General features: G+C 44.2%; 1 long non-coding RNA gene across 3 annotated transcripts; it reads right to left on the bottom strand.

Moving 5' to 3' along the window:
- Positions 1-34636: 34636 nt before the first annotated feature.
- Positions 34637-39596, bottom strand: LOC125549205 (uncharacterized). Of its 3 annotated transcripts, none has more exons than XR_015602680.1 (4): positions 39290-39596; positions 37451-39040; positions 35133-36558; positions 34637-35004 (listed from the first exon to the last, which is right to left on the bottom strand). It is a non-coding gene; the product is annotated as an uncharacterized LOC125549205 (long non-coding RNA). The 3 variants fall into 3 exon arrangements; XR_015602679.1 differs by having other exon boundaries at positions 34639-35004; positions 35133-38344; positions 38734-39040; positions 39290-39595; XR_015602678.1 differs by having other exon boundaries at positions 34640-35004; positions 35133-39040; positions 39290-39595.
- Positions 39597-72089: the final 32493 nt, after the last annotated feature.

Genomic DNA, 72089 nt, shown 5'->3' with positions numbered 1-72089 from the left:
TGAGCTTGTGCTCAGATTGTCTGAGTACAACAATCATTTGATTCGAGTGGGAGTTGATCTTCCAGATGAGATAGTGATATTTCTCCGAAGTCATTGCCACCAAGCTGCTAGAGCTTCATGATGAACTATAACATATCAGGGATAGATATGATGATCCTTGGAATATTCGCGATGTTTGACACCGCGAAAGTAGAAATCAAGAAGGAGCATCAATTGTTGATGGTTAGTAAAACCACCAGTTTCAAGAAGGGCAAGGGCAAGAAGGGATACTTCATGAAAAGGCAAATCCGCTGCTGCTCTAATGAAGAAACCCAAAGTTGAACCCAAACCCGAGACTAAGTGCTTCTGTAATAAGGGGAACAGCCACTGGAGCAGAATTATCCTAGATACTTGGTAGATGAGAAGGCTGGCAAGGTCGGTAGAAGTATATTGGATATACATTGTGTTAATGTGTACTTTACTAGTACTCCTAGTAGCACCAGGGTATTAGATACCGGTTCGGTTACTAAGTGTTATTAACTCAAAATAAAAGGTACAGAATAAACGGAGACTGGCTAAAAGGTGAGATGACGATATGTGTTGGAAGTATTTCCAAGGTTGATCAAATATCGTACGCTCCCTCTACCATCAAGATTGGTGTTTGCGTTGAGCATAGACATGATTGGATTATGTCTATCGCAATACGGTTATTCATTTAAGGAGAATAATGGTTACTCTGTTTATTTGAATAATACCTTCAATGGTCTTGCACCTAAAATGAATGCTTTATTGAATCTCGATCGTAGTGATACACATGTTCATGCCAAAAGATATAAGATAGTAATGATAGTACCACCTACTTGTGGCACTGCCACGTAAGTCATATCGGTATAAAACGCATGAAGAAGCTCCATGTTGATGGATCTTTGGGCTCACTCGTTTTTGAAAAGTTTGAGACATGCAAACCATGTCTATTGGTGTATATGCATGAAGAAATTCCATGCAAATGGACCGTTTGGACTCACTTGATTTTTGAATCAATTGAGACATGCAAATCATACCACATGGGCAAGATGACTGAAAGCCTCATTTTCAGTAAAATGGAACTAGAAAGCAACTTGTTGGAAGTAATACATTTTGATGTGTGCAGTCCAATGAGTGCTGAGGCATGTAGTGGATATCGTTATGTTCTTACTTCACAGATGATTTGAGTAGATGTTGAGTATATTTAATTGATGAATCATGAGTCTGAATTATTGAAAGGTTCAAGTAATTTCAGGGTGAAGTTGAAAGATCATCGTGACAAGAGGATAAAAGATCTATGATATGATCATAGCGATGAATATCTGAATTACGAGTTTGGCACATAATTAAGACATTGTGGAAATTGTTTCACAACTAATACAGCCTGGAACACCATAGTGTGATGGTGTGTCCGAACATCATAACTGCACCCTATTGGATATGATGCATACCATGATGTCTCTTATCGAATTATCATGATAGTCTATGGGTTAGGCATTAGAGACAACCACATTTACTTTAAATAGGGCACCACGTAATTCCGATGAGATGACACTGTATGAACTATGGTTTAGAGAAACCTAAGCTGTCATTTCTTAAAAGTTTGGGGCTGCGGCACTTATGTGAAAAAGTTTCAGGCTGATAAGCTCGAACCCAAAGCGGATAAATGCATCTTCATAGGACACCCAAAACAGTTGGGTATACCTCCTGTCTCAGATCTGAAAGCAATAAGGGATTGTTTCTAGAATTGGGTCCTTTCTCGAGGAAAAGTTTCTCTCAAAGGAATTGAGTGGGAGGATGGTGGAGACTTGATGAGGTTATTGAACCGTCACTTCAACTAGTGTATAGCAGGGCACAAAGAGTTGTTCCTGTGGCACCTACACCAATTGAAGTGGAAGCTTATGATATTGATCATGAGACTTCGGATCAAGTCACTCCCAAACCTCGTAGGATGACAAGGATGCGTACTACTTCAGAGTGGTATGTAATCCTATCTTGGAAGTCATGTTGCTAGACAACAATGAACCTACGAGCTATGGAGAAGCGATGGTGGGCCCGGATTCCGATAAATGGCTTGAGGCCATAAAATCCGAGAGAGGATCCATGTATGAAAACAAAGTGTAGACTTTGGCAGAATGGCTCGATGGTCGTAAGGCTATTGAGTACAGATGGATTTTAAAAGGAAGACGGACAATGATGGTAAGTATCACCATTAAGAAAGCTCGACTTGTCGTTAAGATTTTTCCGACAAGTTCAAGGAGTTGACTATGATGAGACTTTCTCACTCGTAGCGATGCTAAGAGTCTGTTGGAATTATATTAGCGATTACTGCATTATTTATGAAATCTTGCAGATAGGATGTCAAAACATTGTTTCCTCGACGATTTCTTGAGGAAAGGTTGTATGTGATACAACCGGAAGGTTTTGTCAATCCTGAAAGATGCTAATAAGTATGCAAAGCTCCAGCAATCCTTCTAAGGACTGGAGTAAGCATCTCGGAGTTGGAATGTATGCTTTGATGAGATGATCAAAGATTTTGTGTGTATACAAAGTTTATGAGAAACTTGTATTTCCAAAGAAGTGAGTGGGAGCACTATAGAATTTCAGATGAGTATGTGTTGTTAACATGTTGTTGATCGGAAATGATGTAGAATTTCTAGAAAGCATGCAGAGTTATTTGAAAAGTGTTTTTCAATGGAAAGCCTGGATTAAGCTACTTGAACGTTGAGCATCAAGATCTATAAGGATAGATCAAAATGCTTAATGGTACTTTCAAATGAGCACATACCTTGACATGATCTTGAAGGTGTTCAAGATGGATCAGTCAAAGAAGGAGTTCTTGCCTGAGTTGTAAGGTATGAAGATAAGACTTAAAGCTTGACCACTGCAGAAGAAAGAGAAAGGACGAATGTCGTCCCCTATACTTTTGTCATAGGCTTTATACGGTATGCCATGCTGAGTACCGCACCTGATGTGTGCCTTGCCACATGTCTGGCAAGAGGGTACAAAGGTGATCCAGGAGTGGATCACCAGATAGCGGTCAAAATTGTCCTTGGAGTAATAAGGACATGTTTCTCGATTATGGAGGTGATAAAGAGTTCGGCTAAAGGGTTACATCGATGCAAGCTTTAACACCTATCCGAATGACTCTGAGTAGCAAACCGGATACGTATAGTGGAGCAACCATTTGGAATAGCTCCAAGTGGAGCGTGGAAGCAGCATTTATAATATGACCTAGAGATTTGTGAAGTACATACGGATCTGAATGTTGCAGACCCATTGACTAAAACCTCTCTCACAAGCAAAACATGATCAAACCCAGAACTCACTGAGTCTTAATCACATGATGATGTGAACTAGTTTAGTGACACTAGTAAACTCTTTGGATGTTGGTCACATGGCGATGTGACCTGTGAGTGTTAATCACATGACGATGTGAACAAGATTATTGACTCTAGTGCAAGTGGGAGACTGTTGGAAATACGCCCTAGAGGCAATAATAAATTGATTATTATTATATTTCCTTGTTCATGATAATCGTTTATTATCCATGCTAGAATTGTATTGATAGGAAACTCATATACATGTGTGGATACATAGACAACACCATGTCCCTAGTAAGCCTCTAGTTGACTAGCTCGTTGATCAATAGATGGTTATGGTTTCCTGACCATGGACATTGGATGTCGTTGATAACGGGATCACATCATTGGGAGAATAATGTGATGGACAAGACCCAACCCTAAGCCTAGCACATAGATCGTGTAGTTCGTTTGCTAAAGCTTTTCTAATGTCAAGTATCATTTCCTTAGACCATGAGATTGTTCAACTCCCGGATATCGTAGGAATACTTTGGGTGTGCCAAACGTCACAACATAACTGGGTGGCTATAAAGGTGCACTACTGGTATCTCCGAAAAGTGTCTGTTGGGTTGGCACGAATCGAGACTGGGATTTGTCACTCCGTGTAAACGGAGAGGTATCTCTGGGCCCACTCGGTAGGACATCATCATAATGTGCACAATGTGACCAAGGAGTTGATCACGGGATGATGTGTTACGGAATGAGTAAAGAGACTTGCCAGTAACGAGATTGAACAAGGTATCGGGATACCGACGATCGAATCTCGGGCAAGTATCGTACCGCTAGACAAAGGGAATTGTATACGGGATTGATCGAATCCTCGACATCGTGGTTCATCCGATGAGATCATCGTGGAACATGTGGGAACCAACATGGGTATCCAGATCCCGCTGTTGGTTATTGACCGGAGAACGTCTCGGTCATGTCTGCATGGTTCCCGAACCCGTAGGGTCTACACACTTACGGTTCGATGACGCTAGGGTTATAAAGGAAGTTTGTATGTGGTTACCGAATGTTGTTTGGAGTCCCGGATGAGATCCCGGACGTCACGAGGAGTTCCGGAATGGTCCGGAGGTAAAGGTTTATATATGGGAAGTCCTGTTTTGGTCACGGGAAAAGTTTCGGGTTTTATCGGTAACGTACCGGGACCACCGGGAGGGTCCCGGGGGTCCACCAAGTGGGGCCACAAGCCCCGGAGGGCTGCATGGGCCAAGTGTGGGAGGGGACCAGCCCCAGGTGGGCTGGTGCGCCCCCCCACAAGGGCCCAAGGCGCCTAAGGGGAGGATGGGGGGCAAACCCTAAGGGCAGATGGGCCTTAGGGCCCATACCTGGTGCGCCTCCCTCTCCCCTCCACCTGGCCGCCACCCAGATGGGATCTGGGGGCTGCCGCCACCCCTAGGGAGGGAACCCTAGGTGGGGGCGCAGCCCCTCCCCTCCCCCAATATATACTTGAGGTTTGGGCTGCTCAAGACACACGAGTTCCTCTCCTTCTTGGCGCAGCCCTACCCCTCTCCCTCCTCGTCTCTTGCGGTGCTTTGCGAAGCCCTGCTGGAGTGCCACGCTCCTCCACCACCACCACGCCATTGTGTTGCTGCTGGATGGAGTCTTCCCCAACCTCTCCTTCTCCCCTTGCTGGATCAAGGCGTAGGAGACGTCACCGGGCTGTACGTGTGTTGAACACGGAGGTGCCGTCCGTTCGGCACTAGGATCATCGGTGATTTGGATCACGACGAGTACGACTCCATCAACCCCGTTCTCTTGAACGCTTCCGTGTAGCAATCTACAAGGGTATGTAGATGCACTCTCCTTCCCCTCATTGCTGGTTTCTCCATAGATAGATCTTGGTGACACGTAGGAAAATTTTGAATTTCTGCTACGTTCCTCAACAAAAGAATCACTCCAAATTTCTATCGGAGAACCTAGGACGAAAATGTGCACCAACCCCTATGCATAGATTACCACAATGTCACCTCAGGAATCCGCGAGTTGAGTGCCAAAATATACATCAAGTGAATCAATAGAACATCTCGTTGTCACCACAGATATCCCATCGCAAGACATACATAAATTGTTCTCAAATCCAATACTTTAACCAACATAACGAAACATCAAAGAGCAAGACTCAATTCATCACAATAAGCTAGAGGGGGAAGAACACCATAAGATTCAAGTATAGTAACAAAGCTCGCAGTACATCAAGATTGTGCCAAATCAAGAACACGAGAGAGAGAGAGAGAGAGATCAAACACATAGCTACTGTACATACCCTCAGCCCTGAGGGTGAACTACTTCCTCTTCATCATGGTGGCCGCCGGGATGATGGAGATAGCCTCTGGTGATGGTTTCCCCCTCCGGCAGGGTGCCGGAATGGGCTCCCGATTGGTTTTTTGTGGCTATAGAGGCTTGCGGCGGTGGAACTTCCGATCTAGGGTTCTTTTTGGAGGTTAAGGGATATGTAGGGGTACTTGGTGTTGGAAACAAGTCAGGGGGACACCCGAGGGGCCCACAAGCCCTAGGGCGTGCCTTGGGGGGGGGTGGGCGTGTCCCCTAGATTTTGGCCTCCTCGGTCACCTCCTGGCATAGCTCTGGTGCTCCGTGGGTCTCTTCTGGTCCATAAATGATCACCGTAAATTTTCAGCCCATTATGAGAACTTTTTTGCACAAAAAACAACACCACGGTAGTTATGCTGAAAACAACGTCAGTCCGGGTTAGTTCTAATAAATTCAGACGAAAACCATATAAAATTATCGCAAACATGGCATGAATACCTCATAATATAGATACGTTGGAGACGTATCAAGCACACGCGCGTCGAGCGGCGTGCGGTCGATGATCTGGCAGCTGTCCTCGTCCCGGCCAGTGCGGGCGCTTCGCAGCGGGGTTCAACGATGTCACCATGCAGCGGAGGTGCCCCATGCGCCACATCTTTGGAACGGGATGGCGCAGCCTGGGACGACGGAGGGCGGAGCGAGTGAGAAGGCACCATGGCCTCTCCCGCGGTGTTGACAAGCTCAGTGATGCGGCCAAGCCAGGCGTCATAGCCCTCGTTGGCCAGGCGGTAACGCAGCAGCTCGCGCGCCATGAGTAGCACGACCTGCGCACTCATCGGCCCCTGGTGGCCATGGGAGGACGAGCCCGTAGCAGCGGCGAGTGACGTCGTGGCAATGTGACCGTCTTGACACACTGAGGGGTGCAGGAAGGAGTCCTGCTGCTCATGGGCAGCAGGGTCAGTGGCGGCTTTGGCCGCGACCGAGGCAGAGTGGCGGCGGCTCGCAAGCTCCGTCTGGGCGACACGAGCTGCTTGATGCTCGGCACAAGCACGATGAGCGTCGGCCATGGTGGCGGTGGAGCAGAGACCAGAGTTCAGCAGAAGAACTCAGGCACACCCCTACATGGCGCGCCAAATGTCGGAATCAGGGGCTCTGAGGACCCAAGTAAGGTTTGAAGTTTGGGGTGTTCTCACAGAACTCCGCTACGCTTGGCCTCGCTGCTCACTGCCTCACGGTGATGCTCTAGTGTGCTCAAGCGAGAGGGAAGAAGGATCAAAGACACAACAGTTTACCCAGGTTCGGGACACCTTGCGGTGTAAGACCCTACTCCTGCTTTGTGGTGGATTGCCTCGTGAGGGAGGATGAACACAAGACTACAAGGAAGACGAACTATCTCGGGAGGGCTCAGGATTCTACCTAGCTCGGTTCGGGTCGGATCGGATCCCTCTCTATGGTGGCGCTCTACATATACTTATACCGTCCTTGGTCCTCTTCCCCCAAAACTCTAGGCAGGAAGGGTTGCCACAGCGGCCAAATTCGAAGGGGGATAATAGTAAAGCTTATGCTAACTTGTGGGGGAATCATAGTCTTCATCATCCTTTCCTCACTGGGATAATGCTCCTTCTCTCTTTTCTCTCATTTATTTTATCTTTTATTTTTTCATTTTTTCATCCAGTTCCTCATTCCGACTTGTGGGGGAATCATAGTCGTCATCATCCTTTCCTCACTCAGACAATGCTCTAATAATAATGATGATCATCACACTTCTATTTACTTACAACTTGATAAAACTTAAACATATGACTCTATATGAATGCCTCTGGAAGTGTACTAGGATGTGCAATGACCTAGCATAACATGTATAAAATATGATGAACGGTGGCAGAGCCACAAATACTATGTCAGCTGTATGATCATGCAAAGCAACATGACTATTAACACGTATGTCATAAAAATAGAACGATGGAGGTTTCATGGCAATATATCTCGTAATGGCTATGGAAATGCCATAGTAGGTAGGTATGGTGGTTGTTTTGAGGAAGGTATAAGGAGGCTTATGTGCCATAGAGTGTATCATATCACGGCGTTTGGACGCACCGGCGAAGTCAGCACCAACTCTCGAGGTGAGAAAGGGCAATGCATGGTACCGAAGAGGCTAGCAAATCGCAGAAAGGTAAGAGCGCGTATAATCCATGGACACATTAGTCATAAAGAACTCATATACTTATTGTGAAAGTTTATTTGCCCTCGAAGTAAAGTACTACCCGCATGCCCCTAGGGGGATAGATTGCTCGTCCCCGATTGCCACTCATAAGGTAGACACTCAATAATAAATCAGGCTACAACTTCATCACATAACTAGAGACTATACATGCATGATTCGGGAATCACAAACCTTAACATAAATATTCTAACTAAACCACAATCATTCACTAGTACTCCCACATATTACCATCTTAATATTACAAAACTATTGCAGGGAATCAAACATATCATATTCAGTGATCTACATGAATTTTTTTATTATATCCCTCTTGACTACCTATCATTATGGACTAGTCTTATAACCCGTGCAAATTTCCATTTCTATTTATTAGTCTCTAAAAAATATTTAAGTGAACCATGAGAATGCAATTATTTCTTTAAAATATAACCACCACCGTGCTCTAAAAGATATAAGTGAAGTACTAGAGCAACTGCCTAGCTCAAAAGATATAAGTGAAGCACATAGAGTATTCTAAAAAATCATGAATAAATGTGTGTCCCTCTCAAAAGGTGTGTCCATAAAACAACGATTTTGGAAAACTATAAATAAAAAAAATCAAAAACTACTATGGCACAAGATGCTCCAAACAAAACTCATATCATGTGATGGATAAAAATATAGCTCCAAGTGACGTACCAACAGATTCTAGGCGAAAGAGGGGATGACATACATGGCATCCCCAAGCTTAGATGCTTGGGTCTTCCTTGAATATTAACTTGGGGTGCCTTGGGCATCCCCAATCTTAGGGTCTTGCTGCTCCTTATTCCTTCATCGACCGTGATCTCACCCAAAACTTCAAAACTTTAGCACACAAAACTCAATAGAACCCTCGTGAGATCCGTTAATATAATAAGCAAATCATAAACTTTAGGTACTGTTATGAACCCATTCATAAGTTATTATTGCATAATACCTATTGTATTATAACTTCTTCATGACTTATACCCCCCGATATAATCCATAGCATCATTAAAACAAGCAAACTATACAATGAAAACAGAATCTCTCTAAAACAGAACAGTTTTTAATGATCTGAACAAATACCAAACTTCTGTAAGTGTAAAACTTCTAAAAATATAGAACAATATGGGAAATTTGTATATCAATCATGTGTAAAAGTTTCAATGCAAAAGCGTTTTTAGAAATTCCTGGACTGAGGGCAAAGTTTCTACTTTTTCACAGAATCAAGTCAACTATCAACCAAATCATCCTAAAGGCTTTACTTGGCACAAACACTAATTAAATAAAAAACACAATCATAACAGTAGCAATAATTGTGTCAACACATCAAAATAGAAAATAAAACAAAAAATTAAGATAAGTATTGGGTTGGCATTGTTTCTAGCGTTGACATCTTTCAAATTAATTCCATAGGTGGCCCTCATAATATATTCATATGGTAGTTTAATTCTCTTTCTAGGTAAGTATACCATCCCATTCTTTAATGAAAATCAGAACCTTATATTTCCTTCTTTCATATCAATAATAGCACCTATGGTTCGTAGGAAAGGCCTACCAAGAATTATAGGACAAGACGGATTGTATTCAATATCAAGCACAATAAAATCCACATGCACATAATTTATATTTGCAAGAATAAGCCCATCATTTATTCTACCCAGTGGTTTCTTAATAGTTGAATCCGCTAAATGCAAATTAAGGGAACATGCATCCATGTCGGTGAGGCCTAGCACATCACATAAAGTTTTTGGTATAGTGGAGACACTAGCACCTAGATCACGTAAAGCATTACATTCATAATGTTTGATTTTTTTACTTTAATAGTAGGTTTCTATTCATCATACTATTTTCTAGGTATTGAAACCTCCAACTCTAGCTCTTCTTCATGAGTTTTTATCATAGCTTCTACAATATGTTTAGTAAAAGCTTTATTTTGTTCATAAGCAATGGGTGAATTTATCATGGATTGCAACAAGGAAATACATTCAACTAAAGAGAAATTGTCATAATTAAAGTCTTTGTAATCCAAACTAGTGGGCACATCACTACTTAAAGTCTTGACCTTTCCAAACCCACTTTTATCATTTTTATCATTAAGATCATCACCCTCCGAACAATTGGGACGCCTTCTAGCTAAAGTGGACTCATCTCCAGTCAGTTTTTCATCAAGCTTTATATTACTAAATAAGATTCAATAGGTCATACACCAATCATTTTAATATCTTCATCATGATTACGATAAAAACTAGGTGGAATAGCCTTTTCTAAGAATCCTCACTTAGCTCTCAACCTAGCAGTTCTTTCTTTACTTTCATTAATGGAGACTTGGATAGATTTAATAGACTCATTAATATCATGCTTGGGTGACAAAACTTTAATTTTAAGAGTTTCTACATCATGAGAAATTCTATCAGTGTATCTAGCCAAGTCATCAACTTTATTCAATTTTTCTTCCACCATAGCAATTAAAAAAATTTGAGAAGTAATAAATTCTTCAATGTTATTCTCAAGATCAGCAGGTACCCTATTATTATATGAATTTCCATAGGAATTACCATAATTATTAGAGTCTATAAGCATCATTGTTGTTCAAATTCCCTCTACAAGCATTGTTGTTGAAATTATTTCTAGAGACAAAATTCACATCAATAGCATCATTATTTTTCTTAATCAAAGTAGATGATGGCACATCATTAGTAGCAACTTGAGCATTTTTACAAGCAATAATTTTCATAAGAGCATCCATTTTATCACTCAAAGTATTAATTTCTTCAACAGAGTTTACCTTCTTACCAGTTGGAGCTCATTTGGTGTGCCATTGAGCGTAATTTGCCATTATATTATTGAGGACTTTTGTATCATCTCCCAATGTGATTTCCATGAAAATACCACTTGCAACAGAGTCTAGACAACTTCTAGAAACAAAGTTTAGTCCCGCATAAAATTTATGTATAATCATCCATAAGCTTAAACCATCAATGTAACAATTTCTAATCATTAATTTCATTCTCTCGCAAGATTGTGCAACATGTCCATGCTCAAGTTGCTTAAAGTTCATGATTTGATTTCTAAGGGAAATAATATTAGCGGGAGGAAAATACTTGGCAATTAAAGCATCCTTACACTTATCGCATGAATCAATATTATTTCGAGGCAAGGATGAAAACTATGTTTCAGCATGATCTCTTAGCAAGAACAAAAATAATTTCAACTTAATGATATCCACATCTTTTTTCTTTTTCATATCACATAATTCAACGAAGGTATTAAGATGGGAAGCAACATCCTCACTAGGGTTTTGAGAAAATTGTTCTTTCATAACAAGATTTAGCAAAGCAACATGTCATATGACTCTGCACTAGTGGCGGGAGGAGCAATTCGAGTACTAATAAAATCATTATTATTAATATTTGAAAAGTCACACAACTTGGTGTTTTCCTGAGACATAGTGACAAAGCAAGAAAACAAGAAAACAAAAATATTTTGTGTTTTTATTTTTATGAGAAGTAGGGGGTGAAAATAAGAGGCAAAGGAAAATAAAAAGTAGAGCAAGTAGATGATAGTTTTGTGTGAAGGTACTTGATAGGTTTTGATGATGTCTCCCCGGGAACTGCGCCAAAAATTCTTCTACTTGTGAGCTATGTTGGGATTTTTCCCCAAAGAGGAAGGGAGATGCAGTACGGTAGAAATAATTCCCTCAGTGAGAACCAAGGTTTATCGAACCAATAGGACTATCATGCAAAGCCTCGTGAAGAGCACCTGCACATAAAAAAGCGGGCAAGAGGGTTGTCAATCCCCTTGAACTCGTTACTTGCAAGGACCAAATCTTGTATAGGTAGATAGATAAATTGCAAAACAAGATAAAGGAAATAAAATTGTAGCAAGGTGTTTTTGGTTTTTATAATATGATAAAGGTAGACCCCGGGCCATAGTTTTCACTAGAGGCATCTCTCTCGAACACATAGCATACGGTGGGTGAACAAATTACAGTTGGGTAATTGATAGAAAAGTGCATAGTTATGACGTATTCATAGCAATGATTGATACATCCATTTTGCATCATGTTTTCCTACTGATACTTACAATGTTTTTGATCATTATAATACTTTGTGATGCAATTATAATGCCTTTTCTATCTTAATTTGCAAGATTTACATGAAGAGGGAGATTGCCAGCTGTTGGAATTCTGGACTTGGAAAAGCTACATCAGAGATACCTATTCTGTAGAACTTCAAATGAGCTAAAATTTCATGAAGATTTTTTATTGAATATATGAAAAATACTAGAGCAGAGAAGTACCAGACGGGACCTACCAGCTTTCCTCAAGGCACTAGGGCGCCCCTGGGCATGCCCTAGTACCTTGTGGGGCCACTGGCAGGCCTCCGGACCCCATCTTCTGCTATATGAAGGGTTTTGACATAGAAAAAATAAGGAGAGAACTTTTCGGACAAAGCGTCGTTATCTCGAGGCGGAACCTGGGCAGGAGCACTTTTGCTCTCAGGTGGAGCGATTCCATCAGGAATACTTCCCTCCGCGGGGGGGGGGGGGGGATTGAAGCAATCTTCATCACCAACGATCCTCTCATCGTGGGAGGACCAATATTCATGAACATCTTCACCAGCACCATCTCATATCAAACCCTAATTCATCTCTTGTATTCAATCTTTGTCTCAAAACCTCATATTGGTACTTGTGGGTTACTAACAGTGTTGATTAAATCTTGTAGTTGATGCTAGTTGGTTTATTTGGTGGAAGATTATATGTTCAGATCCTTGATACTATTCAATACCCCTCTGATCTTGAACATGAACATGATTTGTGAGTAGTCACTTTTGTTTGTGAAGACATGGGAGAAGTCTTGTTATAAGTAATCATGTGAAATTTGGTATTCGTTCGATATTTTGATGATATGTATGTTGTTTCTTCCTTTAGTGGTGTCATGTGAACGTTGAGTACATGACACTTCACCATACTTGGGCCTAAGGGAATGTATTGTGGATTAATAAGTAGATGATGGGTTGCTAGAGTGACAGAAGCTTAAACCCTAGTTTATGCGTTATTCCATAAGGGGTTGATTTGGATCCATATGTTTCATGCTATGGTTAGATTTATCTTAATTCTTCTTTCATAGTTGCGGATGCTTGCGAGAGGGGGTAATCATAAGTGGGAGGCTTGTTCAAGTAAGAACAACACCCAAGCATCGGTCCATCCACACATCAAATTATCAAAGTAGTGAACGCGAATCAAATAAACATGATGAAACTAACTAGATGAATTCCCATGTGTCCTCGAGAACCCTTTGCTTACTATAAGAGAACGTTTCGACCTGCCTTTGCTATAAAAAGGATTGGGCTACCTTGCTGCACCTTTGTTGCTATTGCTACTTGCTACTAGTTATGAATTACCTTGCTATCAAACTATCTGTTACCGCTAATTTCAGTGCTTACAAAAAATACCTTGCTAAAAAACACTTGTCATTGATTTCCTTCTACTTTTTGTTGGGTTCGACACTCTTACTTATCGAAAGGACTACGATTGATCCCTTATACTTTTGGGTCATCACTGATAATGTATATAGGCATCACGTTCGAGACAAGTAGACCAACTCCTGCCTACATCTACTGCTCTTACTCCACTAATCGACAACTATCCAGCATGCATCTATGGTATTAACTTCATAAAATAGGAGTAACCTTAAGCAAGATGACATGATGTAGACAAAGTAAACTCAACTAATATGAATAAACCCCATCGTTTTACCCTTAATGGCAACTATACAAATGCATGTCTTGTCCCCTTCTGTCACTAGGGTATAGAGCACCGCAAGATTGAACCCATTACAAAGCTCCCACTTAGGATAAATCAATCTAGTTGGCCAAACCAAACAGATAGATCGGAGAGAAATACAAAGCTATATCATTCATGCATAATAAAGTTAAGAAAGACTCCGTTACTTTCAACGAATATTCCAATCATAAACGTACAATTCATCGGATCTCAACAAACACACCGCAAAAGAAGATTACATCAAATAGAACTCCAAGAAGATCAAGCAGAACATTGTATTAAAGATCAAAGAGAGAGAAGAAGCCATCTAGCTACTAGCTATGGTCCCATAGGTCTGTTATACGTCTCCAATGTATCTATAATTTTTTGATTGTTCCATGCTATTATAGTATCAATATTGGATGTTTTATATGCAATTATATATAATTTTTGGGACTAAACTATTAACCTAGTGCCCAGTGCTAGTTGTTGTTTTTTGCTTGTTTTTGGCTTTTCAGGAAACCATATCAAACAAAGTCCAAACGAAGAAAGAACTCAAATATTCCGCCTCTATAAATTCTAAAATATTCCCCTGACATCAGAGAGCCACCCGAAATACTTTTTTCGCCGTCGCAAGTTTCTGTTCTCGTGAGATCCCATCTAGAAGCCTTCCTTGGCACTCTGCCAGACGGGGAATCAACCACGGAGGGGATCTACATCAACCTTGTTGCCCTTTCGATGATGTGTGAGTAGTTTACCACAGACCTACAGTTCCATAGCTAGTAGTTAGATGGCTTCTTCTTTCTCTTCACTACAAAAAAGACACATCCGTGACATTTCGGGCCGAACAAAATTTCTTCTGTCATACTTATGACACTTCTATGACAATAAGTATGATAAAACATGGTATCATCATAGATGTGGTGGGGTCCTACTTCTATGACAAAAAATCATCACAGAAAATGGGCTTTTCGTCCTGGGCGGGCCGGAGACGCAGCTGCATGACATCCTTTGGGCCGTCCATGACGGAAAAAACCGTGGTAGAAGCGAGGGCGAGGAAAATATCGGGGTGTTCCCGGTTACGCCGGGTGGTCGGGGCCAACCGATGCGCATTTCTCTCGTACACGCACGCGCGTGGGTGCGAGGCGTTGGGCTCTAACTAAACCCGAGCGAGGCATTGGGCTCTAACTGAACCCGAGCGATTGCACTGCAGGCTACGCGTTACTGAACCCGAGCGATCGATCGAGGGATGTTAACTGAACCCGATCGAGCGATTCCTTCGCTACTGCTGCTAACTGAAGCCGATCGATGCTGCCTCTGGATGAACAGTGAGCGTTGCTGGGGGGGTTGGATGAACAGTTCCCGGTGGGGGTGGATGAACAGGAAGTCATGTTGTTGGCTCTGGATGAACAGGGCCCCGATCGATCGAGCTGGTTGGGGCTGGATGAATAGGGCCCCGTGGAGGGCAGGATGAAGAGGAACACCCCGTGGAGGGCTGGATGAACAGTAGCCCGCGGAGGGGTGGTTGAATAGGAGCTTGTGGAGAGGGCTGGTTGAACAATAGCCGGTGGAGTAGCGCGCGGTGGAGGCTAGATGAACAGGAGCCCGTGGATGAACAGTCGCAGGTGGAGGCTGGAGGAGGTCAACGGTGGATGAACAGTAGCCCGTGGAGGCTAGAGGGGTTCGACGGTGGAGATGAACAGTATCCCGTGGAGTCCCGTTTTGTGGTACGCCACACCCCTCCCGATGAACAGGACCCCCGTTTTGACCGTAGCGCTCCAACACAAGTCCGTTTCCTCCGTTTTGCGGTACGCCACACCCCTCCCGATCAACAGGACCCCCGTTTCGACCGTAGGAGGTCCGTTTCCTCCGTTTCGCGGTACGCCAGACCCCTTCCGATGAACAGGATCCCGTTTCGACCGTGGCCGGTCGAACACAAGGTCGTTTCCTCCATTCTGCGGTACGCCAGGCCTCGTTTCCATCGGTTGTTCCGTCTAAGCCCTCCCGATGAACACAACGATGCATTCCATTTCGACCCAGCCGGTTGGCTCCCCATGAACACGACGACAACGCAGTTTCTCCGTTCCAACCCAGCCATGTACATGAGCCCTGGCCGTACGTATGCGCGAGTAGGCATTCGAGACGCTGTCCGTATGTACGTACGTGGATGTATTTTCTTTCTTGCACACTAGCCGATGTACGTATGTGTACATGCTACGTGCGTGCCTCTACTACGACACATGCGCGCCTCTACATTGACCTGTATGTAGGTACATGTTCACGACCAGAATGACAATGCTACATATGCTTCGACCAGGTGGGTCCCGACTATTAGGCACTTCCTTGCATGCGAAGATGTAGCTGGTGGGTCCCAGCAGTCAAGGGGGTGAATCATTTTTTTTCGGACGCACTTCCTTGCATACGAAGATGTAGCTGGTGGGTCCCAGCAGTCAGGGCGAACTTTTTTTTGCGAAATATGGTGGCCCGTCCGGTGGGTCCCCGCTGTCAGGTGGAGGAAAGATTATTTTGCGCGTAATAAGGAGACAATTCCTTGCTGCGACCGTGGACCTAGCTGTCAGCCTCTCCACGTACAGTCCACGTCCGATGGAAGCCGTTCCTTAACCATGTTGACCACGCCATGCCGAGAGCACCAGGGCGGTGGACGACAGCGAGGCCTAGGAAGGGGACGACGCGAAGCCGGGGAAGATGCGGTAGTGGAAGCCCGCGCAGAGAGGAGTACGAGGGTTCACTGGTTCGGCTGTGGTGTGAGGCTGCCATCACCGCAGGGCCTAGCCAGTGGTGGGAATAATAGGGGGCGGTGAGGCCTTCGCGGCAGCATAGCCAGCCACGGGAGGCAGGAGCATGCGGCACGACCGGCGCTGCTTTGGGCGGCTGGAGCAAGAAGACCAGAGGTTGAAGAAGCACTACGGCCATTGGATGGATATCGTACGGTCACTAGAGCTAGAATCATCCATATTGACTAAGTTGCCAAAGCACTCCGTCCCCGTCAACTTAGTAGGCCCACAAGTGAGCCACCCACGAAGGTGGGTCCCAACTAGCACGGGGAGTATTCATTTTTTGTGCGTAATAAGGAGGCACTTCCGGTGGGTCCGGGCTAACAACGGCGGAATGTTTTTTTCACGAAATATGGTGGCCTATCCGGTGGGTCCCAGCAGTCAGGGGGAAACGTTTTTTTTGCGAAATACGGTGGCCCGTCCGATGGGTCCCTGCTGTCAGGTGGAGGAATAATTATTTTCCACGTAATAAAGAGGCACTTCCTTGCGGCTGCCGTGGACCCAGCTGTTAGCCTCTCCACGTACGGTACTCTTTCGTTGGAAGTCGTTCCTTGACCACGTTGACCACGCCGCGCCGAGAGCACCAGGGCGGTGGACGCCGGCGAGGCCTAGGAAGGGGACGACACGGAGCCGGGTAAGACGCGGCAGTGGATTCCCATGCGTAGAGGAGTATGAGGGTTCACTGGTTCGCTGCGGTGTGAGGCTACCATCGATGCAGAATAACAGGGGGTGTGGGTGAGTAGAGGGATGGCCTGGCCAGCGGTGAGAGTAGTAGGGGGCGGTGAGGCCTCTCCCGCATTGCAGCCGGCCACGGGAGGCAGGAGCACGAGGCACGATCGACGCTGGTTTGGGCGGCTGGAGCAAGAAGACCAGAGGTTGAAGAAGCACTACGGCCGTTTGAAGGACATCATATGGTTACTGGAGCTAGAATCGTGCATATTGACTAAGTTGACAAAGCCCTCCATCCCCGTCAACTTAGTAGGCCCACAAGTCAGCTTGCCACTATACTGGGTCCCAGCTAGTAGGGGGAGTATTCATTCTTTTGTGCGTAATAAGGAGGCATTTCCCTGCGTGTGAAGATATAGCTGGTGGGTCTAAGCTGTCAGCGAAGGTAACATTTTTTTGCGAAATACAGAGGCCCTTTCAGTGGGCCCTAGATGTGAGGTGGAGGAATCGTTATTTTGCGCGTAATAAGGAGGCATTTCCTTGCGTGCGGCCGTGGACCCAGCTGTCAGCCTCTCCACGTACAGTCCACTTCAGATGCATGTCAGTCGTTGACCACGTTGACCAGGCCGCGCCGAGAGCACCAGGGCGGTGGACGACGGCGACGCCTAGGAAGGGAATGACACAGAGGCAGAGAAGACTCGGTAGTTGTTTCCCACGCGGAGGGGAGTACGACTGTACGAGGGTTTACTGGTTCGTCTGCCATCGTCGGAGAATAACAGCAAGTGTGGGTGAGTAGAGGGATGGCTAGGCCAACGATGGGAGTACGGTGGGGCGGTGAGGCCTGCGCGTCAGCATAGCTGACCGCGGGGAGGAGAGAGTAGGCAGTCCCGCTGGCGCTTGTTTGAGCGGCTGGAGCAGGAAGAGCAGAGGTTGAAGAAGCATGACGACCGTTGGATGGACATCCAACAATCACTCCTTGTGCATCAACATTTTTTTAGGAAAGCCCCAAATCTATGGAAAACATCATACAACCCATCTGCCATTAGTTCTAATAATTTACAGCCCATTTGCTAATTCTTAAGGTTTTTAGCCCATATTCTTTTTGTTAGCATTATAGCACATATTGTAGCCACTGTTAAAAAATTATACGAAATTTTGCATATTTCGGTGCGGTCCGAACTGTTTTTAATCCCGAAATTTCGTGTCACATTCAAACTGATTTTAAAAATAAATATATATCAATATAAAATCCAACAAATTGTCCACGCATAAAAATCAATGCAATTTAAAATCTCAAAATTAAAAAAACAAATTTGAAACTAATTGCCGGTTTGATGTGTTCTAAAAATGTACAACCCATTTCTCATTACTGATAGGCCATTTTCTCGGCCAGCCGAATGAAGCTCTCCTTGTCTTGAAAGATTTGCAGCCCAACAGGCCTAACAAAGTGACTTACTTGGCAAATCACAAAAAAACTGGGCTGTGGCCGTGGACCCAGCTGTCAGCCTCTCCACGTACATTACTTTTTCGATGGAAGTCGTTCGTTGACCACATTGACCACGCCGTGCCGAGAGCACCAAGGCGGTGGACGACGGCAAGGCCTAGGAAGGGGACGGCGTGGGGCCGGGGAAGACGCGACAGTGGATGCCCACACGGAGAGGAGTACGAGGGTTCACTGGTTCGGCTGCGGTGTGAGGCTGCCATCGCCGCAGAATAATAGGGGGTGTGGGTGAGTAGGGGGATGCCCTGGCCAGCGGTGGGAGTAGTAGGGGGCGGTGAGGCCTCCACGGCATCACAGCCGGCCACGGGAGGCACGAGCACGCGGCACGACCGGCGCTGGTTTGGGCGGCTGGAGCAAGAAGACCAGAGGTTGAAGAAGCACTACTGCCGTTAGATGAACATCGTAAGGTAACTGGAGCTAGAATCGTTCATATTGACTAAGTTGACAAAGCCCTCCATCCCCGTCAACTTGGTAGGCCCACAAGTCAGCCACCCACGATGCTGGGTTCCAGCTGGCAGGGGGAGTATTCATTTTTTGTGCGTAATAAGGAGGCACTTCCTTGCGTGCGAAGATAGCTGGTGGGTCCGACCTGTGAGCGGGGGGGCACGTTTTTTTTGCGAAATACAAAGGCCCTTCTGGTGGGTCCCAGATGTCAGGTGGAGGAATCAAAGACTTGAGAAGGTGTACAGAACAAGCTAGTATACCAGTAAAGAGACGTTGCTGAGTTTTAGAAAAAAGAGAGACGTGCTCCTGTAGTTGGTTCGGATCCAAACCTAGACTATGACTATATATGGTGCTATGCTACTCTGCAAGTAATGAAACTGACATATCCAGCGTTCGCTTCTCCTCTTCTCTACTTACTCTGCCTAGCATCAGAAAGCTCTGGCCGCAGCAACCATGTCCGCTGGCTGCTCGTCCACCTGCTCTTCAGCAGGCAACAACCCAATATGCGCCGAGTCACCACCCGTACCATCGCATGTGGGTCTCATCACACCCCCGCCGGCACGCGCTCCGCAGCCGATTGCTCATCGCAACCCACTGCCGTTGATGTGGTACCACTGCTGCAAATCACGCAGAGTCATCTGTCGCGTCTCAACCACAATCCTCAACCCTAGTCGAGTCTTCTACAAATGCCCGAGTCATGGGGTAATAATATGTTTAAGTGTTGTTCTGCTGCTTTCAGTTGCTGATTTTTTAATAGTTTGGTTGATGATCTTCCAATTTGATTCATGCAGAAAAGGGAAGATTCGTGTGATTTGTATTTCTGGGAAGTTGCTGATGTGGGGGAGTGCAACTACGCTAATTATTTGGTTAGTCGAGGAATCCCAATACCAGCAGGTTGGGGTGTTGGGCAAGTAACTGACGGAACGACAGAAGAGGAAGATGTAGAGCAGAAGGTTAAAGATGCAGTTCCTCTGATCATGGCCAAGCAACAGCTGCTGAACGGCCTTGATAGCAATGAGGAGATGAAATAGCTTGTGAAGATAATGGGCAAAATCGATGTGCTCTGTAGGATGATTGTCTCTTTATTTGCACTGTATGTAGCACTCGTGATGTATTTAGTGGCTGTGACATGAGCACTTTGCTGAAACTATTAATGAATGGAACCTGTGTAGCAGGCTGGGCGTAGTGTTGTGAACATCTAATGATTTCTATTAACAGAAATCAGGGGTATCCCCTTTTGCTCATAAATAAATAAATAGCAGAGACCCTTTTGGTAATAAATAAATAAATTAGCAGAGGCCCTGTCGGGTCAGCTTTGTTCTCATTCGAAGACGTCGAGCAAATTGCAGTCCAACAGCAATCTATGTCATCAAATTCAAGTTTCACAGCCAAATATGAGTACAACTAAATAACAATGTCATCATGTTTTAGTCGTCATACAATCACTAAACACAAATCAGCATACATAACAAGTGATGTTCTCACAGGAAAATACTAAACAGCATGTTCATCAGGTTTCAGTTGTCATAGCAAACACAATTTCACATAGTAGATAAAAAACGTCTTCTGACAGGCAAATACGACAAAAGCAATGTAATCATCATCCGCAGCAGCAGCGTCAACATCTTCACCATGTGTATTAGTCTGAATCGTAATTCCCCACGGTGTCATCTACTTCTTCGTCCTCAACGTCCTCGAACGTTGGCTTCTTCTTGATCAACTCTTGTATGTCCATAGCATGACAGGCAATCTTTTCGCCGGCGTCATTGACGTCATGGTTCTCAAAGATATTAGGAACATCTGTGTTATCTTGTACATCAGGAGCAGTGTAAGCATCATCGTGTTGTGCAACTTCATTAAACGAATTCCTCTGCTCAAACCTTTGCGATACTCTCCAGTCATCGCTACATGCAAATGTGTCTTCCAAGAAAAATATCTATGTTGCTTGATTTGCCAAAATAAAAGGCTCATTGGTCTGGTACGCCGCCTTGACATTGATGGATTTGAAATAATCATCAGCTCTGGGTTTTGCGATCCTGGAAAACAGGTTATACCAACAACAGCACAACAGAACCACACACCGATGATCCTCGAAACTGGAGATATACTGCAACTGAACAATGTCTATTATGTTAGCATACATTTCAGTTGTCTCTTTGTCATACGTATTCGTGCTCATGATGGCACTGTTTTGTGTATTCCTGCCTTCCTCTCGTGCAAGGGTGTTGTAGCGCACATCTCCAATAACGCAAGATTGATAATGTCTTACCCGAGTATCAGGACCCATTGCTAGTGAGTAAAGGGCATCATCAACTGCCTGCCCATCCTCTCGCATCTTCTTAACCAATGGTTAGAAAATAGACAAGCTGATCATCTTATGTACTCAATATATTAAAAAACTGACAGTGCAATTCAAAAGCTTACATGGCTCTTGAACCATTTCGCAAATCCTGCCATAACCAGTTTGTCAATGTTTCTTGGATTTTGCGGCAGTAACTCCCTTTTGTAGATGCTTCACAACATAGTGATCGCGTCAAATATCTAAACATATAAGAATGTGTTGCAAGTTTAGTAGATTATGATGTATAAGTTGCAGTACTTAGCACTTACTTGATATAAGGTAGTATCTCAGGATAGTTATTCAACACATACCAAACCATTTTGTCTAAATCTTTAGGTTTGTCCTCTTGTTGACTCTTCCCTGTAACTCGAACAGAATAATCGAAAACATTGAGCCCTGGATTGTCTTCATCCACCTCTTTGCTAAGCTGATCAGCTATTTCAATGTATTTTGAGCAGAATGTCAATGCTTCTGTAGCAATGTAGGACTCTGCAATGGAACCCTCGGGTCTAGCTCTGTTCCTAACATAGCCCTTGAAAGTGCCTAGCCGCCTTTCAATAGGGTACATCCACCCATACTGTACTAGACCTCTAAGTAGTGCCTCATCAGGTAGATGAACAGCCAAATGCACCATCACATCAAAGAAGGCTGGAGGATATATCTTCTCAAGGTCGCATAGGATAGTTGGTATATTGTCTCTAAGATGCTCCAAAGCATCTATCCTGATATTTCTACTGCGGAGTTCCCTGAAGAATTGTCCCAACTCTGCAACTGCTCTGTATAAGTTAGGGCGGCCCAATCCTCTAAGGATAATAGGTAAAACCCTTTGAAGAAGGACGTGGCAGTCATGAGGTTTCAACCCTTGTACCTTGTTTCCATCTGCACTGACTCTCCTTTCAGGGTTGGAAGCAAATCCATGTGGGAATCTCACACGTGACAGGACCTCGCAGAATTCTTTTCTTTTTACCTTGTCCAAGATGTACACAGCTGGTGCCATATCCCGTGGTTTACCTTCATCTCGCATCTGCAAATCCTGTCTGATACCCAGGTGTGTCAAATCAATCCTAGATTTTAAGGTATCTTTCATCTTGCCTTCAATATTAAGAAGTGTGCCGATAATGCTATCACATATATTTTTCTCGATGTGCATCACATCAAGATTATGCCGCAGATCCAAATCTTTCCAATACTCCAAGTCCCACAAAGTGGACCTGCGGGTAAACAATAATTTCTCTTCTGCCCTGCCACGCTTCCTTTTCCCGCTACCATTATCAGGTTGGTTTCCTGGTGTAATATGCCTGACCTTCTCTAATTCCACTTGCAACTCATCGGCGGTGAGCCTCTTTGGCGCATCACAGTTTTCATGCTTTGCATTGAACACATGTCTTCGGTATTTTCTAGGATGCGGCTTGTCCTTGGCAAGGAAATGGTGGTGTCCAATGTAACCGATCTTGCTAAGTATTGCGTATGACAGCGGATTCCTGTCACAGCGAACACATGCAATGTAACCATGTGTCGTTCGCCCTGACATAGTGCCCAAAGCTGGATAATCATGGATGCACCAAATTATAACAGCACGCAGAAAGAAATCAGCTGGTGGGCTACTATATAAGTTCCTCCACGAGAGGCTCCATGAACAAATCAAAATCCTTTCCAGGACTTTTTGGACCTGGGATGAGCAAGGCCATCATGTAGTTTGATTATTTGGTGCAGACATTTGGAGGCATGTTGTAAGGGATAACAAGCACTGGCCACATGCTATATATGGCGCTCTGGTGGCCAAATGGGTTAAATCCATCTGAAGCTAAGCCAAGTCTAATGTTTCTCGGGTCAGCAGATAACTTTTCGTGCTTCTGATTGAAGCTTTTCCACTCACTACCATGTGATGGATGGCTCATTACATTCTGATGTCTGTACTCCTGGTTCCTAGAATGCCACAGTACATCCTCTCTTGTTTCAGCATCATGAAGCAACCTCTGCAATCTTGGTGTAATTGGAAAATGTGTCAAAACATTATGAGGAATCCTATTCACATCATCGCCATCTTTCCATCTTGATGATTTGCATTTCGGGCATTCACTTAAGTTGGCATAATCCTTCCGGAATAGAACACAATTATTCTTACAAACATGGATCATATCATATCCAATTCCAACTGCACGAAGGAAATTCTTCATTTTACTGTAGGTGTGTGGCAGCTCAGACGCATCTGGGAAAGCTTTATGGAAAGCGGACAACATCGCATCGAATGATTTGTTGATCATCCGCTCAGATGTCTTCACCTGAAGAAAGGTGACCATAGCTGAGAATAATGACAGCTTATTTCCTGGGGTGACAGCCACGTTGCATTGTTCCAACATGCGGGCCCACCGTTTTTCTTCTGTAGGTGAAAGTTCACGGAATGCACGAGCATTTCGCAGCATTGTTTCAATGTTGGTCAAACTCACTAGCTCCGCCACCACCTCCTCCTCCTCTTCCACCTGAGCATCAGGCAGATCAAGATGGTGATCTGTTGCTTCCACGTAGTCAATAACATTGACGTTCACAGCTTCACCATGATGAACCCACCTAGTATATGTGACCGACATCCCATACAAGTGTAGATGATTTTGCACAGTTGACTGGGGTCTTGTAACTGAATTCATACAACTGCTACACAGGCAGAGCACATCTGATTTCGGACCACCGTACTCAGCTCTGATAAAGTTCATGAAGTTTTCAACCCCCTCGACATATGCAGCGGAGAATCTTCGAGCAGAAGTTATCCAAGTCATGTCCATCTGTTAGACATACAAATTAGTTCTTCTACTAGATATTACAGGAAAAACATATATGCTTTTTTATGAAGTCCAGAAGCAAATACCTAGGTCGATGTCTAAAGCTGTGGCAAGATATTTGGATGAGCAGATCTAAGTAACGAAATATATGTAAAGCTAATTCAGCAAACAGATTTGAGTCCTAAATTATGGCAGGCTATTTCAGCAGTCAATGAGGCCGAGCACACAGCCATCGAACTATCAAAGGCCATCACAGCAACAAAGATCGAGTATAAAACGATGTAGAGCTATTTCACCTAACAGATTGGCTACTAGACCATGGCAATCTACGTCACAATAAATATATGGAAGGATATTTTAGCAACTAATCGGCCTTGGCATGCCACCTCAGCTAAGCAGATTGAGTGCAGAACAGGGCAAGGAAGCTTCTTAAGCAGAGCATATTGACTGTAAACTACTTCGGCAAACAGTGAGATTAACAGCATCTATCAGCTAACATTCAGCGCTACACCGACATGCACGGAGCCTTGGTCTAGAATGCGCGTACCATGGGAGAAGCTGACCGCCGTGCATCTCCACACGAACGTCGCCAGCGGTGGTGGCGCTGACCGCCGTGCGCCTCCACAAGAACATCGCCAGCGGTGGCGGCACGGCTAGAGGACGGCAGTCTACGAGAGCATACTATGGGAGCGAGAGGATCGCCATGCATCCCCTCGACGAACCGCGGCACCGACGTATCGCCTTGCCGGGGAGAGCGGCTTTGGCGGAGCGAATGGAGTGGAGGGGGACGGGGGGAGGGGGTTTGGGGAATATTATTGGCTAGTTGGCCGAAGGGCGGTTGAATCTAGGATTTGGGGGGAATTTTTGGGTGGGGGGGGGAGGATTTTCGCACGGTGGGCGGGGGGAGTTTGGCGCATGGTCGGTTTCTCCAAGTGCAGTCCCACGTGCCAATGAAGAGGCAAGTCGAAGCGCATTCCGTTTGCGTGAGCCGTGTGCAGGACCGCACGTGTGTGGGGTGCAATGCGACCACGACAGGGCTGCTGTGAGTGTGCCGCCTTTTTTCCTTTTAAACTAGGTGCTTCGCCCCCTCAAAAAAAAACTTGTTGCTTCGTGCGATCCATCGATACTACTACTAGTAACCCGGTAATCCCGACTAAAACGGCGCGGCCGGGTCTTTTCCTTCGCGATATGCTGGGGGGTTGGCTTAGTTGGGTTTTTTAGGACGAGTAATGCTACACCTACATAGTCCCAGTTACATAATTAACATAATGTGAAACGTGTGAGCTGTTGATTGTAGATTGGGGGAGGGAGGGGCCCACCACCATGAAAATTAGGGGAGGATAGAGAGAGGCAATTTACGTTAACCCTTCCGTAGGTTCCCGTAGATGTAGAAAGATGTGAAATGTGTGAATGTGCATTTGCAGATAAGGCCTTCCCTCGTTCATCCTTTTCTCCAACAAGATCTTGATCTTCCATGCAACGCACGGGCATCTTGCTAGTACTCCTACAATATACTATATTATTGTGAAAGTTCATATACACCGGCCGAGATTAATGCAAACACAGCAGATTTTCATTACATTTCGAACTTTTATAGGACAGAAAAAATAAAAGAAACCCGACCCTAAACCTATTCTACGGCAGCGACCGACGTCCTCCATCTGTGATCTCCATGTATGGGGGCGGGGTTCAAGACCCGTGAAGTGAAGGTGCGGTCTCCGGCGAGCAAAAGTAGAACACGGGAGACGGACCGGCCAGTTGGCACACCATGCCCTGCCGCCTCCCATGCCCTACTCATCCTCGGAGGAGTCCCCGACCTCGGTGGTGTCGGACGTTGGACGACGGCAAGTAGGACGCGTGGCTGACGGTGCTCCCATCGTCGGCCGCCAGCGTGGCCACCGCTTGTGCGGCGACTTGAGCGAGGGCGGCGACCGCGAGCTCCATCCCCGAAGACAAGCTCTCCCGCAGAGCGTTCGCGCTTGCGGTCATGGCGGTTGTGGTGCCAGGTAGGAGGACGATGCGCTATGGTGTGGAGGTTAGCTGGGCATTGCAGCTTTAAGTAGTGCATTCCGGTGAGGCCAAGCGTCCTGGTGCGTCATTAAGTCACCGGAGTTGGTTCCTCGGGCACCGAGCCTCTTAACGACGACATACGGACGGACGGCATGAATGCGGGCAGCTGACGCCGTCTGGGAACGCACCGAGCGACGGTGCGAGGGACGAGGGTTTTTGGTGCCAGGGTAGTCAGCTGCGGTCGTGGAACGTTGGAGATGCCCTTTGCTCACATGTGATCGACGCATGTCATTGAAAAAGCAAGACGACCCGGCATGGTCTCATGTCCTGAGGATGCAGTTGGCCGCGCTACACCACTCCGTGGACGCGTCCCGGTGCCCCGTGCATCCTCGACGAGCCGGGTGTTGGGGTGTGTTTTGATTGTGGCCAAAGTGCACCTTACCAAAATTTTGGTCATGACCCAAATATTGGTCTTTGTTTGGATGGTTGCCATTTTTTGGCATGCCAATGAACTCTAGCCAACTCTAGTTCATTTTTCTTGCTGATGTCGGCCAAATCATGGGCAACCACAACCTCAACCAAAATTTTGGCTACCCAATGCTTTGATGGGGCAACCTTGGGCACAAACCAATCATGATGTTGGTCGTGCCATAGCACTAACGCCACCCTCGGCACACTGAAACCGACCGTGTCTAGCGACGATGAGCGTGTCACTCACCATGGTCACCGTGTCCAGAGGTGGTGCTGGAGCTGCGCCACGTTGTTGGCCCCCATGACCCACATGAACGGTTGCCGGTGGCAAGGAGGTCGTGGGCCAGCTCCTCCATTGGACTAGTTTGCACTACATCGTCCCGACAGGTGTGCCCCACATGTCGGTTTCCCTGTTTTCCCGGCCATATTCGAGCGTCAGTGCTCCGCGTTGTGCATTAGGCCTTTCACTATGTAGGCCAAGCGAGACAAATTATTGTTTATTTGAGTCGTTCAAGTATAATCATGTGGCGTTTGCTTATTTCTCATTCCTCTCCAACCCTCTTCTCCATCGATCATGTCTCCCTCCGGTCGAGTCCATCCTCCCGCATGCCTCATTTGAACATTCCACCGAGTATCATTCGCATGTGGGCCTAGACTATGCTTGTATTTCCAATGTTTATTTGTAATTTGTCCGACATGCATACAAACAAACGGTTCGTTTGAAGTTTCACTTTGCCTCCACTACGTGTCGCTTCGTGTCTTAGTTTTGACATCCCATTCAGTTCATGCCCCGACACATGTTGACGAGATCGATTGATGTTCAGAGATCAATTGCATGTCATGCAAGGAGATAAAGGTTTGGTCTGTTTCTATGATAGAAATGACCCGCGGGGGGGAGGTCTGTGGGGATCAGAGGGAGTATATTGTACGTTCATAAGCGAAACGAACGTATTGTACCCACCCTAGTCCTCTTTCAATCGATCTCCGGATCCCGAGATGAAATCGAGAGAGAACGAGTGGGGGCATGTGCGATACCTAAGGCGGATTCAAAATTTTGAACCGGTGATCATAGCATCCGCAAATCATATATAAAGGGTATTCAATGTTCATTTCATTTTTGAACGTACAATATACTCCCTCCTATCCTTTCTAGTTTACATATAAGTTTTATGTGTAGTCAAAGTATCTCTACTTTGATAAAAAAAAGTATCAACATTCAACAACGCCCAATCAATATTGTTAGATTCGTACGTACTCCTAGATTTGTACTTGAGATGGTTTCCAATTTGTTTTCAACCACGTGAATGTGCTTGTTCTCGCGCATGCTCTTCCTACTAGGATTTCGCCACGTATAGCCAGTCCAATAGTAACTTTTTTAAGCTCCCTATCCAATAGTACCAGTGGAGTACTGACAACATCTGTACTAGAGTATGCAGTGCTCATAGTTGCGCTCCTTCCTTCCATTTATATAGGGCCTATGTGGAGGAGAGAGATGTGAAAAGGTAAGGGGAGTGAGCTCTCATGCAAGATCCTAGCTATATACGCATTCCTAGTTAAATACGTACAATAAATATGAAGAAATAGATGGAGAGGAGATGGAAAAAGTACTAATACAATAGCCAACCTTATAAAAAAATTGCGGGAAATAGCCAACCTTATAGCCCACACTACTGTATGAGTGCATATAATAGATGATGGCTATAGATGACATGGTAGTTCCTTATAGCCATCGATTGGCTATATTATTAACCATGCTCTAATGCCTTTTTCAAAACCGCATTTGACTATTGACAAGATTAATAGTACATGAGATGTATAATGTGAAAATTATATCATTGGAAGCTCCTTTCACATATGTATCCTGCCTTACCCTCCCTTTCGGTCACTTACTGGCGGACCCCATGCTTTCTAGGCCCCGCATGTCAGTTAATCAATGTGTTCAGCCACGTCAGGGGATCCTCATCCGTAGTATACTCCCTCTGTTTTTATTTACTCCGCATAAAATGACGCGGGCGGGGGAGGGGGAGGGAGGTCAGTTTGCTCTCAGTTGCGGTCCCACAAGCAAGCAAAAACACAAGATGAAGCGCGTTCCATTCGGTGAGCGACATGGAGGGTCCAGCATGCGGACTGCAACGCGAACGCGACAAGAGCGATGTATAGTCAAAACTGAATGATCGGTCGTCACCGGAACCACTACTCACACTAGAACATTGGCTGGTCGGCCTATGCCAGCCACTGCCCTGAAACCACACCTGATCTCCAGTCCCTTCCCCCATGTTTCAATCCCCTAGCCCGCATCAAGCGTCCCCTAGTTCGCCGGAAAGCCATGGTGTGCCGCAAGATCACGTACTACAAGATGCTGACGTCGGAGCGCCACGCAGAAATCGCGGCGGTGGTCGGCGCCAGAGACCTCCGTTCCCAAGCTCGCTTTGGGGGGGGGCAATCCCCGAGTTCTCTGGAGCCAAGCTACGAGGAGGAGGAAGCTGATCCAATGTTCATGGCGGAGGTCGCGGTGCAGAAGGCCCCCGATGGGTATGAGACGATGGACGTCGACTTCGTGCCGGCATCCGAGTCCCCCATGGTCACTACAAAAAAAAGACACATCCGTGACATTTTGGGCCGAACGAAATTTTTTTGTCATACATATGACACTTCTATGACGATAATTGTGACAAAACCCGGTATAATTATAGATGTGGTGGGCTCCTACTTATATGACAAGAAATCATGACAGAAAATGGGCTTTTCGTCCTGGGCGGGCCGGAGATGCAGCTGCATGACATTCTTTGGGCCATCCATGACGGAAAAAACCATGGTAGAAGTGAGGGCGAGGAAAATTTCGGGAAGTTCCCGGTTACGATGGGAGGTCGGGGGCCGAGTGATGCGCGTTTCTCTCGTACACGTACGCGCGTGTGTGCGAGGTGTTGGATCTAACTGAACCCAAGCGAGGCGTTGGGCTCTAACTGAACCCGAGCGATTGCACTGCAGGCTATGCATTACTGAACCCAGGCGATCGATCGATGGCTGTTAACTGAACCCGATCGAGCGATTCCTTCGCTACTGCTGCTAACTTAAGCCGGTCGATTGGATGAACAGTGAGCGTTGAGCGGGGAGGGGGGGGTGGATGAACAGTGAGCGATGGCGTTGCCTCTGGATGAACAGGACCCCGTGGTGTGGAGGGCTGGATGAATAGTAGACGGTGGAGGGGTGGTTGAACAGTAGCCGGTGGAGTAGCGCGCGGTGGAGGCTGGATGAATAGGAGCCCGTGGAGGCTGGAGGAGGTCGACGGTAGCCCATGGAGGCTGGAGGAGGTCAACGGTGGAGATGAACATTATCCCGTGGAGTCCCGTTTTGCGGTACGCCACACCCCTCCTGAAGAACAGGACCCCCGTTTCGACCGTAGGAGGTCCGTTTCGTCCGTTTTGCGGTATGCCACACCCCTCCCGATCAACAGGACCCCCGTTTCGACCGTAGGAGGTCCGTTTCCTCCGTTTTACGGTACGCCACACCCCTCCCGATCAACAGGACCCCCGTTTCGACCGTAGGAGGTCCGTTTCCTCCGTTCTGCGGTACGCCAGGCCTCGTTTCCATCGCTTGTTCCATCCAAGCCCTCCCGATAAACACGACCACGCATTCCGTTCTGACCCAGCCGGTTGGCTCCCACGCGTTCCGTTGCCTCCCGATGAACACGACGCATTCCGCTGCCTCCCGATGAACACGACGCATTTTGTTGCCTCCCCATGAACACAACGCATTCCGTTGCCTTCCCATGAACACGACGCGTTCCGTTGCCTCCCCATGAACACGACGATGACACTGTTTCTCCGTTCCGACCCAGCCATGTACACGAGCCCTGGCCGTACGTATGCGCGAGTAGGTGTTTGAGACCCTGCCTGTATGTACACATACGTGGCCGTATTTTCTTTCTTGCATCCTAGCCGTTGTACGTACATGTACATGCTACGTGCGCGCCTCTACTACGACACGTGCGCGCCTCTACATCGACCAGTATGTACGTTCACGTTCGCGACCAGAATGACAACGCTACGTACGCTTCGACCAGGTGGGTCCCGTCTGACAGGCACTTCCTTGCCTCCGAAGATGTAGCTGGTGGGTCCCAGTAGTCAGGGGGGCGAATCGTTTTTTTCCCCGGACGCACTTCCTTGCGTGCGAAGGTGTAGCTCCTGGGTTCCAGCAGTCAGGGGGGTCAATCATTTTTTTTGCCCGGACGCACTTCCTTGCGTGCGAAGGTGTAGCTGCTGGGTCCCAACAGTCAGGGGGTGAATCGGTTTTTTTCGGACGCACTTCCTTGCGTGCGAAGATGTAGCTGGTGGGTCCCAGCAGTTAGGGGGGCGAATCGTTTTTTTTTCGGACGCACTTCCTTGCGTGCGAAGTTGTAGCTCGTGGGTCCCAGCAGTCAGGGGGCGAATCATTTTTTCGCGAAATATGGTGGCCCGTCCGGTGGGTCCCCGCTGTCAGGTGGAGGAATAATTATTTTGCGTGTAATAAGGAGGCACTTCCTTGTGGCTGTCGTGGACCCAGCTGTCAGCCTCTCCACGTACAGTTCTCGTCTGATGGAAGTCGTTCCTTGACCACGTTGACCACGCTGCGCCGAGAGCACCAGGGCGGTGGACGATGGCGAGGCATAGGAAGGGGACAACGCGGAGCCGGGGAAGACGCGGCAGTGGATGCACACGCGGAGAGGAGTACGAGGGTTCACTGGTTCGGCTGCGCTGCATCGCCGTAGAATAACAGGGGGTGTGGGTGAGTGGAGGGATGGCCTGGCCAGCGGTGGGAGTAGTAGGGGGCGGTGAGGCCTCCGCGGCAGCACAGCCGGCCACTGGAGGCAGGAGCAGGCAGCACGACCGGCGCTGTTTTGGGCGGCTGGAGCAAGAAGACCATAGGTTGAAGAAGCACGACGGCCGTTGGATGGACATCGTACGGTCACTGCAGTTAGAATCGTTTATATTGACTAAGTTAAAAAAGCCCTTGGTACGTCAACTTAGTAGGCCCACAGGTCAGCTTCCAAAACGGTGCGCCCCAGATGTCAGGGGGAGGAATCATTTTTTGGGCGGGTGAAGTTAGAATATCCGAGATTGAAGAAGAAGCATGGCATCCGTTGGATGGACATCCAACGGCCACTGCTGCTGGAACAGTGTGTTGACTATAAGTTGACAAAGCCTTGCATATGCGTCAACTCTGTTTTTTTAGGGGATGCGTCAACTTAGTAAGGCCAGAAGTGTGTGGCAGAGAACTTATAGCCCATTTGAGATTTGTAAGAATGTGTAGCCCATTTTTGAATTCTAATGGAATTTACTACAGCCCATTTACAGTTTGTTAAAAGTACAGCCCATTTCAACCAACTATTCAAAACAGAATTCAATAAAATTTCCCATTTGATAGGATCTGAAATATTTTTATCCCGAAATTTCTAGTCATATTAAATACAATTTCAATATAAATTAATGTTACGTAAAAATCCAACGAAACATTGCACTCGCAACAATTAATGAAATTAAAATTTTCAATATCCAAAAATAATATTTTATAAAGTAATCACGTGTTTGGTGCATTTTTTTATAGTTACTGTCCAGTTTTGATAATTACATCCCATTTATTATTTCTTAAAGCCCATTTTCTTGTTAAGCCTAATGCATCCCTCCTAGGAAAGATTTGTAGCCCAGCGGGGCGGAGAATAACAACTTCTTGCATGGGTATTCCTAAAAAAAGTATAGCTAGGCTAGCCATTTTCATCTTGAAAAAAATTAATATCTAGGCTGGATATCTGGCCTCGGCTAGACGGGCCACAGCCCGCCCAGTTAATACTTGCAGTGATGTTTTCGTTGTTGTTCAGAGGAGAAAAATTAATACCTGGGCTAAACATCGAAAAACTCTGCAGTGCTCACACCTCAAAAACACAAATACTGCTCGAATTGCTTAGTCCCAGCTGTCGCCGCTTCTTGTGCAATTCTCTCGTTTATTGACTACTACATAGGTTGGCAATGGTGTGGGACCGTGATGTCAGGAAACCAGAAGGAAGCAAAATAAATTATATATATATAAGGAGGCACTTGTGTACGTGAAGCTATGGACCTAGTGGGTCCCCATTGTCATCCTCTCCAAGTAAAGTCATCTCCTCGCCCGCGCGCGCTTTCCGCCCGAAACAGTCAGCGCTGCCCGCCTCGCTTCCCGGTGCAGGCGATTGCTCCGCCTTCAAACGACAGAAGTGCCGCCCATCCGTCCATCTGCTGCCCACATTAATGATACGCAGTTGCTGAGGTGGCTACTCCGGTGCCACACGTCCGTCCCTCCGCCCGCCCACCATTGTTATATAAATTGTTGCGCCGGCCATAGCCACAGTCATCCGCATCCGTTCCCTTTCTCCTGTCCACACCACTACTGCCCACCATGGCTTCCTCGCGCTCTAGCGCTCTTCGGGACGGGCGGACGACGGACCACAAGGAGATGGCAGCCATTGCTGCCGACCGGCTGGCCGGCAGGCAGCCGGAGGACGACGATGTCCCAATGGAGAACATGGTAGTCGACGATCCGGCGCCAACCCCCTCCTCCGTGCCGTCCTCGTCGGTGCATTGCACCATGACCATCGGCGAGGCCCGTGCCCAATATATGGACAGGGTGAGGCAGATGCGTGAGGAGCAGTTCCGGGAGGCGTAGGCCGACGCCGCCTACAACCACCATCTCCTCCAGGAGCACCTGCAGGCGGAGGAGCAGATCGCCGCGGAGCGGGCGGAGCAGGAGGCGCTGCTCGACTTGTACCGCTCCACCCGCAAGGGCCGCCTCGAGCGCTGGCGGTACCGCATGCGTGTGGCGGAGGCTGCGGCCGCCTACAAAGAGGCTAGCAAAGAGGGCGATGAAGCGGGCGAGGCGCTGTTTGGCGAGATCGAGGACGAGGCAGAGGACAATGCCGGCTCCAACGAGTCCCCGCTCCGCTGGCATCGACGAGGCCCTGCTCCGCCGAGGCCCCATGGCGCCAACAACGAGGCAGAGGACACCGCCGGCTCCGCCGAGGCCCCGCCCCGCCAACAACGAGGCAGAGGACATCGCCGGCTCAGCCGACGCCCCACCCTACCGGCAACGTGGGGGAGGATTTCCACCGCTCCGCTGAGGCACCGCCCGCCGGCAACGAGACAGAGGACATCGCCGGCTCCGCCGAGGCCCCGCCCCGCTGCCAACGAGGCCGCACCACACAGAAAACGGGGAAAAGTAGAACACGGTAGGTCGCCGCCGCTCGGGTCCAAGTAAGGCCACCGCTGCTACCCTCCGGTTGAAGCCAAGCTAGGCGGGTTGACCATTGACGGCCGGTTAGCTTCTTGGCGGCGACGTGGAGTCGGAGAGCTGCGCTGGAGAAGAATGCTGCTTCTACTTAACTGCTGGTGCAGTTGGCTGACTGACACGTGGGCCCAACAGGCCACATGTCAGCTACGCAACTGCACCTGCAGTTAAGTCACTGAAGTTTCTGTTCGGCTCAGCGGGACACATGTGGGTAGCTTCGGTTAATTAATTATAAGTGCACCCCATTTTAGTTGAAGAATGTATGAAATGTAATGAAATCCAGCATGTTTATATGAAATCCGACCGTGTATGAATGAATTTATTTCGATTAGTTCGAATTCCTGTATCACTGGCATCGGATGAACATGCAAAACAATACGTAATAGCATTATTCCCAGGGTGATCACCTCGTTTGCAGCAGTTTCACATGTACTCCCTCCGGTCCTTTCTAGTCTGCATACAAGTTTTGTCTGCAGTCAAAGTATCTCTACTTTGACCAATCTTATACAAAAAAGTATGCACTTTCACAATATGCAAAGTAAAAAGGAACGGAAGGAGTACAAAGAGTTTGAGCAGCTTTTTAGCGTTTATGTACATTGCAATCAAACACACAAGCCTGGCAATTCATAGAGAACATTCAAAACAATCGATGATTATGCATCTCAGCGGCTCACATGTCAGAGGCAATATTTACTTCACAACTAAAGAATAAATAAAAAATTGATCGACACTGCTGACAGCAAAGGGCGTCTCATTTGAAAATATCAAACACATGTCTTGCTAAAATCAATGAGCAAAATTTGACAAGGTTGTCCCATTCCAAAATATCAAATGCCTGATTGTGGAATGGGCAGGGTTTGCCATAAGTTCGGACATTGACATGGCACCTCGTGCTAAATAAACCAGCTGTTCTTTTTGTGCAGTTCCACCAAAATCAACCAAATTCGTGCATAGCTTGTATGATTTCGCCTTTATATGTTGCAACGCCTTGAACTTATCGGCACCTCCTTTCTTGTGGTGAAAATGAATGATTCGATGTATTCATGAATATTTTATGCAGTTCCCATTGAAATCAAGCTGAGCACCCATGTTTGCACAAATACAAAAAAGTGATTAGTATAAAGCAAACTGTATTATGAATTGACAGTTTCAACAGGCACATACATGGTTCATGTAGAGCACACTTTTAGAAAAATGGAACTCACCAGAAAGAATCCTAAAACAACATTGTACTCGCGCATCACAACAAAAAAATGGAGATTCGTCAGTCCTTCTGAGCTGAAGTTAGTTTGGTCTTGTGGGGAGTAATGTAACCATCCTTCAACTGCTCCTTCTGATGAGAAGATAGACATGGCTTCTTCATCCTGGCATAATCGGAACTAGTCACTTCACGTACTCCATATTCTTATTCAGAGGAAGATGATCCTGTTGTGCAAAGACAAGAGGACTACTAAATGCTAACATCCCTGTTTGCTCGAAAAAAAGGAAAGGAAATATTTAAAACAGCACAGATGAAGCACTTCTCAATGACAATACCACCTTTTCATGACAGTATCTAAACAGTAGCACAACACCAATAGAGATGACAAGGCTCAATCATATGGATGAAATCAGTGGGCGAGTACCAACCTTTGTCAGGAGGCTTATTGTGTAGAGCATACAAATGAAGCACTTCTCCGGAACCATCTGTTGCTATCTACGGTGGTGGCCATGCTTACTATATACTCCTCGATTAGTTTAATGTTTCCAACATCTTCTTGTGCAGTTCCATTAAAATATATGGTATCTTCAAAGAAGATCCCTCACTACAAGGATCCGGGTCTATTGCAACAAAATCATTCGTTGCAATACATGCCAATTTGTGGCGATAAGTACCTATTGCCACGAAACAACATTCGTTGGCAGCTGTTGCGACTGGACACATGGGAATAGGTTATTGCCACAAAAAAGCAATCGTGGCAATGAAGTGTGCCATTGCAACAACCATCTGGGAAGTTGCCACATGTTTTCTCGTGGCAACACTCACCTGATGCCACAATTTACTTTGTGGAGATAGCTTTAATGCAACATGTAATGAATTATGGTGATTGATAGCTTGTGGCAATAGACGTTTGTGGCAACAACCTATGCCAACGACGTTCGTTTCGTGGCGCATACTCTTCCGTGGCAATAGTCAATTGTGGCAATAAACTATGGCAACAATCCTTGTTTTCGTAGAATTAGGCATTTTGCTAAGAACCGCTACACTTGTGGCATTAACTTATGGCAACAAATATTCCAGTCGTTGTAATAGGAAAATGCAACACACTAGTTTTGGTGGTGATAAATAGGTATCACAAGGGGTGAAATGTTTGTAGCGAAAAACTATTGCGACAACTTAAACTTTTTGTGGTGCTAACATGTGGCAACCGAAAGTGGGTTGTTGTAATAGCCTATTGCAATCGTAAAAAAAATACAGGCATTCAATTACAATATTCAAAACCATATGTATAATATGTAGATTCATAAAATTCATAATTCTCATAGCAAATATCCACCGAATGAAACTCAATTGTAATTTAGCCATCCTAATTAAGTGCCAAGACTAAACTGTCCGTGATCTAGAGTCCAGACAAGCTAGTTTTTTGGATCCTGCAATCAAGAAATCAAAAAAAAAATCTAGTTCATGAGTCCAACATAACATACGCCATACAATTATTCCATCCTCATTGTTAAAAACAACTATCGCTAGACTAACTGGAGAGATACTGTGTCAGCAAGCATGTAACTAGGGGATCAGAACAGTTTCACAAGTAAATGTCTAAAGCATAAGCACAAGTACATGTACTAAAAGCTTCTTGATTTAAGTTGTGACTCAATCTATAGTTTCAGTTAAGTTCATGTCCCTAGCTAGCACATATTTGTTTTTTTAAGCTTTGACACACAAAAATATGATATGAAACAAAAACCTGCAGAAACCAATAATCCAACGTCTTATATTTTGATACGGAGCGAGTACACTACGAATATATGGTATGAAACTGAAAGCTATGAAATGAAAATATTATTATGACATCGGTACATGTTTTAGAATTAGATTTAGTAAACCCCCAAAAATGTTAGATCATTCAGCAACTTCTTTGTAACTAAAACTAAAAGTTCAGGCGGCTTAACCTTCTTAGGAGAAATGACCCAATGTATGTGCTATATGTAGTCATCGGTTTAGCTTATGTATTAAGCCATCTATGCAAGTGAACATACAGCAGAAGACTGGGTAATTCCTAATTAGTCTATTCTAGTTAATTAACCAAGCATAGCAAGAAAACAAAAATGAAAGAATCGGTCCAAAAGAAAATAGAAGAGCATGTGCATTGCACAGAGAGACAATAGTAGGAATAGTATATAAAATCAATGGAAGAATCAGTACAAAAACAATGTATCTATACATTGATTTTCCCCCAAAGAAATGATGTAGTTATGTGGCAATAGGAAGAGGAATTAACAGAGGTAGAAACCTATGGAGAGGTGAATCGATTCTGCATACCTATAGAAGCCAAAATTCAAGTCTAGCTTGCAATAGCAGGAGCAGTTAAAATGTGAAACAACGCGACCATACTGAAATTGGAGGAAGTTAAAATCATTTTAAATTCTAGATAATGATTATGCATCATTCGAAATCATTTTAAACATCGTCTGTGTAAAGCTTCTATAAGAGCAACCGATATACTCGTGGGTGGTTGATGTAAATGTAGTTAATGCATGCTTGCTGCAGGTTGGCACTTTAGGCGATGCAAACCACCTAGCTGGTTCTTATCTGCTCCCTAATCCATATAATAATCTGCTAAATATAAGTGTCGAACGATAGACACGCAAAAGGCTAGTTTTCTTATGAGATGTTATGGATCATGTCGATAGAGGAAGAGATTATCTGGCCGCTATGGGGGCTTCATGCAGTTAATACGACTCGTATTAGTATTTACCAGGGTAGTAGAGCACAAAGCTTGGGATACCTGAGAGCGCATGAGGTATTGTGGCACGTTCACCCTGCAGTGCAGTATCGATCATGTAGTAGCCATTGGCTATAGCAACCATAGACTCAATAAATTGATCGCCCGGACTGGATGCAGTGCAAGGATCCTATAGAATATTGACAACATGAATTAAAGGACAACAGGAGGTTCCCAATCCTTCTCTTATTCTCTCTTTTCACTAAAGATTAATCGCAGTTCAGCCAAATTCTTCCTTCCGAAGTCACGTGATACACTCAGCAATGAGTCTAGTTCATTGGCCATATTATTTGTTTGGGTATGCATTCATTTACATGAAAGATGAAAACAGCAGAGCAAACCAATTGTAAGGGACGCGAAGTTTTTGTGAACCTGTGGATTAGATGAATGTCTGAAAGACTTGTCCGACAACCTGTAGACATCTACAAAATCTGAACCCTAATATATCAGCACAGCAGGAGCTAACTAATTAAACGAAGAGTCTAATATGGGAGAAAGCAGAACTAAAACTGCTGCGTTCAAAATCTTGTATCCTAAAAACTGCAAAAAATAATGAATCAATTTCGAACACTGAGACTGTTCTGAACTATCGTCTAAACCATTGGTAAATGTACAGTGAATGTAGCTAAAACAAATGAAGATGCTTAGCAAATCGAACTTTTTGTAGTTTTTAGGTCACACATGGGTTCGAATTGGAAAGCACATTCAGCTTCCAAGTGGTAGGCCGAGTAATTATAGGTGTAGGGAATGAATACGCACATTAGAATTTGAAAGATTAATACGTCCACTGGCCATCTTACAAATTTGATTCCCAACTTACTTTGTTAGGCAGTAGGCACTCAGCAGTTTGTTTTGGCAAGATGTTGGAAGCCTCCAACCGTCACCGACATCTCTGTCTGAATCGCCTGATTTCTGGAGCCATCACCTCTATGTTATAGAAATTCTGATTGTAATTGGGAGGGACGCATGCAGGTACCCATGACTTGCAAAAAGGATATACGATGGCGATTGGATCTATACAGACGTCCTCTGCGGACGGTCTGCAGTAGAAACTCGAGATGTGAGACAGCTGCTCCTGCTCGTCCGCGGGCCACTCTAGAATTCCAGAGAGATGGCTATACATGAATCTGCATAGAAAAAATATTCAGTTTGGAAGATTAGAGATTTGATGGAGATTAAGTACGTGTTGGAGAAGGAAAGCTAGCATCGCGAGATCTCTTTCCTTTTTTCCTATAATTTTAGAGAGAAAAGATTGCGTAAAGGGACAAATCGATCTAATTGGCTGCCAATTGAAGCAGGAGAGTAGGGAATGCATAAAAAAAGACTCATCTAAAGCGCTCGCTATGGAGGTTCAGGGATGCAGCTTGGTGATGAACCTGGTCGTAGTGTCTCCACCTCCGGGTTGGCCATGTGGCGAGCAACCCCGATGTAGGCAGGACGGCTCCGCGCTCGCGATGCAGGGGAGAAGACGGGTACTCCGTCGGCGCCGACGCCAGACCGCATCGCTGCCAGCATGGCCGAGGATACGAAGACGCGGCCCGCATCGCTGGGCGCGAAGGAGAGGGAGGAGGGCGCCGTTGACTCCGGTGAAGACGCCGTCAGCACGGGGGAACCAGGGATGAGAGCTCAGATCCAATCGCCCGTGAAGACACCGTGCGATTTGGTTTAGGATAGTAATTCATGGGTATTTAACTAATCGTGGGTAGTTACTAGTTAGGAAGGGTGTTTAGCGGCAAGGATAAATATTTTTGGTGGGAACACAAAAAATTGGCGCAAACTAAATTAGGTGGTGGGAAAGTAATTCTTTTTGGAGGGAATGTTTAGAATAATGAAATAAATGGGAAAGATAATATTTTAAAGCAATATGAGATATATATGCTGCTAAAAATATTGTTACTAAAATATGCTTGTAAAAAGTTATTTCTTGGTGAAAAAACCAGCAAATCCGAGAATCATTGAGGGGCGAACCGGTGCCCTCCTCTCTAACATTCTCGGCTTCTCGCCATCTATATTTGTATTTTTCTTATTTATACTTTGTCTCCCAGTTATTTAGTATACATGTATGGTAAGTATAAGTAGTTTAACAAGACCAATTCATGGCATCATATGTTTAGAGGATACAATATTTTGCATTGTTGTTGTCATTGAGTGTTTTCAAATCCCGACAATTCTTCTCACGCCCGTCATCTTCCCGCTGAACTAGATACAGAGATTCTGGACAAAATTGTCTCACGCTCGTCATCTTCCCTGAGTCCAGTGGTAGGCGGCGTGTGGGAAGCTCGCATCCATGGCCGATAGGGAGGCTCGAGCTCGCGGGCGAAGGTCGGGAAGAGGGGCGGAGGAATTGCTCTGTCGGCACCAAGGATGGAGGAAGAGGGCGGCGGGAGCCATGGCCGACCAGGAGCGGCGTGTAAGGTCAGAGGGTCGGCGGAACTGCTTGGTCAGCACCGAGGATGGAGGAAGAGAGTGACGGGAGCCATGGCCGACCAGGAGCGGCGTGCAAGGTCAGAGGGGCGGCTCGCCAGCCGGGGCTTGCCGCCCGGGTAAGGACGGTGCTAGTTGCAGCCTGGCAGGGGTGGCCGTCGCACGGAAGTAGGGGTCGCGACCGGTGCTAGCGTGTTGTCGCTCGACGACCCGGCTATAGGTACAACCAAGTTTGCATTACAATTTCAGAAATCATTTTAGTAAGCAACAAAAACTTGGCCCGTTTAAAATTACAGCTCACAAAAATCTCATGTGACCCTTACTTTAAAACTACTAGGTTATATCGTTGTCTTGAAACACAAGTACATATGTGATGGGTTGATGAGACGGTTGATCTATGCCAGCCTCAATCTTACATTTTAATCTTGAAATGGGCTGATCTCAACATCTTTCATCTTACCGGTCAGTCCATGAAGAAGTTCCTCCGCGTTAGAGTAGGTCCAACATAATCATATCATTTTTGTTTCGACAAAAACCATAGACATTCAACATTGTAAATTAACAACGAAACCAATTTCTTCGAGATCTTTTGTATTAGAAATGTGTTGTGACATCATGGATCAACAATTGTGTATTTTTGTTTACTCCCTAGTTGCCATTACAAAATTCAAACTTGGGATATATGTCAAATATTTGTGCCCTTGCCAGTTAGTTATGTCCTGTACCGGAACACGCACGAGGGGCGAAGGAGCCCTGCCGCCGTCACGCCCTCTGGCGATGACAGAGGAGGGGAGGAGCGGGAGGCAGTGCGCTTAGAGGCATCAACGGATCCCTCCCGTAGCCGTCCCCAGCTCGGGCCACCTGGTGCTTGGGACCATGGATCTGGGCGAGATAACCTTTGCCACCATGACCCAGCACATCCCAGCACCGAAGGTCACCCGCCTCCCGACTTAGCCGCTAAAAAGCCAAATCGCGCAGCTACGACCCTCCGCATCATGACGCCCTTGCCCATCAGATCCGTCCCGCATCGGATCCACGCGTGAGGGGGCGAAGGAGCCCTACCGCCGCCGCTAGGCGGACTTCACCCAGTCATGCCCTCTGGCAGCAGCAGGGGAGGGGCAGGCGGGGCGCTAGGAGGTGGCTAGGGATCCGTCCCACCGCCTACGGAGGCGACTCTAGAGGGAGTGATTTCAACATCTTTCATCTTAGAAAAAAGTAAATTTTAAACCTTGAACTTGTAGAGATTCGGCGAAACAAATCCCCACCTCGAAATACCGTCGATTGCACCCTAAACTATGCAATCCCAGTCTAAATCGAACCCTGACAGATGTCAACCGGGATTCGCCTGGCTAGTGGGCCAGAAAGCGGCAGTCCTGACCACGGCGCGCTAGGCCGGCCCATTTTTTATGTTACACTGCTAAAAAAATATCTAATGCATGAAACATTTCTCTTTTTTATAATCCGCGAAAAAATATCTAATACATGCTTTTTTTCTTTTTTTATATAACCCGTGAAAAAATATCTAATTTGTAAAACTTTTTTCAACTTGTTTTTTAAATTTGCGAACCTTTTTACAAATCTGGTCGACCTTTTAGAATCCATGAAATTGTTCCGGAATCCATGAATTTGTTTTTCAAAATCATTAAACTTTTTTCTAAATCCATGTTTTTTCAGGATTCATAAACTTTTTTTCGAAATTGATGAACTTTTTCGAAACCTGTGAACTGTTATTGAAAATTTATTAGTTTTTTTAAATTGATGTTTCAAAAAAAAATATGAACTTTCAACCGCAGTGTTCACCACGGTGTGCACCCATCCCCACGCTGGGCCGGCCCATTTTTCTCTTACACTGCGAAAAAATATCTACTTCAGGAAACTTTTTCCTTTTTTATATAATCCGTCAGAAAATTATTTAATTGATGTTTTTTTTCTCTTTTATTTTTATATAATATGTAAAAATTATCTAATGCGTGAAACTATTTTAAATATGTTTTTTCAATTTGTGAAATTTTTCATAAAGCTTGTGGAATTTTTAGAATCTCTGAAATTTTTTAAATCCATGAACTTATTTTCTAAATAGATGAAATTTTTCCAAACCTGTGAACTTTTTTTGAATATTGATGAGATGTTTTGAAAAGCGATGATTTTGTACATTTATGAAATTTAAGCCGCAGTGTTGACCATGGTGTCGTGATAGTTTTTTTGCCAAATTCATGATATTTTTTAATTTCCGTGAACTATTTTGAATTTTTAGAGTTTTTTCCCATTTCCGTGAAATAAATAAGGGTCAAATAGTAGTAATTTTGTAGGTGCGTACAGCTAGTTGAAGTTTACGTAGTGGTTAATGGCTACAACTGTCAATGTACTGCGTTGCAGGTTCGATTCGTGCTACTCGCATATATTTTTTGAGCATTTTTTCTTTTGCGTTCTCTGTAGGTTGCTGGGCTTCACAGACTGCACGACGTGGATAGCCTGCTGGGCCAGACTGGGCTCGCCCAGTTTTTTTCGGCGCGCTACCAATCCTAGGCACGATACACAGGGCAAATCCTATTTGGCGCTGCAGGCGCCCGTCCCATTAACGGGCGCCTGCAGCGCCCCGCACTGGGCCGGCCCATCTCAACCTGGTTCCTTTCCGTTTTGTAGAGGCAAAAAAGGTAGCGCCCCAACGGGTATCGAACCACTAACCTCCCCTTCGAGGGAACAGGCAGCTACCACCGCACCACCCAGCTAGATGTGATCGGTAAAATCCTTTTACTTCTTTTCTTATTTCATCTGTCTTTTCATCTTTTTCCTTTATCGTTTTTTGTTTTCGCTTTCGTTTTTTTGTTATTCTTCATGCCTCGATGTTTTTTTTAATTCTTGAACTTTTTCTTCAAATTGATGAATTATTTTTCAAATTCACTGAACTTTTTCCATTTCAGTGAACTTTTTTCAATTTCAATGAACTTTTTTCTAATTTAATGAACTTTTTTTAAAATTTGGTGAACCTTTTTTCCAAATTCAGTGAACTTTTTTCAAATTCGATGAACTTTTTCCAAAATTGATGAATTTTTTTCCAAATTTGATGAACTATTCTTCGAAATTTCTGAACATTTTTTGAAAAGAGATGAACTTTTTTCGAATTTATTGATTTTTGGGGAGAGGGGGGTTTCTGAAAAAAGAATTTGTAAAATAGTCAACTGACCCGGTCAACCATTGACCACGAGATGGGAAATGACCAACTGCCCTGAACTAGCGATCCCGCGAGATGGGAAACGAGCGACTCCCGAACCAGCGATCGCCTCCTTTCCTGGGCCGGCCCACGGAAGCTGGCGCACGATGCGCTGCGAGCGCTGGTTGAGGAAAGTGGCGCTTAGAGCGCCAACTAGGAGCTCCCGATACACAATCCCCGTGTTCTAAACGACCCTAGGGTTCATTTTAGACCGGGATTGCATAGTTTAAGGTACAATTGACAAGGATTTCAATGTTGGGGTTTCTTTCGCCTAACCTCTAAAAAAATCATAGAGATTCAACGATGTAAACTATCAACCAAACCAATTTAGTTTTGAAATTTACTTATTGGCATATCATAGATTTGTCAAAAATAACCTATTCTTTAATTTACTATAAAAAAGAAAAAATGTATTCATACCTAGGCATGTAGTTCCAGATGACTTGGCGATAAGTGGACGTGTTACTGTTGTATTCCATCCACACTAGAACATGAAGGCGCGCTTTGCCGCGCCCGCCCATATTGACAATGAACAATAAAACTATCTTTAAATAATCCTAGCACTATTTGAGAAAATTTGAATAGTTTGTACGGGTCCAAATATATGCGAGAGCTATTTCCAAAATAATTGTTAAAGGTGTTAAGCTTTACTAGTAAATTTTGGTAGGTGCGTCTCAGTAAACAAAATAGATCAACTGTAAACAATATTTTGAATTCACTTAAGTGAAGCTTTTATCCTCACAGCGCATCAGGTACACATAAAAACGTCATATCCAAATGTCATGCTATGGTTTTATTTATGACGTGGCGACCATGATTTGAGCAGTAAGAGATCTCACAACTGATTGACTATTGTTTTAGACAGCCTGGGGCGCATGGCGATAGTGCATAGATTGTCAAGTTGGACCTTGTCAAATCGTTATAAGAATGGAAAGTTAGCTTTATCAATTTCATGTCATCTGGAGAAGTAAACCTAAGAATAGGTTCAGATGTACATCTTGGGCAACTCGTTATGCTGAAAAATTACAGCTTCTCATAAAATCACTAAACATATTTAGCAGACTACTTGCCTTATTATACATTATAAAATTAAGTAGAAAAAGCTCCCGCTTCACCCGCCGCCTGCAATACTTGCCTCTAGTCATGTTGGGTGAGAAACAAACAGTAAAGAAGTCATTATCTGTATTTTTTTAACTGAAGCCATTATCTGCCTGCTATTATTGGTTTTGGGTCTATCCACAGGTTGCTACCATCACTCTGGATTTCTGCATGCACTCCTTACATAATCTCACTATATTTTATTCCTATGCATGACAGTTATTGTAAACAATGGAACTGAACATGTAGAGCAAAAAAGACGAGCCTTGTGTCGAAATAAAATTTCATGCAGACGTCGCTCCATGGTAGGCGCAAAGGCAGCCCCCCTCCACGCATTTCGGATTGTAATCGAGAGGAAGATATCTGTTCTGAGGGGGATTCAGAAGGAGAAGACAACTCCTATTTATCCCCTGAGGTCTTCGCTCTAACTTGGCATGCTGATGTTGGTTATATCATGCATATGGTGTCTTGCATTGCTTACTTTATACATCAAATATGTCATCTACTTAGTTTAGACATCCTTTGTGCGAATGCCATCTGTTTAGTTTATTCATCGTTTATGTGAATTATGCAACGCCATCTTGTTTAGCCAGACATCATATATGTGAATTTTGCAATGCCATCCTACTTAGCCAGTCATCTTATATGTAAATTATATCAGGCCATCTTTTTTTTCGTTACATATTACATTTGTCAACAATGTTAATACATTCAACTGCTCTTCGTGTGCATCAGCCATTTGACACGGTGATGGCAAATTCTGGAGTGAAAACAAGGTCTTCAGAGCAGACTATGCTATCTGACAAAGCGCATATCTCGCTGGTTACGGATAGCTCCTCGGAGGAGGATTCAGAGACAGATGACCGGTCCTATCCCCCCCCCCCCGAGGTGTATGCTCTAACTTGGCAGGGTTATGTTGCTCATATCGTGCGTATGGTGTCTCGCATTGCTATGTCATTTGAGTAGTTTAGACATGCTTTGTGTGAATGCCACCTGTTTAGTGTCTAATTACCATATATGTGAATTATGCATTGCCATCTTGTTGCAGGACATTATATATGTGAATTATACAATGCTATCTTGTTGCAAAGGCATTATATATGTGAATTATGCAATGCCATGCTGTTTAGCCAATCATCATGTATGTGAATTATATCATGCTATCATTTTTTTGTATTATGTGTTCCATTTGTCGACAACGTTTGTATATTCAATTACTCTTCCTGTGCATCAGCCATTTGAAGCGGTGATGGAAGTATCTGAAGTGAAAACAAGGTATTCAGAGCAGACAATGCTGCCTGCTGAAGCAGATATCTTGCTGGTTACAGAGAGCTCCTCAGAGGAGGATTCAGAGACTGATGACCAGTCCTATTTCCCCCCTGGGGTCTATGCTCAAGCTTGGCAGGGTTATATTACCCATGTCATGCATGTTGTCTTGCATTGCTTAGTTTTTACATCATATATGGATTGCCATATGCTTACTTGCTTACTATATAAATCATATATTTGAATTATATCATGCCATCATGTTTACATAGTACATACACATCATCTATCTGAATTATGGCATGGCAACCCATTTAATAAAGACATCATATAGTTATATCATCTCATCCTGTTTAGTGTTTACAGTCATCATATTTTGAATTATGGCATTCTATCCGTGAATGTGTGTGAATTATGGCATGCCAACCTATTTAATAAACACATTATATAGTTATGTCATGTCATCCTGTTTACATAGTCTCATATTTTGAACTATGTCTTTCCATCTTTTTTAGTTAGTCATCATAATGTGAAATTGTGTCATGCTATCCTGTTTAGTTAGCCATCATATATGTGAAATTGTGTCATGCTATCCTGTTTGGTTAGACAACATAAATATGAATTATTTCATGCCCTCTTTTATTCCCCACTATCCATTGCACCTGTCTATCATTCAATGTCTATACTTTCAATTACTTTTCTTGTTTATCAGCCCTTTGAATTGGAGAGCGTGATGGCATTATCTAAGGGAGTAACAACACGGTCTTCAGAAAAGATAGTGCTACCAGTTGATGCAGATAGAACCACAGTTGTACTTGCCCAAGGACCAGATCCACCACACATAACCCAGACTCTCGCAGATTGTACCCCTACCCAGTTGGACAAAGAACCAGCTACACCCCTTCTAACCCCAACCCCGGCAGATAGTAACCTAGTTCTAGTTGACACAGCACCGTCTCCACCACAGAGCACCCAAACACGAGCAGTTAGTAAGGGAACTACAGTGCCCAAAGCACGAGGACCACCACTCCGAATCCCAACTCAACGCTTAAAGGAGAAGAAAATTTGTTCTCAGGTCAGGTTCTGTAGCTATGGTTCATACTCCTTTGCTCTTGCATTACTGTATTTACTCATACCAACTATTTTCAAATTTGAAGGATGGAATTGAAACTCCAATGGCGCAACAGGTATGTTTTAAACCTGTTTCTTTAACTGGTTTGTTGTTGTAACCTGCTCTATGTTGATTTCACTTTCAATTGAATAAACAGTTATGTTCTCATGTCATGCACATTACAAGTGTTGTTATTGCTCTATAGTTACCCACACTTATATTCTGTCTATTCTGCTTTGTCTTGAACAAATATTATTTGAACTGTGTCTCTATCTTGATTTGGCAACAAAAACTAGAATGATATAGACCATAAAGTGACCATGGTACATAGATATATGTTTGTTTCATGCTATTATCCTGTCCACTTTACTACTGAACTAATTTACCAAACTGAGTTTCATATACAACATGGTAAACATGTGATGTGTCTGCTTGTTTCTCTTTTAGAATGCGAACAAAATATTGGAGAACAGTACCGCGTTATCCAATGGTAAAGGAAGGAATGCAGATAAGGTTCAAGATTGTGAGACATCCCTGTTGGTCTCCAAGAAAGCTGATAAAAACTATCTTGACGACAGTGAGGGAACCCAAAAGTCATGTCTTGATGTAGTGTTCGAGTTACTGGCCACTACTACTGGCACAAGCTCTTCGAACTCGCTGCCTGAATCAGTTCGTCTTCTTGAGTCTCAACTCCAAGTTGAAAGACATCGATAAGATGTGCTGCGACAGGAAGCTGAAGGACTGAGGAAGTCCCTGCATAATTCAGATGCATATTTTCTGGTGCAACAGCAAGCGCTGGAGGATTTAAGCGCCAAACAAGAGAAAGTTAATAAGCTTGCTAAGCATCTTGCCAGCATTATGGGTACCCAGGATATTGTTTCTTGAGATCTTCTGAAGTGGTTTCAGTTCTGGATTTGTTTTGCTGCGGCGTTTATTTGCGTTGGTCGCCAACTTTGACAACCAATGTATATGATATGCTGCTTTGTTCCCTATATTTGCACTGGTGGCGAACTTTTATGCCCAGTGGATGTAATATGTGTAATAGCCGTGATAGCCTAGCGTTAGTTGCTTGCTTATTTATTTCCTTGTTGTCTTGTTTATTTGTTTGCTTGTAGTCATTGCAGTTCTTTTTTCGCGGTTAGCTAGTGGCTGCAATAACCTATTTTTCAAAACTAGGCCACAATAACCATGGGCTAATATTTACTGTAGTGACACTGGGCCTCCTACTGGCCGTAGAAACAGTGGGCCTTCTATGGGTCATAGAAACAATGGGCCTTCTACGGGCCGTAGAAACAATGGGCCTTCTGCGGGCCGTATCATCAACGGGCCTTATACGGGTCGTATGATCGATTGGCCAAACATGGGCCAAATAGACTGCATTATGGCCGTCAACGGGCTAGAGTTGGAATCGTCCGTTCATGGGCCGACCATAACGGGCCATCGTTAATAGGCCGTATTTGATGACGCAATGAAAACGGCCCAACGTATTAACGGACCACAAACGGGCCGACTGTAAGCACGGGCTGAATTTGGCCCACAAGCAGAAAATGACAGTAATGGGTCGTAAGTAAACGAATGCTGGAAATGAGACCAAGAATAAATGGGCTCTGAGAAGGCCGAAAGATAACATGGGCTGGAAACGGCCCAACGGAATAACGGGCCGTTAATGGGTATAAAGTGATACACTGTGCATTACGGACCAGCTTCACCACGGGCCGTTAATGGGTGTAAAGTGATACACTGTTCATTACGGGCCAGTTTCACCACGGGCCGTTAATAGGCCAAGAGTTACATATGTCCTCATATGGGCCGAAAGACGTCATGGGCCATACATGCGCCAGAAGTGAAAACGGGCTGGAATCATATTGGATGGCCCAGATGACACTACTAGGCCTAATTCAGATAGGGCGTAACGGGCCTTGGGTTAGCGGGCTGTAAATGGGCTATATGCGAATAGGTCGTTAATAGGCTTTCCATGGGCCAGCCCGCCACCTTTTGACCAAGTCAAACGGGCCGGCCTTTTCACAGGAATGGGCCTCTGTTGGGCCGTGCCATGTGTCGATGTATCATAAGCGCCTTCCGTCCAATGAGTGGATGACATCTGTCCCAATGATGAGCTGACACGTGTTTCCTCCAGCCAATGATGATTTTACACGTGGAAAATCCCCATTGGTCGGGGCTGTTAACGGATTATCGGATCCAAAACCTGACCCGATAGCTTAACGGCATTCCGTTATGGTGGATGCCACGTGTTGGTCACCCTTGACGAAAGCACTTCTGTGACGCGTGATTTATCGTCATGGAAGTGGACACTTCCGTGATGATAATTTTGGTAATGTCATGTAACACTTCTACGACAGCACAAGTATGACTATCTTGATTCTGTCATAAAATCGTCATGGATTACATGCATGACAAAAAACGCGACCTACTGTGACAAACACGTATCATCACAGAAGTGTATTTTTTTGTAGTGGGTGCAGGCGGACCAGCGGTTCAACCTGGCGATACTAAAGGAGGACCGGGAGGCAGAGGCTCAACTCGACGCGGAGCGCACGCATGCCACTGCCATCGAGGCTCTCCTGCAGGCGGAGCCGGATGTCGTGGATGTGAACCGGGCAGCGGAGGCTCAACTTAAGGCGGAGCGCGCGGATGCCGCTGCCATTGAGGCCCTCCTGCAGGCGGAACCGTACGTCCTGGACTTGAACCGGGCTGCAGAGGCTCAACTCAACGCGGAGCGTGCGGATGCCGCTCTCATCGAGGCCCTCCTGCAGGCGGAACCGGACGTCCTGGACTTGAACTGGGCGGCGGAGGCTCGACTCGACGCGTGCTACCTCTTGAGCACTGCGTTGGTTTTCCCTTGAAGAGGGAAGGGTGATGCAGCAAAGTAGCGTAAGTATTTCCCTCAGTTTTTGAGAACCAAGGTATCAATCCAGTAGGAGGCTATGCGCGAGTCCCTCGTACCTACACAAAACAAATAAATCCTCGCAACCAACGTGATAAGGGGTTGTCAATCCCTACACGGTCACCTACGAGAGTGAGATCTGATAGATATGACAAGATAATATTTTTGGTATTTTTATGATAAAGATGCAAAGTAAAATAAAAGCAAAGTAAAAAAGCAAAGGAAATAACTAAGTGTTGGAAGATTAATATGATCGAAGATAGACCCGGGGGCCATAGGTTTCACTAGTGGCTTCTCTCAAGAGCATAAGTATTTTACGGTGGGTGAACAAATTATTGTTGAGCAATTGACAGAATTGAGCATAATTATGAGAATATCTAGGTATGATCATGTATATAGGCATCACGTCCTAGACAAGTAGACCGACTCCTGCTTGCATCTACTATTATTACTCCACACATCGACCGCTATCCAGCATGCATCTAGATTATTAAGTTCATAAGAACAGAGTAACACTTTAAGCAAGATGACATGATGTAGAGGGATAAATTCATGCAATATGATAAAAAGCCCATCTTGTTATCCTCGATGGCAACAATACAATACGTGCCTTGCTGCCCCTACTGTCACTAGGAAAGGACAACGCAAGATTGAACCCAAAGCTAAGCACTTCTCCCATTGCAAGAAAGATCAATCTAGTATGCCAAACCAAACTAATAATTTGAAGAGACTTGCAAAGATAACCAATCATACATAAAAGAATTCAGAGAAGATTCAAATATTGTTCATAGATAAACTTGATCATAAACCCACAATTCATCGGTCTCAACAAACACACCGCAAAAGAAGATTACATCGAATAGATCTCTACAAGAGAGGGGGAGAACTTTGTATCGAGATCCAAAAAGAGAGAATAAGCCATCTAGCTAATAACTATGGACCCGAAGGTCTGAGGTAAACTACTCACACTTCATCGGAGAGGCTATGGTGTTGATGTAGAAGCCCTCCGTGATCGATGTCCCCTCCGGCGGAGCTCCGGAACAGGCCCCAAGATGGGATCTCGTGGATACAGAAATTATGGCGGTGGAATTAGGGTTTTGGCTCCGTATATGATCGTTTGGGGGTAAGTAGGTATATATAGTAGGAATGAGTACGTCGGTGGAGAAACAGGGGGGCACGAGGGTGGAGGGCGTGCCTGGGGGGGTAGGCGCGCCCCCTACCTCGTGGCTTCCCTGTTGGTTGCTTGACGTAGGGTCCAAGTCTCCTGTATCATGTTCGTTCCGAAAATCATGTTCCCGAAGGTTTCATTCCGTTTGGACTCCGTTTGATATTATTTTTCTGCGAAACTCTGAAATAGGCAAAAAAAAAACAACAATTCTGGGCTGGGCTTCCGATTAATAGGTTAGTCCCAAAAATAATATAAAAGTGAATAATAAAGCCCAATAATGTCCAAAACAGAAGATAATATAGCATGGAGCAATCAAAAATTATAGATACGTTGGAGACGTATCAAGCATCCCCAAGCTTAATTCCTGCTCGTCCTCGAGTAGGTAAATGATAAAAACAGAATTTTTGATGTGGAATGCTACTAGGCATAATTTCAATGTAATTCTTCTTAATTGTGGCATGAATATTCAGATCCGAAAGATTCAAGATAAAAGTTTAATATTGACATAGAAATAATAATACTTCAAGCATACTAACTAAGCAATTATGTCTTCTCAAAATAACATTGCCAAAGAAAGTTCATCCCTACAAACTCATATAGTTTAGTCATGCTCCATTTTCGTCACACAAGAATGCTCTCATCATGCACAACCCCAATGACAAGCCAAGCAATTGTTTCATACTTTAGTAATCTCAAACTTTATATACCTTCACGCAATACATGAGCGTGAGCCATGGATATAGCACTATGGGTGGAATAGAGTATAATGATGGGGGTTATGTGGAGAAGACAAAAAAGGAGAAATTCTCACATCAACGAGGCTAATCAATGAGCTATGGAGATTCCCATCGATTGATGTTAATGCAAGGAGTAGGGATTGCCATGCAACGGATGCACTAGAGCTATAAATGTATGAAAGCTCAACAAAAGAAACTAGTGGGTGTGCATCCAACTTGCTTGCTCACGAAGACCTAGGGCACTTGAGGAGGCCCATTGTTGGAATATACAAGCCAAGTTCTATAATGAAAAATTCCCACTAGTATATGAAAGTGACAAAACAAGAGACTCTCTATCATGAAGATCATGGTGCTACTTTGAAGCACAAGTGTGGAAAAAAGATAGTAGCATTGTCCCTTTTCATTTCTTTTTTTCTTTTTTTGGGCCCCTTTTTTTATTTGGACTTTCTCTTTTTTTATTGGGACAATGCTCTATTAAATGATGATCATCACACTTCTATTTATTTACAACTCAATGATTACAACTCGATACTAGAACAAGGCATGACTCTATATGAATGCCTTCGGCGGTGTACCGGGATATGCAATGAACCAAGAGTGACATGTATGAAAGAATTATGAACGGTGGGTTTGCCACAAATACTATGTCAACTACATGATCATGCTAAACAGTATGACAATGATGAACGTGTCATGATAAACGGGATGGTGGAAAGTTGCATGGCAATATATCTCAGAATGGCTATGGAAATGCCATAATAGGTAGGTATGGTGGCTGTTTTGAGGAAGATATAAGGAGGTTTATCTGTGAAAGAGTGTATCATATCACGGGGTTTGGATGCACCGGCGAAGTTTGCACCAACTCTCAATGTCAGAAAGGGCAATGCACGGTACCGAAGAGGCTAGCAATGATGGAAAGGTGAGAGTGCGTATAATCCATGGACTCAACATTAGTCATAAAGAACTCACATACTTATTGCAAAAATCTAAAAGTCATCAAAAACCAAGCACTACGTGCATGCTCCTAGGGGGATAGATTGGTAGGAAAAGACCATCACTCGTCCCCGACCGCCACTCATAAGGAGGACAATCAAAGAACACCTCATGTTTCAAATTTGTTACATAATGTTTACCATACGTGCATGCTACGGGACTTGCAAACTTCAACACATGTATTTCTCAAATTCACAACTACTCAACTAGCACAACTTTAATATCACTACCTCCATATCTCAAAACAATCATCAAGCATCAAACTTCTCTTAGTATTCAAAACACTCATAAGAAAGTTTTTACTAATCTTGAATACCTAGCATATTAGGATTATTTAAGCAAATTACCATGCTATTTAAGACTCTCAAATTAATCTAATTGAAGCATGAGAGATCAATAGTTTCTATAAAACAAATCCACCACCGTGCTCTAAAAGATATAAGTGAAGTACTAGAGCAAAACTATATAACTCAAAAGATATAAGTGAAGCACATAGAGTATTCTAATAATTTCCGAATCATGTGTGCCTATCTCAAAAGGTGTGTACAGAAAATATGATTGTGTTAAACTAAAAAGCAAAGACTCAAATCATACAAGACGCTCCAAGCAAAACGCATATCATGTGGTGAATAAAAATATAGCTCCAAGTAAAGTTACTGATGGAAGTAGACAAAAGAGGGGATGCCTTCCGGGGCATCCCCAAGCTTTGGCTTTTTGGTGTCCTTAGATTATATTGGGGGAGCCATGGGCATCCCCAAGCTTAGGCTCTTGCCACTCCTTGTTCCATAATCCATCAAATCCTTACCCAAAACTTGAAAACTTCACAACACAAAAATTAAAGTAGAAAATCTCGTGAGCTCCATTAGCGAAAGAAAACAAAACACCACTTCAAGGTACTGTAATGAACTCATTCTTTATTTATATTGGTGTTAAACCTACTTTATTCCAACTTCCCTGTGGTTTATAAACTATTTTACTAGCCATAGATTCATCAAAATAAGCAAACAACACACGAAAAACAGAATCTGTCAAAAACAGAACAGTCTGTAGTAATCTGTATCTAGCGCAAGATCTGGAACCCCAAAAATTCTAAATAAATTGCTGGACGTGAGGAATTTATCTATTAATCATCTGCAAAAATAATTAACTAAATAGCACTTTCCAAATAAAAATGGTAGCAGTTCTCGTGAGCGCTAAAGTTTCTGTTTTTTACAGCAAGATTAACAAGACTTTCCCCAAGTCTTCCCAACGGTTCTACTTGGCACAAACACTAATTAAACACAAAAAACACAACCAAAATAGAAGCTAGATAAATTATTTATTACTAAACAGGATAAAAAATCAAGGAATAAAAATAAAATTGGGTTGCCTCCCAACAAGCGTTATCGTTTAACGCCCCTAGCTAGGCATAAAAAGCAATGATAGATCTAGGTATTGCCATCTTTGGTAGGCAATCCATAAGTGGCTCTCATAATAGATTCATAAGGTAATTTAATTTTATTTCTATGGAAGTGTTCCATGCCTTTCCTTAACGGAAATTGGAATCTAATATTTCCTTCCTTCATATCAATAATTGCACCAATCGTTCTAAGGAAAGGTCTACCAAGAATAATAGGACATGAAGGATTGCAATCTATGTCAAGAACAATAAAATCTACAGGCACATAGTTCCCATTTGCAACAATAAGAACATCATTAATTCTTCCCATAGGTTTCTTAATAGTGGAATCCGCAAGGTGCAAGTTTAAAGAGCAATCATCAAAATCACAGAAACCTAACAAATCACACAAAGTCTTTGGAATCGTGGAAACACTAGCACCCAAATCACACAAAGCATAGCATTCATGATCTTTAATTTTAATTTTAATTTTAATAGTTGGTTCCCGCTCATCATAAAGTTTTCTAGGGATAGAAACTTCCAACTCAAGTTTTTCTTCATAAGATTGCATCAAAGCATCAACGATATGTTTGGTAAAAGCTTTATTTTGACTATAGGCATGGGGAGAATTTAGCATGGATTGCAACAAGGAAATACAATCTATCAAAGAGCATCTATCATAATTAAATTCCTTGAAATCCAAAATAGTAGGTTCATTAACATCTAGAGTTTTGATCTCTTCAATCCCACTTTTATCAAATTTAGCATCAAGATCTAAAAACTACGAATTTTTGGAATGCCTTCTAGGTAAAGGTGGATCATATTCAGTCCCATCATTATCAAGATTCACATTGCAAAACAAAGATTTAATAGGGGACACATCAATAACTTTTAGATCTTCATCTTTATTATCATGGAAACTAGAAGAACACGCTCTTATAAAGGAATCTTTCTTAGCATGCATCCTAGCGGTTCTTTCTTTGCACTCATCAATGGAAATTCTCATGGATTTGAGAGACTCATTGATATCATGCTTAGGAGGAATAGATCTAAGTTTTAAAGAATCAACATCAAGAGAAATTCTATCAACGTTCCTAGCCAAATCATCAACTTTAAGCAATTTATCTTCAAGCAAAGCATTGAAATTCTTTTGTGAATTCATAAATTCCTTAACACTAGTCTCAAATTCGGAGGGCATCTTATTGAAAATTCCATAAGAATTGTTGTAAGAATTACCATAATTATTAGAGGAATTACTAGGATAAGGCCTAGGATTAAAGTTTCCTCTATACGTGTTGTTACCAAAATTATTCCTACCAACAAAATTCACATCCATAGATTCATTATTATTCTCAATCAAAGTAGACAAAGGCATATCATTAGGATCATAAGAAACACTCTTAGTAGCAAATAATTTCATAATTTCATCCAACTTTCCACTCAAAACATTAATTTCTTCTATCGCGTGCACTTTTTTATTAGTAGATCTTTCAGTGTGCCATTGAGAATAATTAACCATAATATTATCTAGGAGTTTAGTAGCTTCTCCTAAAGTGATTTCCATAAAAGTGCCTCCCGCGGCCGAATCTAAAAGATTTCTAGAAGCAAAATTCAATCCGACATAAAAAATTTGTATAATCATCCACAAATTCAAACCATGTGTTGGGCAATTACATATCATTAATTTCATCCTCTCCTCTCCCAAGCTTGTGCAACATGTTCATGATCAAGTTGCTTAAAATTCACAAATCGTTTCTAAGAGAGATGATCTTAGCGGGAGGAAAATACTTAGAGATAAAAGCATCTTTGCACTTATTCCAAGAATCAATAATATTTTTAGGCAAAGACGAAAACCAAGCTTTAGCATGATCTCTAAGCGAAAAAGGAAATAGCTTCAATTTAACAATATCATTGTCCACATCTTTCTTCTTTTGCATATCACACAATTCAACGAAGCTATTTAGATGGGTAACGGCATCTTCACTAGGAAGGCCGGAAAACGGATCTTTCATGACAAGATTCAGTAAGGCAGCATTAATTTCACAAGATTCACCATCGGTAAGAGGAGCAATCGGAGTGCTAATAAAATCATTGTTGTTGGTATTGGTAAAGTCACACAATTTAGTGTTATCTTGAGCCATCGTGACAAGCAAGCAATCCAACACACAAGAAAACGAGGAACGGGCAAAAAAAGAGGCAAAAAGAGAAAGATAGGGAGGATAGAGAGAGAGAGGGCGAATAAAACAGCAAGGGTGAAGTGGGGGAGAGGAAAACGAGAGGCAAATGGCAAATAATGTAATGCGAAGATAAGGGTTTGTGATGGGTACTTGGTATGTTGACTTTTGCGTAGACCTCCCCGGCAACGGCGCCAGAAATCCTTCTTGCTACCTCTTGAGCACTGCGTTGGTTTTTCCTTGAAGAGCAAAGGGTGATGCAACAAAGTAGTGTAAGTATTTCCCATAGTTTTTGAGAACCAAGGTATCAATCCAGTAGGAGGCTACACGCGAGTCCCTCGTACCTACACAAAACAAATAAATCCTCGCAACCAACGCGATAAGGGGTTGTCAATCCCTACATGGTCACTTACGAGAGTGAGATCTGATAGATATGATAAGATAATATTTTTGGTTTTTTTATGATAAAGATGCAAAGTAAAATAAAACAAAGTAAAAAAGCAAAGGAAATAACTAAGTGATGGAAGATTAATATGATGGAAGATACACCCGGGGGCCATAGGTTTCACTAGTGGCTTCTCTCAAGAGCATAAGTATTTTACGGTGGGTGAACAAATTACTATTGAGCAATTGACAGAACTGAGCATAGTTATGAGAATATCTAGGTATGATCATGTATATAGGCATCACGCCCGAGACAAGTAGACCGACTCCTGCCTGCATCTACTACTATTACTCCACACATCGACCGCTATCCAGCATGCATCTAGAGTATTAAGTTCATAAGAACAGAGTAACGCTTTAAGCAAGATGACATGATGTAGAGGGATAAATTCATGCAATATGATAAAAGAAACATCTTGTTATCCTCGATGGCAACAATACAATACGTGCCTTGCTGCCCCTTCTGTCACTGGGAAAGGACACCGCAAGATTGAACCCAAAGCTAAGCACTTCTCCCATTGCAAGAAAGATCAATCTAGTAGGCCAAACCAAACTGATAATTCGAAGAGACTTGCAAAGATAACCAATCATACATAAAAGAATTCAGAGAAGATTCAAATATTTTTCATAGATAAACTTGATCATAAACCCACAATTCATCGGTCTCAACAAACACACCGCAAAAGAAGATTACATCGAATAGATCTCCACAAGAGAGGGGGAGAACTTTGTATTGAGATCCAAAAAGAGAGAAGAAGCCATCTAGCTAATAACTATGGACCCGAAGGTCTGAGGTAAACTACTCACACTTCATCGGAGAGGCTATGGTGTTGATGTAGAAGCCCTCCGTGATCGATGCCCCCTCCGGCGGACCTCCGGAACATGCCCCAAGATGGGATCTCGTGGATACAGAAAGTTACGGCGATGGAATTAGGGTTTTGGCTCCGTATCTGATCATTTGGGGGTACATAGGTATATATAGGAGGAAGGGGTACGTCGGTGGAGCAACAGGGGGCCCACGAGGGTGGAGGGCGCGCCTGGGGGGTAGGCGTGCCCCCCTACCTCGTGGCCTCCCTGTTGGTTGCTTGACGTAGGGTCCAAGTCTCCTGGATCATGTTCGTTCCGAAAATCACATTCCCGAAGGTTTCATTCCGTTTGGACTCCGCTTGATATTCTTTTTCTGCGAAACTATGAAATAGGCAAAAAAAACAGCAATTCTGGGCTGGGTCTCCGGTTAATAGGTTAGTCCCAAAAATAATATAAAAGTGAATAATAAAGCCCAATAATGTCCAAAACAGAAGATAATATAGCATGGAGCAATCAAAAATTATAGATACGTTGCAGACGTATCAACGCGGAGCGCGCGGATGCCCCTGCCATCGAGGCCCTCCTGTAGGCGGAACCGGACGTCCTCGACTTGAACCGGCTGGTGCTCTCGTCCATGCAGAGCGCCCACACGCTCCGCGTGAACGAGTCACTGGAGGCCGAGTACAACCACGGTGTGGAGACACACATCGGCAGCTACGGCTGGTTCGCGCCGGCAGCCAAAGACGATGAGTCTATTTTGTTCCGCGAGCAGTGATAGTTTTTCTTTATGTTGTTGTTTTTATGGATCTTTTGTTGTGTATAAACATATATTATTATGCAAGTTGCCTGACTTGGGTCAGCCTACCATTTCAGGCGGTTGGATGAATATCCTACGTCTCCTAACCCTTGTTCCTCACCTCTTCTTCTTCCCCAACAGACCACCGCACGGGCCGTACGGATACTCCCCAACATGCGGTTGGATAAACATACTCTATGAACGAAAATTATGTGTCAGTGGTAGGATGGCTGAGTTTGGTTTGTTCACATGTGACAACACGTGTCAGTGAGGGTGCGTTCCCTTGGTTGGGTTTGCGGCGTGCATGAGCGACTGTGCATGTGAGGGTGCGGTGCGACCGTGTGAGGGTGCGGTGCGACCGCGACAGCCGTGCGCAAGTGTACCTCCTTTTCATTTTGAAAACTTTAGGCAAGCTTGGCAAAAATGTGTGGTGAAGTATAGCAATGCAAGGCCTAGACCCAAACAGGAAAAGTACGTAGTACTACGTACTAGGAGTACTAGTGTTAAAAAAGAAAGGCGGGGTTTTCCTTCGCGGGTTAATCGATACAAATCCTCGTTTCACGTGTCAATTAATGCGTATTTTTTTCTCCAAAGCCTAAAAAGCTAACCATCTCACTCCTCATTGCTTGATTAATGCAGCGCCAGGTAAACGAACCTTCTCACTTCCGCATGCATGCAGGGGATATTAATGTCCTTGGTTGCTAGTATGAGGCAAACCCCATCAATTTTGCCTCGATTAGTGTTAGTGGCCTTTTACAAATTGTAATTTTGATATACTGGCCTTGTGTACAAAAAAATGGAGGTAGTAACTATATTTGACTTCCTTCCCCATTGCGGTGACGTCGACGATATCTCGAACGTTGTGGTTTGGCGAAGTGCGTTCGACGGAGAACACCATTGAGGGAGACCACGGTAAGTCGTTCGCAAGTGCCGCCTGCAAGCCGAGACAAACGCCTTATTTGCATCCAGGAAGTCTGTTGAAGCAAAGGACGCGTAAATGTACTAGTACTACTCGTACACAATAGCGTCGTCCGTCCAGCTTTGTGCGGTTTTCTCGAAGAAGACGATGCAGAAGCGGAGTCAGCGAAGAGTGAAATGATGGTTGCTTCATCCGTGCTTTGTGATTTGACGCCTCACTGCTTTGTGATTTGTGATAGAAGGGACAGAGGAGTAGACTATGTCCTCTATACTGTACATGCGTCCAAGCATGGGAGAAAGGGAAGAGACATTGCATTTTTCTATTCCTTCAATCAATCAATCAATCAATCAGGGAGCTTCGGTTCCATCCTTTTGGCTTTGGGAACACCGTCCACAATGGTTCCCACGATGCCAAAAGCTATTTTCACATTTGGCTACACATTGTGGATGCCCTTAACCGTACCACTTGGTTTTGCTCCTGTGTGCTATCTATACAAATCTCAATTATATTGATCTAAAAAATTATAGAATCAAGATTAGTAAAAAGGAGGTGATTTTGCCGCGCGGATGGCGGGGGAGGTTTCTTATTTTTAGAGTACGTTCTCATGGCGGTTTGCTAACATGCGGTCCCACGTGTCAGTGCTTTACCAAGCCGATCCGCTTCCCACATGAGGCAGAACAACGGCTGAAGCAACACGTGGTTAACCTGAAGAATATGAGGGAGAAGCAGATTCAACAATGAGTGAAATGATGGTTGCTTCGTCCCTCCAACTTCTTTTTTTAGCATTATTACTTCGTCCCTCCCACTTAACTGCGGGAAAGGTGCAGCTTTGTGATTTGACGCCTCATTGCTCATTACTACGTCGGCACCATGACTGGGTGCTTCACCCCGGCTGCTCTACACTGTATTCCGGTATGGCAAGTGGACCTAGTAGCTTGATGCCCCACATGTCGGCGAAGGGGACTAGAATATTTATGAAAGTGAGCGCTCCACTCTTACGACGGAGGAGTACACGACAGGACGGCCAGTGAACTATCACTTGTACTATATATAGTACTATAGTTTTGCTGTTTCGCATGATCCATCGATACAAACCCGATTAAACAGGAAAGGGCGGGATCTTTCCCGCGCGGTATATGATACTGGCCATACATTTCAAAGGCAATTTTATTGTATGCAAACTGAATAATTAAGTAACAATATGATATCTAGTAAAACTAAAAACACATATGATTATTGTGTTAGAGTGTAGTAGTAGTGTTGTATTGCATAGTTGTTAGATGTAACATGCGAGAACGTGTAGAGATGTAGTTTTGGAGGGCCTACAGAGAGAAAAGTGTAATACGTTCACCGAACTTCAGAATAAGCTGATTACGGTCACTATATACGTTTTGCGATGATTATACGGCCACTTGCTCACAGTTCAGCATCGGATTGCACTCTGTTGACCGGCCAAATAGTCTGCGGGGCACCATGTTGACTAGTTAAATTGACCACATTCCTTGTGGGTCCCACCTATCAGTTCGCATAGGGAAAAGGTCAGATAAACACAAATTTACGCAGGCACGACAAGACTCCACCCCGTGCGTGGTAATCACCTAGTTTTGTATGTGTCTGTCAGGGCCTGATGTGTGCGCATGCACGTGTAGGTTGAGCACTTGAGCGTGAGAGTGTGTGTTGGTCATGTGGTGTACTGGTGTGTGCATGCATGCGTGCATGTGTGCGTGTGAGTGTTGCGTGCGTGCGTGGCTGCATGTGTACGTGTGAGTGTTGCGTGCGTGCGTGGGTGCATGTGTTCGTGTGAGTGTTGTGTGCATGCAGTTCGTGTGCATGCGTGCATGTGTGTATAATCACCACACCAGCTCATGTGTGTTAAAACAGACGGCTCAGCATACCAATACAAGGCCACCTTCTCCGCTGTGCCCGCGGTCATGACTTCGAACCACCGTCCAATATATTTTTGTCGTTTGTTTTCATTCTTACTAGCAAGATGCCCGTGCATTGCACGTAACATCAAGATGCATTTGTATGACTAGTTTATCTTGTGAGAGAAAAGGATGAACAAGGGAAGGCCTTATTTGCAAATGTGGAGAGGTGTGTGGGTACCTTTTTGCAAAATTGTCATAGTTTTTTTCCTATCCATCAGATATAAATCGAACGACCTATATTGCAGGATGGCAGGCACACCATCATCACCAACTCTATTTTTTATAAGAGTGTATTTTATCCCTACTCTTATAAAAAGCATAGTCGGTGATGATCGTGTGCCTGCCATCCTGCAATATAGGCCGTCTGATCTATATCTGACGGATAGGAAGGAAACTATGGCAATTTTGCAAAAAGATACCCACACCCCTCTCCACACTTGCAAATAAGGCCTTCCCTTGTTCATCCTTTTCTCCCACAAGATAAACTACTCATACAAATGCATCTTGATGTTCTGTGCAACGCATGGGCATCTTGCTAGTATTTTATAAGAGTGTAGATGTAGAGTAGATACAAGCCGACAGGTGGGCCTGATGGTAGTGAGATAATGTGATGCAACACTAGAGGTGCCACGTGGAGCGTTTAACTGGTCAACTAGTCATGTCTTGAGCAAATACAGAGTTGTACGGTGAGCCCGTGACTGTATAATAACCACAAAACATAAATGGTGACCGTAATGAGTGGATTCTGAAGTCCAATGTATGTATCATGCTTTCGCTTCAAATACAATGATCGTCACTGTATATATCGCGAGAGAAAGATGAAACGTGCGTGAATGTGCCGGGGCCTTACTTTTAGAGGACCTGGAGATAGTTTGTGTGCGTACATGAAAGGGGTGTAGAGGGGGGTATGCGATGGAGAGAGAGATGCTCTTCGTTTATCTTTATTATGACTAACTTTATATATAGTATAAAAATATACAAATTCATGGTGTGGAATAAATATCATTGTGGGCACCATGCAATGCAAGCGTTCATACTCCTCCATATAACTTTGTAATGTTGTATATATGTAGAAATTCTAAAATATTTTTTTGGCCACACTTTATTCAAAAGGAATGTTGTATGTTATATAAACGTGAAGAGAGGGCTTTTTAGATCAATGGGGTACGTGATGTAACATGTGTGAACGTGTAGTTGATGCATTTGGCAGGGCCTAGAGAGGTATGTGTGTATTACGTATTCGAGAGATGCATGGATAGAGGGGTCGACAGGGGGCGTGGGAGAGATAGCACGAGAAATGAGAGTGGTCTAGAGAGAGAGAGACGAATATGACATCACGACGAGAGATTCCCTTGAGTGTGTATATGCAAGGGGGAGTGGATAGAGGCACCAGGAGAATTTTTTTTGTGTGTGTGGTGTCTGTGTTGGTATGTGTGGGTGTGAGAAGATAACGAGACGTGGGGGCGGAGGGTGTGTCACCACGTGAGGTCCGGTGGGTCGAGGTGGGGCCCTGCGTTCGGTTCCGTCCTGCGCCACATTGGTCGGCCCGTGACGCATTTAGGGAGACCCATGGATGACTAGTCATACAAGACAAAGATAGCATAATTGTGAAGGACTCTATGTCCACTGACAAAGCTGGCTAGGATTTGTAACCCTAGGTTCTCGGACTAAGGTAACCCCTTTATATCTAATATTAATATTCATCCAACCTAACTTTAAGGGGCATCCTACAGAATGCTCTAGTAGAATCATACTCGTCGATTAGGAAGAGAGGTGTGAGACAATGCGTGAGAGACAGGCCTAAAGATAATGTGCGTACAGGAGACACGTACGCAGGTCTATGTGTATAGAAAGGGTCGATGGGGATTGTGCGTGTGTATGCTTGCGAGAGGAAGAGTGCTTGTGATAAAGGTTAGTGAAAACAGTCGTAAATGGTTACGAGAGGGGGGAGGGAGGGTTATATCGAGAGCATGTGTGTGAGAAAGACACCTCGGGAGAGAGTGTGTGAGGATGTGTGAGAGACCGCCGATGGAGAGTGAAACTACACGTGCAAGACTGCTGTACACATTGATTAAAGATATAAATTGTATCCAAATATTAGGATGGGATCATGATATTTGCAATTCGCGTAAGGAACAGTCATTGATCCATCAGACATCTAGATTCTATCGAATTTGATCATGTCTATGTTATTATTCGACACAATTGATCCACATAGTTAGTATTTTGAACTCCAGACAATGCATCGCTTTAGCAATCAAATATAAACATGAGTATAGTTCATGTTGTGTGTGTAAAGCACATTATACATACGAAAGTTACACAATGAACATTATAAATAGCTACCTATGAACTAGCATACATTTGAATTCAACTTAAGGTGGTTTAAGAAAATCGAATTCAACATGAAGTCCATTCAATTATTTGAATTTGATATCATGGCATTTGTAAATCATACCTAAATTATGGGGGCACCAATCTTTGCTCTGATTTTGTACATAATAGCATATGTAGTCATGTACAAAATAGATTCTAATTTAGCTCCTCCATTCCAAAATAATCGTAGTTATAGGATTTTCAAGTGTCAAAATTTCAAAAAGAAGCGGATAATTTAATGAGGTTCTCAAACATACAAGGTCAAATTTAACGTTGTCTATTTAGGTCAATCCTCAAAGTTCAAGAGTACTCTAAACGTGAATGCTTGTGTTTCAAAATTTCGAACGAAACGCCAAAAGAGCCTCTACTCGCCCGAAACCGCGTGAGACCAATGTTTGGTAGTACAAGGAAATTACTTTTCTAATAACTCTGACCCATGAAACCTACTGGCCCGACGTCAAAGGTCTAAACTGGGGTAGGTTTGTAGCTTCATCTAGACGCCACGCAACCGCCTCCGAAAAACATTCATACACAATGGCCACCTAAGCACACATGCACACGACCGAAATCGCTCCCGCCCACTATTTGGGACACCTGGGATTACCGTCCTACCCCTGACCTGTAGTAGGTCCGAAATTTAAGAGGGGGCAACTTTTGTACTTTCCCCAAATTTCAAACAAGCGCGTCTCATCTTCTGTTCAAAAAAAGCCAAAAACAAGTGCATCCCATACCGAAACATGGTTCTCCCCCCTCCCCACCGCCCACCCATCCGATTCCCCATTCATACTCCGTGGGCGCAAAAACTACCTCTCCACCAGCCACGAAACCCCGGCGTCCTCCGTCCGCCACCCCATTCCACCCATCAACCGCCGCCCTCCTCCATCACGCCGGAGCCGATACCCCGACATCGTCGTCCACCGCAACCTCATCCACAATGCCCTCCATGGCTAGTAGTTGAAGCCGAGGCCGAGCCGTCCGTAGCCGAGCCAGTTCAACCACGCCATCCTGCGCCTCACCGCTGCCGCTCCAACTTCGCCACCCACCACCGCACCGGAGCTATTCCTGCTACGCCGCCTCGGATCTGCTTCCCCTCCGCCGACATACGGCCACGGCAACACAGTCAACAATTTGGCCATGGGTTCGTCCAAGCATGCACCCTCCTCCAAAACATCGGTTTCCCCGCCAAAAAGAAGAAGATCGGCGCGACATGTGGAGGCGACCACACCGACAACCGAAAATGGTACTCCTCTTCCCTTATTCGCGCAAATCTTACGTGTCTGCTTGCACGGTATTCATCCCACAGAAGACACTAGTTGACCGCTTCTTCTTGATACTAGATGTTCCTAGTAACTCGCGATGCACAAGGTTTCTCCTCATATACTATTTTACCTTGGCTAGAGGTCTGTCGCCCCCTGAATTTCAATTCCTGGTCAGTTGATTCCCAATTAACGGAAGCATTCCCCGATGTAACAGGCACTAGTCCGCCTATTATGCCGGGGAAGCAGCACCTCAGTGCTTATCTTAGGGGCGTGTGGGGCCTAGAGCTACTGGCGCCCGATCTGGAGGTCGGCCGGATTAAAGGGATGGCCTGGGGGTGCTGCCAAGCACGGCAGTGGGTGAGGTCGAGGGGAGCACGGGGCGGCGGAGGCAGTGGTCTGGGCCGATGGTCGCTGGCGGTTCGAGAAAGATCGTCAACAGTGACTGGCGGGAGGTAGACGAAGGCCATCTGCCCGTTCCTTATAGATCGGACGGTTCATTAAAAAAATCGACTGACCTATTTACTTTTAGTCGACTGTTATCTTGATATGACCACATGTGGTGGTGTGCTGGAGGAGTGCCTGCATTTCCTGTGCTCATATATTACAAAATCATACAGAGTAGAATCTAATTTTGATTGCCATGCAATGTTGTAGAGCTATCATATGTCTCCTATCATTTATTTTTCAGCCACCTGCTATCTGCTACTTTTACAGTGCACTAGTTCTGCACACACTTCACCCATACTCTCACTATTGTGTTTTTATGCAAGGGTATTTCAGACTCTGCTGCTATGAGAGAGGCAAAAAAGAAAAGAGAGAAGTCACTCCAGCGTCATACGCGGATAGGCCAGACACATTTCAGCCTTATAATAGGTGCAGTGTTAGCAGATGGAGACAGTAAACATAGCTCTGGAGTTGATGACCTCGCTCGCAATGAACCACCATCCCAGGTGCTTGCTTTAACTTCACGGTGTCATATGTGGTTGCATGTTCCATATGGTGTCTAGCTTGTATTCGAAAGGCCAAAGTCGGTCTTTATTAAGATAAGGAAAGATACTTTTTTACATGAACCACCATCCCATGAGCACCAGAAGACAAATAGCTAGTCACGGCACTGGTCGAGCCAGTGACAAGCCCAGCAAAGAGAGGCGTCACCTGGAAGCCAACTAAAAAGCCGTGATGGTGGCGAAGCAGCCCGCCTCCCACCAGGCTCTCAGGTCCTAGATGATCATGCTCACCACTCCAGCCGGATGTCTAGCTTGTATTGCTTCCAATTTGGTTAAATTGCATCTGCTTAGCTTACACATTATACCTTTGAATATGACATGCCTTTTTGTTTTTGGTACATACTAGTACATCTATGTATTAACCATGTTCTTACATCAAACTAATGTTCTTGTGTATCCCTCATCAATGACTTATGATGAGGCAGTCAGGCAAGTGGATTACTCCTCATTTAAAGAATACAACGTCAGCCTCCCGACATGATTCTCAAGAAACAGCAAGGCTAGATGAAGATAGTGAACGTAGCTTTGTAGTTGATTACCGCATTTCCCCTACACTAGCATCGCAGGTGCTTGCTCTAACTTGGCAGCGTGATATGTGGTTGCATGTTGCATATGGTGTCTAGATTGTAATTCTTCCAATCTGGTTAAACTGCATGTGCTATTCTGCTTAGCTTATACATTATACCTGTTAATGTGACATGCCTTCCTGTATTTAGTACATAGTACATCTGTCTATTAAACATGTTCTCACATAAAACTATTGTTTTTTTGTATCCTACATAAATCAATATGACGAGACACCTTTAGTATATGCAGTGTGATATTAGTTGCATCTTTGATATGATTTATAGCATGAGCTGCTTCTAATTTGTTGAAATGCCATTTATGATGGGACACTTTTAACTTGGCAGAGTCATATTGGTTGCATCTTTCACGTGGTGTCTAGCTTGCATTGCTTCTTATTTGGTGAATTGGTTTCTGCTTAGTTTACACAAACAGTTGTGAATATGCCATGCCGTCCTGTTTTTCGTATTATTCCATCCTGGAATCATGTGTTTGCCTTACATCAAAGTAGTGATTGTCAGTAGCATGCACGAATGAGTTCTGAAGAGTGAATTTTATTGCTTTTTCTTGTCGGTTTTACTTGACAATTCAAAATCAATAAAGCGGAAGGAAGTTAGCAAGGCAGCGGATGAAGGTGCTCCTTCCAAATGGAGGGCCTCTACAGATTCTACTCCTCCATCCCCCCAAGATGATTTCCAAGACAACACATGCATAGACACTCAACGTAGTTGTGTTGGTCATGAGCACGTCTCCCCTAGTGCACCATCACAGGTGCTCCCTCTAACTTGGCACTGTTATATGTGGTTGCATGTTATGTATGATGTCTAGCTTGTATTGCTTCTAATTTTGTTGAATTTCATCTGCTTACTTTACACATTATACTTGTGACTAAGACACGTGTTCCTGTTTCTAGAACATACAATATCTGTCTATCACACCATGTTCTTACATCAAAGTACATTTGTTCTGAAGAACTAAATTGTTATTCGTTTTTCTTGTCGTCTTGACTTAACATGGCACAGAGAAAGAGGAAGCAAGACAGAACGATGGGGAAAGGGAAGCGGAACAATCCTGCAGATTCTGTTGGTACTGATGGTGCAATAGAAGGTCAAAGTCCAGCGGAAAATTGTACCGACGGGGTATCCCGTGCTACACGAGCTGTAGAACAAGCCAAACAGAAACAAATAGCTGCCACCAAACAAGCAGAGACAACCCTAGTTGTTGCAACACCTTCCACAGTACCACCAGTTGCACAATTTACTCATTGGTCAACTCAGCTAGCAGCACGTTCCCAAGCTCCCTTGCCACCTGACACTACTTCCGAAGCACTCTTGACACAAGATGAGTTGGCAAGATCAGATGAACTTTGTGAGCTTCAACAGCAAGAAGGTAGTTGCTGGAGTCAAGTTATAATTGCATGCTTCTTTATATGTAGTCTCACAGTTTGATGTACACTAACACTTCCTATGTTTGTTGTTGGACTAGCACCTAGGCGCAAGAGGAAACAAACATCAGGGATAATGCTCGATAGGTTAACTAAATCTAGAGGAGGAAGAATGGAGATCCGTTTTGAGGCAGGTTTAAAAAGGCCACGTGATGCTACAGAGTCAACCAAGTAAGTATCAGAGGCAGTGGTTGCTGTTAGGTGTCATGTACGTATCTTCCCAACATGGATTCAGTACAGGAATGAAAAATACGGAACCCAGTTCAACACCTTCCTCGACCATTATCTGTAAGTATGGTTATGTATGGAAACTAGTAATATCGTCTTGCTCTGTCCAATACTTTCTAGGTTGCTGTTAATGAGACTCCCATAATTTTCAACAGATGAGGTTCAAGTTGGATAGCCAAGATGATGCAACCAGACAAGCTTGCACCCATGTTTTCAAGTCTGCTCTGTGACAGTATCGGTATAACTTGAGGAAAACTCACTTTGAAGGCAAGGCTACAGTGAACTTGCCCAAACATCTCCAGTGGAAAATATATCTGATGAAGACTAGAGAGGCCTCGTTAAACACTGGTCTGATCTGAAGTATCAGGTACATTATATATATGTGATCAGATCACATGTTGAAGTCCTATTTACGCATGTGCCACACAAATCTATCTTCTTATAGGTGAACTGTTCAAAGAACAAGGCCAACCGTATGAAAGTGAAATTCCAACAGACGACGGGATCTCGTAGCTATATTGCACACTGCGAGGCTCTTCTAATTAGCTGTTGTTTCACTCTTTTCGTTGTACCATATTATCAGATCTATATTGACTTGTTCCAAATGGAGAGGAAAGCCCGCAAGGACCAAAAAGTACCTAAACCAAATGCTGTGGAAATCCTTAAGGACTGTCACACCAGCAAGAAGAAGGGCATGACTACACCAGTCAAAGCCGCTGTTGTAAGTCCTTCATCCTCATGCCTTTTAACTACTACTTACTCTGACTTGTGCCTTGAACTGCATGGTGTGCAGCCAATGTCTATTACTCTTTTCAATTTTATACACAATTGCCTTAGCTTATCATTGCACCTTACAAGGTTTAAAAGAGAGGAGTGGTGTTCCTTTGATCTTAGCCTGTAATCTAGTTCCGTGCTGGACTTGCCCACACAACGTTACAATTGCATGTTTGTCTGTTCTCAGTTGTTTTGTGATATGAATGATGTCATACTATGCTTACCGTATTATAAACTTTGTCTCTTTATCCTTAGCCCTCAATACAATGTGAAGAAATAGACAATACATTAGCGATGGTACATGGTCATATGTTTGGAACCTGGTTTTATTATGTACTTTGCAATAAAATACAACTATTATTTTACATGGGTTCACCAGAATAAGTTCTGTATATAGACCAAAGCTATTTTGTTTGGTTTTGCTGCCTCCTTAATATCTTCTGTTCTCGTACTATAATGTAAAACCACAACTTTTCAGCGAGCTTTCGAAAACATGGTGGGACCGCCACCTTCTGAAGGTGGCGAGGCAACTATAACCGCAATGTCAGCTCTTCCTGCAGTGGGTCAGTACCTGTCCACTAACAGTGCCAAAAGCACGTTCCTGCGTAATACTGGCTTGGTTGTTAAGGCAATCTCGTCCAAACTGCCTCATGATCAAGATATGCAAGCTCAAAACAATGTTGTATCTGCGCTCCAGACACAAGTCCATTCCCTAACAGAGACCCTTTGTGAAACAAGGAGAGACATTGTTCGATGTTGCCAAGATATGCATGGTTTTGAAACCAGACTATCAGACATTTGCTATGTTGTTCAGGAGCCTAGGAGAACTGAAGGCAAAGGTTATGGTGCTCCATCGGACAATACAGCGTGAAAACGTAACAGTCAGGTCAAATGAACTGAGCTTTTGAACTACTGGTGGTGCATTTATCTGCTAGACTGTTAACTTTTATGCCAACCTTCCTTTTGTTTTATAGTTGTAATTTGTTTTGGTGCGATACAAAATTTGTTCTTAACGCCCAGCCACCGGCTGAAGAAAATAGCAGGCCATTTTTGTATAGTGTAGGGTGTTCCCTATATTTGCACTGGTGGCGAACTTTGATGCCCACCGACTGTAGTTAACATGGGCCTCCTACGGGCCATAGAAACAATGGGCCTTCTAAGGGCCGTAGAAACAATGGGCCTTCGACGTGGCGTAGAAACAATGGGCCTTATACGGGTCATAGACACAATGGGCCTTCTATGGGTCGTATCATCAATGGGCCTTCTACGGGCCATATGATCGGTTGGCCAAACATGGGCCAATAACAGACCACATTATGGCCGTAAATGGGCTAGAGTTGAAATCGTCCGTTCATGGGCCGACCATAATGGTCCGTCGTTAATCGGTCGTATTTTTATGACGCTATGAAAATGGCCCAACGTATTAATGGGCCACAAACGGGCCGACTGTAACCACGGGCTGAATTTGGCCCACAAGCAGAAAATAACAGTAACGGGCCGTAAGTAAACGAATGTGGAAATGAGCCCAAGAATAAATGGGCCCCGAGAAGGCCGAAAGATAACATGGGCTGGAAATGGCCCAACGGAATAATGGGCCGTTAATGGGTATAAAGTTATACACTGTTCATTACGGGCCAGTTTCACCACGTGCCATTAATGGGTATAAAGTGATACACTGTTCATTACGGGCCAGTTTTACCACGGGTCGTTAATGGGCTGAGAGTAATAAGGGCCTCATATGGGCCGAAAGATGTCATGGGCCATACATGGGCCGGAAGTTAAAACGGGCTGGAATTATATTGGTCGGCCCAGATGACGCTACTGGGCCTAATTCGGATAGGCTGTAAACAGGCCCTGGGTTAGCGGGCTGTAAATGGGCTATATGCGAACAAGTCGTTAACAAGCTTGCCGTGGGCCGGCCCACCACCTTTTAACCAAGTCAAACGGGCCGGCCTTTTCACAGGAATGGGCCTCTATTGGGCCATGCCACGTGTCGATGTAGCATAGGCGCTTTGGGTCCAATGAGTGGATGACATCTGTCCCAACGGTGAGCCGACACGTCTTTCCTCCAGCCAATGACGATTTTACACGTGGAAAATCCCCATCGGTCGGGGCTGTTAATGGGTTATCGGATCCAAAACCGGACCCGATAGCTTAACGGCGTTCCGTTATGGTGGATGCCACGTGTCGGTCACCCTTGACGAAAGCACTTCTGTGATGCATGATTTATCGTCATGGAAGTGAACACTTCCGTGATGATAATTTTGGTAATGTCATGGAACACTTCTACGATAGCACAGGTATGACTATCTTGATTCTGTCATAAATTTGTCATGGATGTACATGCATGATAGAAAACGTGACCTACTGTGACAAACACGTATCATCACGGAAGTGTATTTTTTTGTAGTGCTTTGATATTCAATACAATGTTCTCCTCAATGTTCTTGGAGATCTATTCGATGTAATTACTTTTTGCGGTGTGTTTGTTGGGATCCGATGAATTTTGAGTTTATGATTAGATTATCTATGAATATTACTAGATTCTTCTCTCAAATCTTTTATGCATGATTATTATATCTTTGTATTTCTCTTCGATCTATTGATTTGGTTTGGCCAACTAGATTGTATTTTCTTGCAATGGGAGAGGTGATTTGTGATGGGTTGAATCTTGCGGTGATCTATATCCTAGTGACAGAAGGGGACAAGACACATATTTGTATTTTTGCCATTAAGGATAAAATGATGGGGTTTATTCATGTGTGAGTTCACTTTGTCTACATCATGTCATCTTGCTTAAGGCGTTACTCCATTCTTTATGAACTTAATCCTCCTGGATAGCGGTCGATGTATGGAGTAATAGTAGTAGCTGCATGTAGGAGTCGGTCTACTTGTCTCGGACGTGATGCCTATATACATGATCATTGCCTTGGATATCGTCATGATTATTCGCTTTTCTTTCAATTGCCCAATAGTAATTTGTTTACCCACCATATGTTATTTTCAAGAAAGAAGTCTCTAGTGAAAACTATGGGCCAGGTCTATTTTTATCATAAATTAAATTCCAAAAATACCTTGCTGCAATTTTATTTACATTATTTTATTTTGTATTTTCGTTCTGTCTATCTATCACTATGAGATTTGATCCCTACAATTAACCACTGA

The sequence above is a fragment of the Triticum urartu genome, chromosome 5A, assembly GCF_056163025.1.
Source record: "Triticum urartu cultivar PI428250 chromosome 5A, HENAU_Tu73, whole genome shotgun sequence".
NCBI lineage: Eukaryota > Viridiplantae > Streptophyta > Magnoliopsida > Poales > Poaceae > Triticum > Triticum urartu.
Note: the sequence above shows the minus strand (reverse complement) of the source record. Positions and strands in the feature narration are given on the sequence as shown.